This window comes from Daucus carota, chromosome 5, assembly GCF_001625215.2.
Source record: "Daucus carota subsp. sativus chromosome 5, DH1 v3.0, whole genome shotgun sequence".
Taxonomy (NCBI): Eukaryota; Viridiplantae; Streptophyta; class Magnoliopsida; order Apiales; family Apiaceae; genus Daucus; species Daucus carota.
Genome location: NC_030385.2, coordinates 13,856,742 through 13,916,365, shown reverse-complemented (window position 1 = coordinate 13,916,365; position 59,624 = coordinate 13,856,742). Strand labels below are relative to the sequence as shown.

The following is a 59,624-nucleotide window of genomic DNA, read 5'->3' as shown; positions in this document are numbered from 1 at the left end:
CATGTCCAAATGCCAGAGTTCACTGATTCGCCCAAAAGGCCTGTAGATTCTAACCGCCCTGAACTTAGTGGCTGCACCATGTTCAGCCAGATATTTGGCAAGCATGTTCTGATTCGGGACAATCACCCTCTTGCTCATAGTGAGGGCTCCCACACTTATTCTCTGGTTGAGCAGCTCAGCTAGCCTGGTGTGTCTTGGGTCCGTGAACCACTTCCAGTCATCCCACTCTCTAAGCGTGTCCGCTGCTTCAGTTTCCAACTCAATAGCATCTTTACCTATTTTGAAAGCAAGTTCAAGCTCTAGCTGGATTACCCATAGCTCGTTAGCCCTAGTGTTAATATGTCCTAGGGTTCCCGAGATGATAGCTAGAATGAAACCTTCATCGTCCCTGAATATCATTCTAGAAAAGAATTTCTCAATTAATTTAGGGAAAAAGCCGAAAATGGGTTTTGAATCTTTGGCACAACTCATAGATTCGAAATCGGGATAGGTTCCCCAATTAAATTGAATAATAGAAAGATAATAGATGTGTATCTAGGGGCAATTCGCTTTGTTTGAAGCGATTATTCCCTAGATACACAGGTCGTGATATTTTAATTCTATTTCAAAATTGACTGAATTTAAAAATTAAAAAAGACCTAAAGTTAGGGATTTATCAATAGGTAATGTTGCACCAATACCCAACCAAAGGGCCACTGCGGTACCAATCAAAAAGACGGTTGTCGCTACTGGACGACGAAATGGGTTTTGGATGTAGGTTACAGCGTGGACGTTGATCTTCACAAAACCTATGCTGGGACGAGACCACGTTGGAGCCATGTTGGGAGGAAAAGAGAACAAGGGTTTTCATTAAAAATGAGAAAATGGAGAAGTGTGATTTGATCAAAGGATTGCTGATAGATAAATAGCCTCTGTAATCATTGCATTTGTCTTTCTATTTTCCCCATGCAGGTTTTCTCACGCAAATCACCCTTATTGGTTCTAGAAAAACCCCATAATCTTGGAAATACGCGAGTCATCAGTGCTTGGGGGCTCAAAGACGCTGCTTTGTTTCAAAAAGAAAATAAATCAGATACTATATCTGACATATTGTGCAGTGGAATAAAAACTCATTTTGAATAAATGTGAACTGGCAATTTAAATTTCGGAGAGATTAATTGAAACAAAAATTAGCTGCCATCATGAAGAGAGGGAAAGCAATATTGCATGATATTAGAATTTGACACCATGCACGTAGCGATGCCACCCTCTTAGCTCCTTGTTTTGCTAGATCATGAGCTCCCAACAGATACTCCCTTGATATATACTTAAGCTTGATATTCATATTTTGTACCATTTGTAGCCAGTATTCGGAACCTTCCAGCTTCAACAAACCCGCGCTTTGTTTTTGGAATTCTTCCACTAAAGAGATGCAGTCTGTGTTAATTTGTAACCTCCCTTGGATTGTTCTTTGGGTAGAGAATGCTTTGTAAACATGGACAATAGCTTCTCTTTTAGCCTCTCTAGGAGAAGTAGCTGAAATTGGCCCTGAGAAGATGAAGAGAAGGCTGTTTCTCTTGTCTCTGATGCATCCCCCTATTCCAGCTAAACAAGAACTATTAGCTTGAAACTCCTATGATCCATCTATGAAAGCATAGAATTCACTATCCCACCATGTCATATCTTATATCTTAAATAAGAGTATTCTTCCTTCTTCCTTGTATTAGAGAGGCTCGATTGTTGAGAAATTATTATAATTATTTTTATTATCAAAGAATATTTATATTCTATCTATTAAGCAATTTGAAAACAAAACGGTTGTTTACGTAGCTCGTTTTTTTTTTCACAATCAGGTTGTATTTATCAGTTTTGAGGATTTGTCCGGTTGTGTTCCGGTATTTTATTGTCAATAAAATCCTATTGTTCATAAAAAAATATAATTCAATTCAAATTAATCCGAATTACAATTCAATCATAATATCAATTTAATTCAGAATTTAATTAAAAATAAAATAATAAATTTGGACATCACGTCTTCAAAAATGGGACAATGCCAAATTCAACAACAAAATAATCTCTATTTAAAATCAAAATGTCAGCCGGTCAAAATGTAAGATTATTAAATCGTTATAAGAGAAACGGCGGCTTGAAGCAAATAAACGAACCAGAACAAATACTTCTACGAAAACAATAATACACCGTACAAGCAAAAGACGAAAGTTGTCTTGTCTACAGAGTTCAGACTACAGACTATCTATTCAACTGCGATTCATTTCTTATTCCGGGCTTTCTCCTTCTCCTCCACGTGACTTCCCTGCGTCTTCTCGTACTCTTTTTCTTCTACACATCAAAAATTACAATTCATATAATTTCTCGAATAAGTTCGATTTTTCTGTTCCAACAAAATTCGGTTCAAAAGAGGATAATAAGAACTTGAGCTTGAGCTATTACCAGCAGAGACGCCATGCACTTTGTGCCCACCTTCTTCTTCATTCCCGCCGTATATACCACCAAAACCTTCATCATTTGACCTAGTAGAGTATGCATCTCCAAACGACTCCTTCATCACCGCATCTCTGTTCATTTTTTAAATTCCAAAACACATCAACACACAGCACAACTAATTAAACATGCAGTATAACACCCCCCGTGTTTAGTCGGGGCTAGTTTTGTCCGTTTATAGTCAGGACCGCCCCTGTTATACATAATACATACTAAAACTAACATGAACATGTGTATATAGACAGATACTAACCCATGCTCGGATTTTGTTTTGGGCTGATCAGCTTGATCCATCTTATCAGGCTTTGCTTGCGAGTGTTGGAACTTAATCCCTCCTGGAGCCGTCAGGCTTCGGCCAAAGTGTTGCGATGATGAAGAAGATGAAGATAAGAGAGAATTGGGTGCGGGTGTTCGGGATAATTTGATTGCGATATTCATTGTATCGTTCTTGTTCTCCTGCGTCTCTATATAGCTAGCACCAGGGGATGTATCATGTTATGTCAATACATTTGAGCCGATTGCTAAAAATATAGATGAGACAAAACAACAGGGGAAGTCGGCGAAGATCCTTGTCACGCTACAAGATCGAGGTTTTACCACAGCTTCACACGTATCACGGAGATTGACAAGTGTGCTAGGTCTGAGGACACGTGGTTCCTGGAGATAAGATCGCAGGCTTTTATTATAAGCTTAAGTTTAAATTTCTACAAAAAAAGTTAAAATTTAATTAATTCTGCAAATATACGTGTCTTTAAATGTATATATTTACATATGTTAATTGTTTAAAATATAATTTATGCAGTTGTTGGGCTTAGGCATTGACCATACGGTCCTTCGAGGTCTTAATATAGATCATTCTTTCTAATATTTTTTTAATACTTCTTGAGCAGAAAAATTTTATTTAGAAAAAGAATTATCAAAAAAATATTAATTTGACCTCATTAATACCGAAAACTAGGTGCTCTGTCTTGTATTGCATAATTTTTAGATAAGAATTTGTGCTCCCTTGGCCAGTTATATATATATTTTTAGATAAGAATTTGTCCTAGCATACTTGTTCATTTCTGTTTTTAAAGATATGTTTATAAAAAGTTTTAATATTTAATAATATTTGTATAATTTTTTTTTTACAAAATGCAGATGTTTTATACTATTATATTAAGAAGAATACAATTTTTAATATTGATCGGAACAGACCTCTGCAATGAGGATATATATGTGATATATGAGTAAGTTGGTATGCCAACATATTTGAAGACCACTTAGTAAAATACACCTGTTGTTGTTACCCTAACAAGTTATATCTCTGCGATCTTCATTCTACCTTGCCAAGTCTCGAGATTTAATACATTCCAATTTTCAAGGATAGGAAAGGAAAAAGAAATTCAACTAAAATTATTTTATATATATATAACTTGTTTAAAATAAATATGTAAAATGTCCGGTGCGACTATAATTTGTTTTCACTATCCTAGAACATTAGATGATCCATATATGAAGTTTATGCATATACAGCATTCTTAATCGTCAATTCGTCATTTACAGGTTGCAATGGCTCGTAAGCTCATTCTTACACGGTCTGTAGTTACAACGCCCCCAATTGGGGTTACAGTCTGTAGTGACCCCAATATATTATCTAGACCAGGTCCATATATTAGTATGCATGTTGGGCCATCCTTAATTGGGCTATCCAGTCGAAAGTGCCCTAACCAGTTTCGAAATCTTAAGGTCGGCTAATCGTTTAATAATTATAATATCTATATCCTTGTTGCTTTTTTGTTATATCGGAAAATTTATAACAAGCTTAATAGCAAACCTTTTGCTAGAAAAGGAAGAAATGGTACCATACTCTGGTTAGATATTTGAATAAATTTGAATATATTTGATTATTTGATTTTGATTATTTGAATATTTGATTTGCATGTATTTATTTGATATTTTTTGTAACTTATGATATAATTTTGTAACCAATGAAATTGATTTGTAACTCCTAATAATAACTATGGTTTTTTTTTTTTTTTGAATAAAAGCACTTGCATAAATTAAACATCATCACTTAAAAGATTACAGATAAAATCAGGAGCGATGTCTATCCACTCCATATGATCTGTCATAGAATAAGCGGTTTGTGCTAGCACATGAGCTACTTTATTCGCAGATCGACGCTCAAAAACAACTACCACTTCATGAAAGTGATGAAGAATATCCACACAATCTTCTATAATTGTATGAAAATAAGAATTTCCGCCATCTCCATAAATCGCGTCAACTACTGTCTTCGCATCCATCTCAAACACGCACTTACTTGTTCTCCATTCCCGAACCCATAATAAAGCTTCCTTTAGGCCTAGCGCTTCCGCCTCCCTAGGCTTCCATCGTCCCTGAATTCTGCGTCCAGAAGCCCGAAGGAACTGTCCATTCTCGTCTCTAGCCACAGACCCGATGCCTATATACCCTTGCTGAGCATGACACGCAGCATCAATGTTAACTTTAATCCATCCCTCTGGAGGTTTACACCACTGCCTGTTGGCACTACTAGCTCGATTTCGCCCTCCTCCCCCCAACTCCTCCTGACTCGACTGCCACTCCTGTAACAACCCCAATGCCATCGATTGAACTCCAAAGGCCGAAACAATTTTCCTATCCCATACCCAAGAGTTCCTCCTCCACCATAAGCTCCAACAAAATAATCCCAACATCACTTTTTTACTCCGGGAACTACTGTTAAACATCTGTTGAAACACCTGCAAAACCGTAGTGGTGTCCTCGACTCCCAGCACCTCCTGCATCCCTACACGGTCCCACAATTCTTGAGCAAAACTACACGTAAACAGAACATGTAATGGCGTTTCAGCATGCCGATGACACCATGAACATATTGGGTTGGCATTCATTATACGTTTAACTAGCTCCGTTGTAGTAGGCAGCACTCCTTTACATGCCCTCCATACAAGGTTAATCACCTTCCCAGGTAACTTTAAACCCCATAACTGCTTCCAAAATCCATTCTCCCCCCCCCCCCCCGGTACTCTCCCCTCGAATTAATCTATAGCAGCTTTTAACTGAAAACATCCCATGCTCTTCCACCATCCAGTACCATGAATCAGCTCTACTACGACCTGGTATTGGTACTTGGCGAATTAATTCTATATCTCGATCATTAAACAAGTCTTTCAGAACCTCTTCGTCCCATTTGTTCTGATCTTCCTGCATAAGATTATGCACTACCACATTTTCTAACTCCGCATAATAATCACTAGTAATGCAACCATTCTGACGAGAAGGTAATAATAATAACTATGGTTTTAGTGTTATATGGGGGTTACAAATTTAAATTTATTGCATTGTGGGGGTTACAAAATTAATTGAGTTGTAAGTTACAAAATTCTTACTCCTATATAAGGAGGCTTTTGCACATTGGTTGAGTACACAAATACATCATTTTCTTGCATTCCTTTTAGAGCTTTCTAGGATTCAGTTTCTGTGAGATAGAAGCAATAATTTTTCGGTTTGTAGGAGGCGGATTTCTAGTGCTTTAGATCACCTCTATTCGTTGTATCCTGGGAGACGGAAGCCATAACACCTTCAAGCACCACGTGGAAGGGGCTAATCTGTTTCAAGGACAGCGTGGTTTTCACGTGCCTCGAATATTTGTTCGGTATTTTTACTGTTGATTATTGATTTCAGGTAATTTCTTGTGATATACTTCCTACAAGCTTAAAACAGATTACTTTTATTCGATATGGTTTTTTTTTTGGTCGGGGAGTGTAATAATTTAGAGTAGCGTGTTTGTATGCTTAGTGCTCTACTTGTCGTGTTGGTCCCGTTTGCTAGATATACATGTTATGCATCTGAATAATACTTGGTTTATTTTGTTGTGTACACTTTTGCTCGCATTAGTTTTATAATTTCCGGTGAGTATGTATAGTACTGTGTTCTTAACCAGCATGCCTCTTTGTTGTCTTACATGGTTTTGTTTATTTTAAAAATTGTTTTTTTTTTTTACTAATAAAATTTGGTTGTTTAGTTGTCTTGTCTTGTAATTCTGTTTTCGTACTACTCGAAACCCCCTTTGAATTATGGAAACAGAAGAAGCCTTCCTATAAATTCTTGCGAGTGTGGGGGTGCCTTGCAAAGGTTCTCGTACCAGAACCAAAGAAGGTAAAAATCGGTCCAAAGACAGTGGATTGCATTTTTATAGGATATGTACACAACAGTACTGCTTATAGGTTTCTTGTGCATGAGTCAAAAATCTCTGATATACACAAGAATACAATAATGGAATCGAGAAATGCTTCATTTTTTGAACATGTATTTCCACGTAAGTCCAAAGAAAGTTCAAGTTCATCAAAACGGACACGTGAACTATATCTGAAAATGAATATAGTGATGACGAGGAACAAGAAAATTTGGATGAACTTGAAAAAGAGGACACACCTCGTCGAAGCAAAAGAGCTAGAGTTGAAAAATCATCTGGGCCTGAATTTTTAACTTATTTGCTCGAGAATGAGCCACAGACTTATTCACAAGTTGTACATTGTCCGGATGGTCCTTTTTGGAAAGAGGCCATAAAAAGTGAAGTTGATTCTATTATGCAGAATCATACATGGGAACTAGTGGATCTTCCTCCGGGATGTAAACCATTAAGTACTAGATGGATTTTCACTCGAAAACTGAAAATAGATGGATCCGTTGATAAGTACAAAGCCCGACTTGTTGTTAAAGGTTTTCGTCAAAAGAAAGGCATTGATTATTTTGACACGTATTCTCCCGTGATGAGAATGGCATCCATAAGGATGATACTTGCTATTGCAGCATTACGAAAACTTGACGTGCATCAGATGGATGTAAAAACGGCCTTTCTAAATGGAGGTTTACATGAAGAAATCTACATAAAACAACCTGAGGGTTTTGTGGTTCCTGGATTGAAACATAAAGTTTGTAAGTTAGTTAAGTCAATTTATGGCTTAAAACAAGCGCCTCGTGATTGGCATCAAAAATTTGAAAGTGTTATGTTGTCAAATGGATTCAAAATCAATGAATGTGACAAATGTGTATATGTCAAAGATACAGTAGATGGATATGTCATCTTGCGCCTTTATGTTGATGATATGCTTATCATTGGTAGTAATGACAAGATGGTTAAATCTACCAAAGACATATTACATTCAAGGTTCCACATGAAAGATATGGGCTTAGCTGATGTGATTTTAGGAATAAAGATCCTAAGAACTTCAAGTGGACTTATGTTAAATCAGTCACATTATGTTGATAAGATACTTGAGAAATTTGAAAAAGATGATTCTAGTGTGTCAAGAACTCCTTTTGATACGACTTTACATCTATCCAAAAATAAAGGGGAAGGTGTTTCCCAAGGATAATATGCAAAAGTAATAGGAAGTCTGATGTACTTAATGAATTGTACACGACCAGACATTGCCTTTACTGTAAGCAAGCTAAGCAGATACACGAGCAATCCAGGAAGGGATCACTGGAAAGCGATAACTAAAGTGCTTAGGTACTTAAGGTATACGCGTGATTATGGATTGCACTACACAACTTATCCAAGTATCTTAGAAGGTTATAGTGATTCTAATTGGATAAATGGTGTAAAAGGGTCGAAGTCCACTGGCGGATATGTATTTACGCTAGCAGGTGGAGCGATCTCGTGGAAATCTTCAAAACAAACGGTCGTAACTAATTCGACAATGGAAGCTGAGTTTGTAGCTTTGGATAAAGCTGCGCAACAAGCTGAATGGTTACGCCAATTTTTAGAAGATATTCCAAGATGGGAGATGCCGGTACCACCACTTTGTATACATTGTGATAGTACGGCAGCTATAGGTACAGCAGAGCGTGTACTATATAATGGAATGTCAAGGCATATACGTCGTCGACATAATTCCATTAGACAACTACTCTCAACTGGAGTTATCTCGATTGATTTTATCAGATCAAAAGATAACACCGCGGATCCGCTAACCAAGGGGTTAACAAGAGAGTTAGTTGAAAAATCATCGAAAGGAATGGGACTAAAGCCCATAATAAAAGTTGGTACAAAGGAAACCCAACCTTGTTGACTGGAGATCACAAGATCTTGGTTCAACGGGACAACCTAATTGTAAAGGCTTAGTGAGATCACTGTGGGGGTTTTACTCCTAGGTCCATTCCTATGATGAAAGACAGTGATAAGTGGGATAAAGGCTAAGCTATGCTTTTAATGATCAGTATGAGTCAAACAAATAATATTTTTGTATTGGTAGAGAGATCATCTATGTGAGTGAAGTGGGGTCGCTTCAAGAAGGAATTATAATGGCTAATTCTGGGAAAAACTCACAGAACCAGGCTAAAGCTCAGGACCAAAATGGGCTTAACAGTGAGAACTGAACAAATATAGGGAAAGATTCCAGTGGGGGATGTATCATCATTTCACAATATAGAAGGGCAGTTCAAGGTCAACGCGACTACTGAAATTCTAGAAATGTAAATATATTCTTACAAGGGAAGGTTCAAGGGGTAACACCTACCTATCCTATGTTGGTTTCTACCTATGCGCTTCTATCTCCGTGTCATAGTGTCTTCTCATAATCAATTTTATTCATGTGGGGGATTGTTAGATATTTGAATAAATTTGATTATTTGAATATTTGATTTTGATTATTTGAATATTTGATTTGCATGTATTTATTTGATAATTTTTGTAACTTATGATATAATTTTGTAACCAATGAAATTGATTTGTAACCCCTAATAATAACTATGATTTTAGTGTTATATGTGGGTTACAAATTTAAATTTATTGCATTGTGGGGGTTACAAAATTAATTGAGTTGTAAGTTACAAAATTCTTACTCCTATATAAGGAGGCCTTTGCACATTGGTTGAGTACACAAATACATCATTTTCTTGCATTCCTCTTAGAGCTTTCTAGGATTCGGTTTCTGTGAGATAGAAGCAATACTTGTTCGATTCGTAGGAGGCGGATCTCTAGTGCTTTAGATCACCTCTATTTGTTGTATCCTAGGAGACGGAAGCCATAACACCTTCAAGCACCACGTAAAAAGGGCTAATCTGTTTTAAGGACATCGTGGTTTTCACGTGCCTCGAATATTTCTTCAGTATTTTTACTGTTGATTATTGATTTCAGGTAATTTCTTGTGATATACTTCCTACAACTCTTAGGGTCTGTTTGGGATTGCTGTTGAAAATTGCTGTTGCTGTGAGTAAAAGTGCTGTTTAAAAAAGTGTTGTTTATAAAAGATGAGACTGTTTGGTAAATTTGATTTCAAATGTGCTGTTTGAGTAAAAGCTGAAAACAAACTGTTTGGTAAATTTTTTGTTAAATTGCTGTTTGGAGTTATATGTATAAATAAAATAATATTTTATTTATTATTTTATAGACAAATATTGAACAACAAATTATAGTTGTATAAAATAAGAAAATAAAAAATTAATTAAGATAAAAATTAAGTTTTCAAAAGGAAAAAAAAGATAAAAATTAAGTCAAACTAAAACACAATAGGATTATCCATAAAAAAACACAATAAGATTACGAGTCAAAATCCAACTAAAACACTATAGGAGTAATGGAGAAGGAGGATGCATGATGCTTGCTATTAGGATGCATGATGCTTGCTTTATCCTAATGAAAAGGTAATTTGTTGTTGTTTACTATACATTATTACAATAAAAATATTTTATACGTGTACTGCATGTTTTATTAACATCTGCAATTTATTAATACCGTTTTTTTTTAAAAAAAAATAACTAACTTTTTTTTAATAATGTATCAGGTTTTTAAAAGAATATATTTTATTAATATATATATATATATGGGTGTATATATATATATAATTTGTAATAATATATATTTCATAAGTTCATTTATAAGTTATTAAAGTCAATCTTTTCATTAAACTAAGAAAATATTAAGTAAGTAATGATATACAAATCATATTTAAAATATAAAATTATGTAGGAATAACTATTAAAATTTATGATTAAAAACTATATTCTATTTGAAAAACTATATAATTAAGGTGAAATATTTTCAACATTTACTTATCATTTATTTTTTATATTCAAATATAAAATAAAATAATTTTTAGTATTAAGTAATTTTAAATGCTTAACGGGCAATAATAATCCAAATTAGAATAAAAAAAAGTATTTCACAAGTGTGTACTGCTTGTTCTTGTTTTGTTTTAAGAACAAAAATAATTGCATGTGCTAGGGTTTGATGCCAGGACTTGTAATAGCGGGGGCAACGGTCGCTTTTGTGAAAAGCAGGGGTATACCTGCTTTCTGTAAAAGCAGCTTTTAGACAAAAAGCGCGGTTATAAAAAACTGTTTTGGACGTTACCAAACAACCTTGTACCAGCTTATTGACAAAAAACTGCTGTTGTGGACCACAACCCCAACACAGGCACTTAGACACACCAGGCGAGTCCGGGTACTTTTTAGCGTGTTAGAAAACAATAGCATGCAGCAGGAAGTTTAGAGGGCCAGGAGAACCAAATCTTACGTACGAAAGCTACCATTGTTGCAATAAGAAATGACTGTGCTGGTCACTATTTCTTTCACCAAAATGTCCTGCATGATGAATTTATATCCTGACACTGACAAATTTAGATGAACATGTTCATCATTAATTTGTCCCACCAATATTTACTGCATGCAGTCATTTTCTTCTTCTGTAGTTGGCAAGATCTGAACCAGCAGTCACTCTAGTCTATAAGAACTCACTAGAAATATCAGACCTGGATATAATGTCAGAGATTCAGATTTTAAAAAATAAGTGAAATGATAATTGAATGTCACTACGACTGCCTTGATAAGCTGTTTCTTCACTCATAATTATTAGTTGAGTTCATAAAGCCAAATGATGAATAAAAAATATTGATTCAAGTCATGAAAATTCCTTTCTAGAAATAAAAAGAATAAGACATAGAGTCGATTTTATATCTTAAGGGATCACACATAGCGATTTTGATAACACCAATAAATATAAGATAAGAAAAAAGTGCAGGCAATTAAGTAGCAAGCAATTTTGGGTCTTTTAATATGGGCCCGTAATATATGCACGCCCTTCATTCATTTATTTTTGAAACAACGGTGTTAATCTAATAATAAAAGGCCATACGGCATCTACACCGATGATCGAGTCGAACAAACAGTAAATTGCAATCGTCTGTTCTCACAAAAAGACAATTAAACGATATTTTGAAGAAAATATATATACAAATGCAAGTACCCACTTCATGCATTCTCGTTGACTTACTGGTACCCTCTTCATCATGCCCTGATACAAATACAAGTACCCGCTTCATGCATTCTCGTTGACTTATTAGTACCCTCTTCATCATGCCTGATAGAGCTATCGTTTGAGTTATCGACTAGAATTGTGATTCCATACAAACTTTCATCACCAAATCAAACCCCGCTTACAATCAAGAAGTGAAAAACAAAGCTCTCACCAGGAAGAGAAAACAACCTTAGATGGAACCACAGAAACAAGAGAAATCCGACTGAAAATCCACCCGCTTGAAATAGAGAAGAAAGACAGTGAAATCTCCGATGGTTTTAGATCTAAGAATTCCTACGAGAATAGATCTGAAGTAAAACCACAAAAACAAGAGAAATCGGATTGAAACCCACCCGCTTGGAAGAGAGACAGCGAAATCTCCGATGGCTTTGGATCTAAGTTTCCGGAGAAGAAAAACTAAGAATAAAACAAAGTAGTTAACTGATTCGAGGCTTTCCACTAGTGAAAACCGATGGAAGCCCCAGGCGGCTACGACTACGACAAGAGAGAGGCGCTAGAGGGAAATATAGTTTTATTTGAGAGAGGGGCTTGCTTAGGATCTTAGGTAGTTTTTCATTCATTTATTTGTTTTAATTTAATATTCTTGAATTGATAATGTTTCTATCGATAAAAATCTCGGTTCAATATAATGATTGATATGAATAAATAAATTCATTTTCTGTGATAATCTCGTTAAAAATACAGTAATTGTTTTGATTCCAAACACTTTAGAAGGATTCTACTGTAGAGTGATAAATTTTTCTAATTTTATTTTGAACAAATTATTTCATGTATATGTATATTTTATCACTACTACTATACTTGAGAGAAAAACGGGCACAAATCAATGTAAAATTAAGAGTGATTTGCATTTTGCATCCCTTATCTATGGCCAAAAAACAATTCTGTATAACTACTTTGCAAAATTGCATTTTGCATCCCGTATATTTCAAACCCGATACAAGCTGCACCCTCAATCCGTTTTAGCATCCAATTAAGACATTAACGTTAAAATTTTTAAGGGTATAATAGGCTTTAAACATTTCGAATTGTCTATATATCAGGTCTTTACATCCAAACCCTAATTATGCTTCTTCTTCATCTTATCTTCTATAAACCCTAAATATCTCTTCAACTTCATGGCTGAGATGTGCCTTTGTATGCCATCAAAGAGGGCGGTTGAGAGAATAGATTGGACTGACTCAAATGTTGGGCGTCGATTCATCAGTTGTGTTGATTACAAGTGTAAATTTTTCAAATGGGTGGAACCACCACTCTGTGATCATGCGCGAAGAATCATACCAGGTCTACTAAGACGATTAATGCTTTGGAAGCCATGAATTACGAGTTGTCACAGCAGCTGGAGGTTAGTCGAGAAAGATGCGGGTGGTTTGGATGTATTAGAGCTGCAAAATTAGTGATTGTCATCTTAGTCGTGATTGTGTTCTATATCATTTGCAAAAGAGATAACGAAGTAGCAGATCTTTGATGTAGTAGCTTTATGTATTGTAACATAGTGAATCTTTGGTGTACTGTAACTTTGATTTGCTGAAATCGCAATGAAATAATGATTTTCTGAGTAATATAGTGATACAATGAATTTGTATGTTTTATATACTATGAATGCAACTGAGTAACCCTGTGTAATTAAGGACAAATTCACAATTAATGCAACCAATTTGAAAAAAACTCAGTAGCTCAATAACATTGATAAACCATACCAAAATAACAAAATAGTAGCTTAAAACAAAAACCAGTGGACCAAGTTGATGTACCAAATAACCAAGAGTCTTAACCAAGATAATACCAAAAGGAGCTAAAAGTCTTGATGAATATTAGACCAAAAGGTTCTACAAATTAAAAACATAATTAGTTAGATTCTTTTTGACCCATCTGCTCTTGTTTCCTAAGTCTTGCAGCTTCCAATATTCTTAAAGATGTGAATTGTTGTCCATTGCTTCCAACAAATGACTCAGCTTCAATGTCTAGAGGTCCCCTCTGCTGTTGACCAAGTGCTATAAAAGATTTGAAGATTCCAGCATGAGTTGCATTTGGCTATTGAATTTTGATATACCAATATTCTTTCTGGATATGCTTTCAGGTGCTTTATCATTTGATTCAACCATTTTCTCTTTTCTTTTCCCTTTATCTTGTATTGGAACCTCTGTAGATTTCTATTTCCCCTTGGCCTCTCTGCTTCTTTCCTTATCATCCTTTTCAAAAGAAATTAAGATGAGAATTGTTTAGTTATATATTATGTTGAAGCAAATATAAAAATTGAATCTTTAAAATGAGATATTCAGTAGCTACCTTTTCTTTGCATGTCCTTGCAGTGTGCCCCTCTTGCTTACAATAATTGCAAGCTATGGTTGATTTTTTTTTATTTTATCAGCTTCAGTCATGGTTACATTATCATCCACATTATCACAAGTCAAATTTTGATGCTTACCCTAGTTTGGCATGAACTGGTGTTATGACCCCATTCACCACAGTAAGAACATTGCAGAGATGTCCCTGTTCTTTTTAGCATTGTTGGATCACTCTTCCTAGTTTCCACAATGTCTGCTTTTTTATCCCTATTCTTTTTTGGTCTTCCAGGTGCCTTTTTAATAATTGAAGGAAGTGGAGGCTCTGCTTCAGTCTCATCCCAAAAAGGTTCTCCATTAATTGGCTCTAATATATGACTATACACCTTAAGACATTGATCCCTCCTATGACATGGATGCATGTAGTCTAGTGGATTTTGTTTTTGAAAAAAAAATACAGGAACATGCATGAAACCATGGAATTCCCGTGATTTGCCCCTTTCTACATGCACAAGTATTTTCAGCTAGGTTTACAACAATCTCATGACCCCCCGCTGACATTGTGACGTGAAACTTGTCACCCCCATCCCACACTATTATTTCTTTTGCAGCTTTCTCCATTGCTCTATAAGTACAAACTCTCGATTCATTAAACAGAACATGCTAGGTGCAATTATATGAAGATAATCACTTGTTTAAAGATACTTACTTGTGCAATTTTTTTAGAGGCTTTGAGCAAAACTCAGTATTTCTTCTCCGCATTTTGGTTTTCCACCCTTAAATTCTTTCCATACATGCAAGATGAATACCCTTGAACATGTTTACAATTCCCATTTCTCTAAATTTTTTTATTGCATTATTAAAAACCTCACAATTATTATTGACAAACATGTCAGATTTGCATATTGTCCTAAAGCCTGATCTACTCCACTGAGACCTAACTCTTTGTGCCAACCATTCATATGCTCTGACATGTAACTGTGTTGAAGTATTTAAAGTCATGACATGTTTAATAATAGTGAAGAAAATAAGAATTTAAAGTCATGACATGTACCTTTTTCGAGTATCCCATATGCTTATCAAACCAATAGTCAGTGTTTGCCTTTGCAGCTAACCACAACTGTGATCTAATATCAGTCCCTTTGTAAAGATTTGCTAGGTTCTTGTATAAATGCATTACACGAAAACGATGTTCTGCAGAGGGAAATTGTGTTTCAAGAGCATTGACTAAACCCTAAAAAATTGAATACATGTGTGAGGGGGTATTCTCCTTTATCTTTTTGGTGGAGGAGCTTTGCTTTCAGTGGAATCAAAGTTGGAGGTGTCACCGTGGAATGGTACATTTTCTTTCTTCTTTTTTTTTTCCTTATCTTTCTCCATATCTTCAATCAAGTCACAATTTGTTCTCATGTCACTCCTTTCAATAATTTCTGAAATCCATCTCTCCCTTTCATCTATTTCATATTGGGTCCATGAGAAGTCATACTCCTGTATTTCTTCATCATCTACTACTACCGCATAGAGTGTAACTAAATTACCATATCCATCTTCAAACAGGCTTGTAAATGTTGATGCATCTTGATCAGTCTTAAATTCAACTAGTACATCCTCATCCTATTTTTGCTCCGGAATCAAAAATCATAATTTATAGCAGCCTAGTTTTAACCTCAAATTCAACAACATTGCATCCACTTCACTTTTGTTCAGATTGCTAGCTGAACAATAGTCAAAGTATGCAACTTTTTCATCTAAATAATCCTTAAATCCATCGCTAAATACGTACACCACCGTAATTTATCTTAATAGTTAACGATAAGGAGAGATGTCACCAACCCTATATTTAATTACTGAGATAACAAAGAGCAAATAATCAAGTACACATCCTAGATTCCTACACAATAAATAATTGTAAATCTTAGCGACACGATGGGACCATAACATACTTTAATCACATGCCCACGTCGAATAAAAAACACAAAGAGACCACAACATACTTTAATCACCGAGGACAATAGCATTGTATAAACACTGTGATGTATATAAACAATAGCATTGAACAACTATAAACTCACCTTCTTCGACTGGTACGTCTCTGCAGATAACAGCGTAATTCAAAACCTTGCCTTTTTCTAATTCAATCTCTCGTAGTCGACCTCTCATCTTCAATTGAACTTCTTATACTACTTGTGTTGTGGTAACTGATTTGGGTAGTTAGGGTTCAGATAGCTAGGTTAGAGTAGTTAGGGTCTTATTTGGGGATGGGGGTTAAGAACGAGAGGGTATACAGCTATTGGATTGTAGAATCAGAAATGAAAAGGCATTTTTATCCCTGTTGACTATCGGTAGCGGTCAATTTTAACGTTAGTTCATAAAAAAGGTGTAACTTGTATCGGGTTTGAAACATACGGAATGCAAAACGCAATTTCCTAAAATAGATATACGGGATTATTTTTTGACCATAGATAAGAGATGTAAAATGCAAATCATTCTAAAATTATATTTAAAGCATTCACAAATAAATTACTATCAACTATTTTATGTATATTTTTATCGGCTCCCTCTCATTTATAACCACTTTGTTCGACCACTTTTCAAAATAACCAGTTTTTTTTCGAGCTTTCAAAACTAACCAGTCTAAATCAACCGAGAAACAGCGACCTGAACGAAAAAATTTTTGCAGCACGGGTCGCGCTTTGAAACAGCGACCCAAACATAAAAAAACCCCATTGGGGTCGCGTTTTCAAAGAGCGACCCAAGCTGGGTAATATGACCCTGTCGTGTGCCCTAATTTCTTAAAAACAGCCCTAATTATAATATAATAATTTTCTTTAAAATTATATAATATTTTTATAATATTATATTATATAATGATATAATATAAAAAAAATCATATAATTCTTATACATTATTTGTGATATATTTTTTTTTAAAATAAAATCATTAATCGGATAATTCTTATACATTATTTGTGATATTATATTTTATATTATTATATTATGTAATGATATAATATAATATTATAGATTGTAATATTTAAATATTTAAGCTCATATTGAAGTATAATTTAAAAGGTAATTATATATATATATATATATATATATATATATTTATATATTTAATTCAAGTTTTAGTAAGTATCTAATTAATAATGTTGTAATTACATAGCTAGTAATAAAATTGTGAATTTTTGTAACCTATATGTTTCTATAAAATACCATTAGGTTTTTAGCCATTCTCACACATACACACATATTCTAGATCGACTCGTACAAACAAAGCTCTGAATGGAGAACCATAAAAGATCGAGAAAGGAAGACGAGGGGATGGAAGAATGGGCTTATGAACAAACGAAAGGCGAGCTTTCAATTGCTGCGGAAAGGGCATCGAGGAAGATGAAGTTTGTTGCGGAGATGCGGTTGTTGCAATATCGAGAAGAAAGAAAGGGCAGACATTGGGTGCCGACCAAGGATGAGACCGACACTGAGGTTATGTATGGAGTAGGCAGGGCGTTGCGAGAATATCACTTCAAAAAAGATAGAGATACAAATACTTTTTTTTTGAAAGGACAGATCACGGAGGAGCAAAGGGTAGCATTGTTGGAAGAGAGCTGGGCAGAATACGATGCAAAAGTGATAGATATTGTGAAATTGAATTTTGACGAGTATGTAAAGTATTCGTGATGAATTTTGTCATATGTTAGACGTGAGTGATTTTGAAGTAGTTGTAATGTTGTGTTTATGCTCTTACTAAGTGCAATTTCATTGAAATAAATATAATGCAAGTACACACAACTAGATTTATTGAAAATAAAAGCAAGAACAAAATATATTATTCGGAATCATCATCATCAGTTGCCTCTTCATCGGACATCGGCTCATCGGACAAGTAATTTGGATTTTGAAGAAGTTGACATTCTTCTTCAAAAGTCATTTCCCTGCCGCTAGCAGCTGCCGAATCTTTTACCAACTTAAGCATGTAGAAACGACAACGACGCAACAACATTCTGTTGTTCTCTTCCCTTATTAGTCTCACAGCTTCAATGACCAAACGGCGATAATCACCCCAACTACCGTTGAAGTTACGAGCCGGATACACGCCTAAAGAATCGCGGACGGGGAGCTTTGCACCGAGACCAGTCAGATCATTTCGCAACTGATTCGATTCTTCAAGACGGAATGCCCACTCGCGCCGCACTCTAGCGAAATACTCTTTGGGATCGGTGTATCTCAAACTATAGTAGTCGTCATCCATTTGTGGTAGCAACCAAATTCTAGAGGATGAGAACATATCGTGATGAGAAGATTTAAGTTTGAAGTTGTAAGTGTAGACACCTTCAATAAACATGAGTACATATAGACTAATAATCCACTGTAGGCATGTGAAGTAGTTGAGTTGGAAGGCTAGGGTTGCACAACTTTCATGGAGTGTAGCCATGTGAAGCTACTTGAGTATAGTGGTGAAGGTGTCTGAATCGGTCCATGTGAAACTGCATAGATTCATTTACTGTAACCATGATAAAAGTAAATGACATGGTCTTTTTGGCAGAGATTCGGAGACTGTACTCATGTGAACCCTATAATGCACCCATGTGAATTATTTTTTTGCAGAAATTCGGAGACTGTAGCCATGTGAAAGTGTACCCATGTGAACCCCTATAATGCACCCATGTGAAACCGCATAGATTCGTTTACTGTAACCATGATAAAAGTAAATGACATGGTCTTTTTGGCAGAGATTCAGAGACTGTACTCATGTGTAATGCACTCATGTGAATTATTTTTTGCAGAAATTCGGAGACTGTAGCCATGTGAAGCCTATAATGCACCCATGACAGAGATTCCATTATTTTCTTCCGCAATAATGGTAATATGGTGAGTAAACATTTGTATGAAGGGAGCGTACTTGGGAAATTGGCCTTATAAATAGTGGAAAACTTGTTCACACTTTTTAAACAAATCTTAATTACATGGATCCAATAGGTGAGGTTGTTCAAGGGGATACGTGCTACTGTGAAAGGCTTGCCGTTCATAGTACTTATCGAGGGACTGGGCCTAATGCTGGAAGAATGATGTCCCGGTGTGCACTATGGCCAGAGGGGTGCGGATACATGTTTTGGATCGATGACCCACTTGAGGCGCGTGCTACTGCAGTGCTTACTGAGATGACTAAGGAGATGAGCGACCTCATATGGGATCATCACTTTGCAAAGGAGAGGATTAGGGAGAGGCATGATGAAGAAGTTAAATCTGTGAAGGGAAAAAAGAAAGGGGAGGGTTCAAAAAATAAAAACGAACGTTGATTTAAGTTCATGTCCTAGTAACATGCATGTGTTGTTGTGTTTCTTATTATGTACTTACAATAATACATTGTCCTTCCCCACTTTACGAACCCAGTCTTATGTATTAAGTTGTTTATTTTTTAATATTTTAAACTGATGGACTTATCATTTTCACCTATAAATAAGTCCCTCCCTCATCATCTCACCTTCATCACTATCTCAAACACATTATAACATTTATGGATTCCGTTGCTGTCGATAAGTGCTACTGTGACAAAGTCCTTGTTAAGAGAGTTTGTCATGACAACGGTCCCGACGTTGGTAGACGGATGTTGCAATGTCCTAACGGCGCTAGTGGTTGTGGTTACTTAGTATGGCTAGATGAGCGGCTAGACACCCGGTCAACTGTGGTCATCAACAAACTTTCTGAGGAAATAAGTGACCTCAAATGGTCTCAGGCAGTGGAAATTGCAGAAATGGAGACGAAGCATGCTGAAAGAGTAAAAAAAATTGAAGAAGACCATGAAGGGTGATGGATCTCGATGGGATGCTGAGGATGTTTGATGTTTTTCATGTTATGTGTTTGTCTTTCAATGTTTTTTAACTTATGCACATCTCTATCTATCTTTATAAGTGTTCCAAATGTTGTTATCTCGTGTTTTTCATGTTAATGTGTTTTTCATTGTCATTGTTTGTTGGAATAAAACTGATGTTATGCAAGAATGTTTATGTTGACCCAGCAGATTAATTAGCAAATATGTATCGGAGAGATGACCTTGTTCTTTCACAAATTCTTTCGGAAACATCTTGCATCCACAAAATACGTGCACAAAGACAATAATCTTGAAAAAACCTCGCTTTTTTACCGGATGAACGGATCTTGAAGTGAGCTTCATTTTTGTTTTGGTTGGAATTGTGTAAACACTAGATTCTTCTTATCAGATTTCTCCATATGTTATGGCAAGGCGTAATTTCTTTTTGTCACAATATGGCATTAGCATTTAGTTATGAGTGTAATGAACATTTATGTAGAGTACAGAAACGGTTTTAACTTTTAAGGGAGCGTTAGGTTCTTCTTTTTGGTTATGTATCTCTCTGGAGTACTTAGCAATTAAATATTTGATTTTCATACGAAGAAATATATTTTGAGTGTTTCATGCCTTCTTCTCTTGCGTAATTTTACTTCCAGAAAATTAGGCGTAATTAAAATATGAGATATATAAGGTCATTTTAAATATGCTATGTTTGAGTGGCATTTTAAGTGTTACGTTGACGCTTATTATGTTTATGTGGCTTTGTCATTGTTTGTCGGAATAAAACTGATGTTATGCAATAATGTTTACATACATAATGACACCTAAACTGAAAAGCAGCAACAACTACCAAGTGTTCATACATAAGCAACAAGTACCAAATAAACATACATAAGCAAACAACGCAACTACAAACTGAAAATACATAAACTCAAAAGACATAAACTACTTCTTCTTATGCCCGAAGATATGGCTGCCCGTGTGACATCTCCTGCCCTTCCCCTTTGCATCTCTGGGTGGCTGCTGTCTCTGCTCAGGCTGGGACGGCCTCTCGGGTTCCGACTGATCTCGTACTGCCCACGGGCTACTCTCACCAGCGTACGCACCAAAACTATGCATATGTACAGGAGTAGGAGTGGACCTCACCCCTGCCGGTGTAACTGGAAACGCAGGTGCCCCGAACACGTAGGATGGCTACCAAATGACGGGACCGGGGCCTGTAGCGGAGGTGTGGTGTACTGATCGGTCAGGAATGACATGTCAGGACGATAAACATCTCGATCAGCAAACTGGTATGACTCCTGAAGTGGAGGAGAAACATGTGTGTGCCCACCACTAGGAGAGGTGTCCTCGTCATCCCCTAAATTCACCGCAAAACCACCTTCACCACCCACGTAGTCATCCCCTGTAGTCTCAGTTGCCACCTCGGTCCAACGGGGCCATTCCCCCGCCCCTGAAGGAGCCCGTGCATCCCTATCTGGCGCAGTAGAGGTGCCAACATGGTGCGACCAGCTACTACTGCCCACATGAGTGTAGTAAGTGCCAGGCTCCGGCTCAACTGGTGTGACAGGACGCCGACCTCTGCGTGTCGGAGGGCCTCCGTGACCCCTGACACGAGCAATCACCCCCTGTAGCAGACTCTGTGCCCGATTGAGATCGGGAGCAGCAGGGTCAATGGCAGAGTCCACCTCTAGAAGCTGCTCCTCCTGTTACCAAACATAAACATGCAAAGAGAAGTCAGGCCGAGAATACATTCTAGATGACATAACATATGCAGTAGAACAAAAGTAATTGTGGAAGACAGTAAAAGTAGTTGTTTACCAATGACTGTGTGGCGCCCTGTGTCCCCTGAAAAGCATCCGCTCTACGCCAGAACAATGGGTTAACCATGTATCTATGTGTAACCTGGAGGTACCAAGGCATGTATGCGGGAGAGCAACCATTGCCCAAAATGAATGGCGGAGATGTCATAGCTCGGGTAAGGGACGTATCCCAGTAATGAATGTATGTCTCCCTGGCGCCCTGCCAGTCAATGGACTCGTTGACGACGTCGTGCAAGTCCTGATGATTCCTACGTGGGGAGGATGTGGGTATGTCCTGAACGAACCCAAACTGCCTCGTGACCCTGTCAGTATAACACCACTCCACATATGCCATGTACATCAAAGGGGTGGGAGCTGTCCACCGCAAGTACAATGTCTGATCGGGCTGAAACTCATCAGCTAAATATGCATACGGCCACCACAAAAACTGTTCCACACCCATGTTATCCAACTCGTACCGGGTCATACGACTCTGAGCGTCCGGCACCTGAGTACGGGTCACTGAAGCCACCCACCTACAACAAAATGTTTAGATTAAGGACGAGAAGTAGTGCATGTGCAATAATTGAATGCGTTTATGAGAAGAGTAGCATATTACATACCTAAGCGCAAGTGGGTAAGTGAACTGGGGTTGAGACCTGAGATGTGGAGCTATCGTAGGGAACCGCTCGTATATCCACACCTGGTATCAAAGTACATATATTTGCACATCAAGTTGTATGGGAAGACAATTTGTTAAAACTAAATGACAGTAATGGGATTAAAGAGGGTACTTTCATGCGTACCTGAAGTAATGTGGCATACCCAGTGAAGTCTTTGACTCCTCTGCTTGCATCACACATCTTCCTGTATGTGTAGGAAAGAACAGCACTACCCCAACTATAACCACCCAGGCTCTCCAGGTCATCTAGTAACCGAAGAAGGCTTAGCGGCACAGAGTTCCCGCTGGCATGTGGAAACAACGATCCGATCACACAAAGTAGGTGTGCCCTAATGTGAAAGATAGACTGCGCACCAAAATCACCAGCCAACTCGTCCAACCGGTGACATCTACCAAAGTGTGTAATCAACCACCGGATCTTCAAATTGTCCTTCCTCAAATCAGCGGTGTCAGGAGCCAGTCCAAGTAAATCTCGTACCAAAGCCGCCCTCTGAGCTGGAGTGGAGGTGTACCCGTGCAGGATAAGTGGTCGGCCAGTGGTCCGTAAGCCGAGAATGTGATGAACATCCTCCAGTGTGATGGTGGCCTCGCCAAATGAAAAGTGGAAAGTGTGCGTCTCTGGACGCCACCTCTCAATGAAGGCTGTGATCACCCCCCTGTCATGCCTGACCTTCCCCAGCCTGAAAATCCATCCAAAACCCGCGGCCGTGATGGCAGTCACTATCGAGACATGCGGCCGGTGATTTTTAACTGTGTTCCAATAATCACCGAAGTTGCCCCTCACTACCAAATCCTCTCGTGGCTGGCACAATTAAAATACAAAATGTGTCAGTAGTTTATCATAAAGCAGACGTTTTATTCTAATAAATAGCAATAAGTCAGGTCATTATCTCTCTCATGTTCCACACCGCCTCAGACCTGTGATCCGTCTGCAATGTCAACAAACTGTCATCGATTGGGCCGGGATGGTAAACTACGGGATCCATCTGCGCCAACAAATAAATTTCAATTTTAATTCGAATTTAAAAATTCAATTTAAAAATTCCTAACAAGTACCCATATATTAAACTCAAATTTCTAAATTTCATATCAAATCCCATATATATATATTAATTCCGATTTTATAGTTTTTTATTAATTCAAATATTTTATTTATATATATATATTCGAATATGTTAAAAGTGAATTTTTTTCGATATATTTATATTTTTGGATAATTTAATTCAAATAATGTATTTATATAAGTTCAATTATATTTATATATTTATTCGAATGTGTTAAAAGTGATTTAGTTCGATATATTTTTTTTTTTTGAAATTTTAATTCAAATAGATAATTTATATATGTTAATATTTTCTTATGAATATTATATTAATATTTTAATTCCGAATATATTATATTCGTATATTATAGCATATTATTATTTATATTTTAATTCAGATATTAATATTTTAATTTAAAATCTAAATATTTATATTTTAAGTCAAAATAAGCATAATTTAAAATCTAAATTCAGATATTAATATTTTAGTTACAATATTAATATTTCGAATATTATGTTTTTCATTTGATATTTTAATTTTGAATTTTAATATTTTAATATTAATATTTTAATTTGAATATTATGTTTTTCGAATATTATAATATTAATATTTTAACATTATAATATTAATATTTTAATATTATGTTTTTCGAATTTTATGTTTTTCGAATTAAAATATGAATATTATGTTTTCGAATATTATAATATTAATATTTTAATTTGAATTTTAATATTAATTCGAATTATGTTAAATTACCCTAAACATTAGTTAAAATCTCATAATTACCCTAAAAATGCCTAAAATAAGCATAATTTAAAATCTAAATTCAGATATTAATATTTAATTACAATATTAATATTTCGAATATTATGTTTTTCATTTGATATTTTAATTTCGAATTTTAATATTTTAATGTTAATATTTTAATTTGAATATTATGTTTTTCGAATATTATAATATTAATATTTTAATATTATAATATTAATATTTTAATATTATGTTTTTCGAATTTTATGTTTTTCGAATTAAAATATGAATACTATGTTTTCGAATATTATAATATTAATATTTTGATTTGAATTTTAATATTAATTCGAATTATGTTAAATTATCCTAAAAATTAGTTAAAAACATATAATTACCCTAAAAATTCCTAAAAATTCCTAAAAATGCCTAAAAATTCCTAAAAATTTCTAAAAATACCCTAAAAATTCCTTAAAATCTCATAATTATTAAGTATATTTTAATTCGAATTAAAAATCTTAAAATCCTAAAATCATGAACTTAGACTAAAGAGGGTGAAAGTCAATAATAACATATTTTTAAAAGAATATGTCCAAAATGACTACGGCACAGAAGCGTATCCAAACTAACCAAACGAATGCGCACATGAGAAATGCGCATCACAGTACACGCATGTACAAGATGCGTGTTGCAGCAAAATACAGTGGTAAAACATTTTCATTTTTAAATAATTTATTTACATACACATTGTTTTAATGCGATACGCATTATATAAATGCGTGCTTCTTCGATACGCATCGTATAAATGCGTGGGTGACTTCTGGTCCTAATTGCCCTTTTATATATATTCTTATTCACGCGCGCAGTCTAATGTCATCAGATGCATGTTCAAAGTTTACGTGTAAACAAATACATGTAATCACGTATTCACAGTGGACCCATCTGTGTGCATATTAATCTGTGATATAGGTAAGGAAGTATGGGCTTCGATTGGCGTTTGAGAGAATAGTAGGAAGAGACATATGAAAGCTGAGTATGCAACTTTTTTTTTTTGAGTATGCAAATTGTTTCTGAAGAATGAGCGCTACTAAAAAAAATTTATATACGCATATGACATATGCGTGTTTAAGTGGATAAATAGGACGCTTTTACCGATAAGTGATATTTAGGGCAACCACATCCATAAAATTTAATATTTTGGGCATTTTCTCGACTAAAGATCCAATTTAGAAATTCTTAACAAGTACAAATCCTACAATCTTAAAATCCTAAAATCTCTAAATTGTTAAACGGTTTCATATCAAATCTCATATGAAATCTGAAGCATGCAAATTCTAGTATATCATACAACAAATTAATTAAAATCAAGGCATTATACATACATATATACACAAATCTTGAGAGAAGATTAGGATAATACCTTCAAATTAATGCTAATCGGGGTTGATTTGAAGCTTAAAATCAGACTTTGGGCGACCCTTTCCTCCCTTTTCAGCTCTCCGTCGACCCTCTCGGACTCCGCTCTCCGGCTGCCCTCTTTCTTTCTTCCGCCGCTCTTCCGTTTTTTTCTCAGTTTTTATGCTTGATTGTATGCTGTGGCCTGTGGGTAGGGTTTTGATGGTGGTTTTTAAACAGCTTGGGTCGCTGTTTGAAAACGCGACCCTTATGTGGCTTTTTCAAGCTTGGGTCGCGTTTTCAAAGCGCGCCCCTAACTTGCAAAACTCTCCCACTCGGGTCGTTCTTTCTCGATTCATTTAGACTGGTTAGTTTTGAAAGCATGAAAAAAAATTGGTTACTTTTGAAAAGTGGTCGAACAAATTGGTTACGGAGCCTATTTTTATCAGTACTCTACTTGATTGACTGACATGCACAGTCTATTTGTCGCCATATTTTCCAACATATAATTAGCAGTTTGAAAATAGTACCATGTTACGGTGGCTATTAAAAATTGCGATCTGTTACACATTTCGAACCATCGATTTTACGGTATAACAAATCATGAAAAAAGGAGCAAATTGATAAACGCACATCCTTAATTTTACTTTAAAAGTACCCTTTTTTCTATTGATATTCAACCAAATTATTCCTATATATCTCCAAATCATATCTATGCATAAAAGGGTGATCTCAATCTCACCTAAGAATTTGCATCAAGAATGTGTATGTATCAGCTCAAAGAAACAAAAGGCAAAGAAATATATTTGGGCAAAATCACCAGTGATGAAGGACCAAGACATTTTTGCCGGTCGCACAAATAAACCCAGGGTTTAACAAACCGTACAAGCAACAAACGAGACTCGGAATGCAATGGAGTGCACATTTGCATATACAAACTTCATTGCGTACAGATACAGACGGTCCAACATGAGATCAAATTTATGACAATCACACTTCAATTCATTCAACTATGTGTGTACCAAAGTGGAAGATCAATGTCTCCCATATATATCGGCAGCTAGTTTAAACCTGTTTGCTCCAAATAAATCAGTCGTATATGTTATACCTTAGCTCCTTCTCCTTGTAATGTTAAAATTAATACTGTAATTCAAAAATAGCTTGCAAGTCTTAAAGTTACATTACTAAGCAAGGCTTCATAATTTACCACCACCACCACCAAAGGGCAAAATCAAAGTATACATATAGTTCCATGTCTACCTAAACAAAACAACTAAACCATCCAAAACAAATGTCTAAGCATATCATAATCCAAATTAACTTAACACCATGAAGAAACAGTGAGCAAAGGTACATTATTCCAAGCAACCGAAATGAAACCAGGAGGTGAATCAACCAGCGAATAGCTCGAACTGTAATTGCAGTACCATAGCAGTATCTTCGCTTGGCTTACTGCGTAATGGCTCAATCCTACAGCCTCAAACCCCGCTTTTTTCATCAGCATTCCCCATTCCTCTTTCCCTTCCATCCGCTCTCGTCTCGTTCCAGCGTCCTCTGATTGTCCAATTACACCTGCAATTCTCCGCCCGAGCAGTAGTCTTTCCACTTCAAGCCTCTCCGGGGAGTCTCGTGTGAAGTTTGGGTCGAGTGATTCAAACAAAGAACTGTAGTATTTCAACGCATTTTTCACCCGAGGGAAGAACGCAACTCGGTTCAAGCTAGCTTCATACTCGCCTAAGGTCACGATCTTCGGGTTCAATGATTTCGCCAATTTTAACACAGATTCGACTACATCATTTGTTTCCCCTAAATAATTATACAGTTGCAGCATGAAATTAACAGCAATCACTTCATCCTGCTCAACTCGAAAGCTCGACTCGTTTAATTCCTGGACCGGTATAAAAACCGGTTCAAACTCAAAATCCAGGTCCAGCACTTTCGCAAATTCGCGCAATCGGTTACCGGTAGCATTCATAGCAGCTGCCGGAGAATCTCCCAAAGCCGGCGCCGGAATCGCAGATATTCGAATCTTCTCCGGCTTACCAGCAAGCCGGGTGGCTAAGGCCTGCAACAAAGCGGCCCACTGGACTCCCTGAACAATTCCGAAATCAACGATATGTATCTTCGTGGCCTCCTCCGTAGCTTCTAGAATTGCTTGATTTGCAGTTAAGTGAGCGAACTTAGAGTAAGGAACGGCGTCGTTTAAGGCTTTGTACGACAAGCAAAACTCCTCCGACGTCGTTTCGAAGATTGTTGGCGTTTTCGAGACGGAGAGCTTACTGTAAAGAGCTTCAGTGAAGTAAAACGCAACTCGCTCAGTTGGATCGCCGGTCTCCGAGACGGAGTCTCTGAGTCGAATCAGTGACTTGATTGCCGAGTCAGACTCGGACTCGGCGAGTTTAGCGCAGTCGATTACAGCGTTGAGCAGTGGCTTCGTCGATATCTGTTCAGGTGAGCTGGCAGATGCAACGGCTACTACGTCGTCGTTTTTGTTAACTGCTTCAACGGTCGTTTGTGGCGGAAGCGGGACCCACTGAGGTGGAGCAGGGGCAGTTTTGGAAACATCTGGGAAAATAACATGAACGCTGTCTAGATCGGGAGAGGGAGGGAACGGATCTGCGGCAGCGGCGGCGTAGAGATTAAACTCCGAAGAGTTCTGCCACGTGTCGCATCCCGATTGGAGATTGGAGCTGGCCGTGGAGTCTGCACCGCCTATCAAACTCTCCATCCAGTCATCCGAGTCAAACTCGCCGCCCGGGCCGTTACCAAAATCGGTGAAGCGGAAGGACTGATTGTGCGGGTCGAGACTAGGAAAGTGAAAAACCGGTTCGGTTCCTTCGGGTAAAAACGGGTCAGGAAAAGGAGGAGCGGAGAAGCCATAAGCAGGAGCATTGGACAAGATTTGAGAGCATGGAGAGAGAGCAAAGGGAGAGAGATGCTGCTGGTGTTGCTGCTGCTCTTGCTGTTGTTTTTGTTTGATGACTTGCTGGGCAATAGCCATGAGATTTCCACTGTCAGTACACATATATGCCATTCTCCGGCCAGTAGTCGCCGGTGTTGACTATCCACGCATCACTCACACTACCGGCTCCGGGTGGTTATAGCATATATATGTTTGGGGTTTTGGGTGAGAAGTTAAGTTATAGGTGGTGGAGGAGGAGAGTGAGAGAGGATACTGTATTGAGTTGGGAGGTTTAATGATGAAAAGGTGCTCAATCACCTTACAACTTACAAGGTGGATGTGAATGTGAGCTTCCGTTATAACCACACTCATCTCGTCTCAACTCTCACTCCTTTTTCTTTTTTCTTATTAACTACTCTATATTATTTTTCACAAACCTTTTTTGTATACATTTTATATGGGACCTTCAAATATTTGGATGCCACATCAAAAAAATTCTATGAGTTATTTACATACCCTGATTAATAAATTTAATATTAAAAAATATGTATAAAATAGTAGAAATGGAAAAAAAGTGGGAGAAGTGGTGAGACTTGTTAGTTTTTAATGTATAAAACGAAGATAATGAAGTAAAGTAATGTTTGGAAAAGGGAAGATTAGGGAATGGTGGCTATTTTTGATAAATTTTGAAATGTAAATAATTGGATAGAGGAAAACCTTAAAATAATGGTTGAGATGGGAGTAATTTTTAGATTGTTCTTTAAAGGTTTTTGGTACATTAATATCATTAATCATGATACTTGTACATATACGGGGAGTGTTTGGTCGTGGCCTAAAAGCCAGGCTTCTAATTTTACAAGTTAGAAATATTTATTCGTATCGTTTGTGTAAAATATCAAAAGATATTTATAAGAAGCTGAGAATACTGGTTTCTGTTTTATGAATTCTACTTATTTCTCAAATATTTTAATCACTTATAAGTCTTATGATGATATGTAAATCCTAATCACTTGCTTCAAAATTCTACTTCACTTATTTAGTTTAAGCAAGAAGCACTTATTTTAAAAACACCTGAACGACCCCCTAATCTATTATATGATGATATATATTAAATTATGAACAAATAGTTATATTTGATATAAATATTTTATAAATTTGATTTATTGATAAAATAATGAATTAATTTTATTTTATAACTTTTAATTTATTGATAAAATACTAATAAGTTTATTGATAATTTCTAATTTATCGATGTAAACATGTTAAATCAGTCTGAGGAGTCCAAGATGTTTTTTACTGCAAAGAAGATTTATAATTAAAGCTCCTCAAATATGTGAAAATATTGGCATGTTTGGCAATCTTTTTTAAAAAGAAAAAGTCCTTATTTTTTACTTAATTTTTAGAAAAATATTTCATTCATAAATTTTTTGGATATAAATATTAAATAAATGTTTCATATTCATTATTTGATAAGAAATAAAAATTTATTCAAGAAATTTATAATTTGATTTATTTTTTCTCAAAAATAAAATTTTACTTTAAAAAATAAGATTAGCTAAACAGCATTGAAACATTGAGACTTAGAGCCCGTTTGTGGCAGTTTTAAGCTGTGGCTTAAAGCTTTACCCAATTTTAAGTTGAAAAATATCTCTTTGTGTAATAAGTCAGAAGCCGTCTTAAAGTCAGAAATAAGTTAAAAGCTGATTTAAAGCCAGAAGTTAGTTTGAGATATTTTTTTTAGTTACTTAATTTTTTTAAACTTTTTTTTATAAAACTTATCAATAAATCATAAGTTACTCATAAAATATATTAATTTTAATTTTTATATTTTTAATAACCCATAAATTGTTGATAAGTCAAAATTAACCAAACAGATATTTTAAACTTTCAGTTTATCAAATAAGTCACGTTAAGTCATAAATCACGTTAAGTCATAAATCACGTTAAATAATACTCCCTCTGTCCCTCTCATTTCTTTACAGTTACTATTTTGGGATGTCCCTCTCATTTCTTTACATTACCATAAATAGTAAGTTTTTTCCATCATTACACCACTATCCTCCCCCACTATCTCATATTTAACAATAAAAACTACTATTACACCCACTACTTTCCTCCACTATCTCAAATCTATTATTAAATATTGATGGGTCCCACCACTTTACCCACTTTTCATCTAACTTTACTCATTTTTCATACATTGTCTTGGTCTCCGTGTCCCCCTCCAATGTAAACAATTGAGGGGGACGGAGGGAGTAATAAGTAATGAGTTCAGTCAAATGAGCTATTGAACACAAATTTAAGGTAATTCAACAGTAGGACAGTGTAACTGAGGTGTAGACCACCAAAATGACATGTCAAAATCAAGACATGAGCAAACACGTGTATGATCATCGCACTCCGCTCTGTACGGGGCAGATACATCGTTAGCTAAAGCTGGTGGGAGCCCGGAGTCTTGACCAACACATCCACATACGGCGCGTCTCTGTCGCCGTCGCAGTTGATGACGTTAGATACAGATCTAATCTTTTGGGAAATAACAATTGTTTATAGTAATATAATCTTTACAGTCGCTGGGCCACATTTGTTTAATTAATTGTTTTTACAACATACTGACGTTCTCCCACTGCACGAGACTCTTTGTTTAAAAATTACACGCCCTCCCGTGCACCTCACCATGAACATTTTTTGTATTGTTCTGGATAGGAGGGGAAATGCTACATCGAGAGCAAATTTTTAAAATAATAACAAAAAGAGTAATAGGAAAGATAATTTCGTCTTTTCATGCTTTTTCAATTTTGGATATAAAAGTTTGTTTTGGATATAACATTTCTCGGATAAGAAAAGTTACCCATAAAATCTGTACAAATTTATAATGACCGCTTTCCTATATTTTATTAATTAATCAAAATTATTAAATGATTAAGATAAATATATGTTATCATCAGTGTTTTAAAAATCTCCGATTTAACCAATTAATCCCCGATTAATCCTCTGCAAGGTCGGCCACTGATTTGATTTTTGAAATCCGATTAATCCTTACATATATTTCTGAACAAAGTATATATTATAAATTATTAAAATTAAAATACTATATTAGTTTAAATATGAATAATTATAGAGTTTAATATAGTAAATAAATTATCTACTGAATAGTTAATATAATAATAACTAAATATTAAATAATATTTTAATATTAAAATAAATCCGATTTTCACTCCAATTAATCCTTCCGATTAATCCCCGATTTCCGATTAATCCCTGAATCGGTAGCTCAGCCGATTAGGTCCGATTCCCGATTTCTGTAACATTGGTTATCATTATATATCTAGACCAAAAGTCGGTAATTTATAGTTTATCAATAATTGTTGATTTATTAATATTAATCAATCCGCAATTTAGTGGAAAAAACTCCATATTTGTATTCTTTTCTTTAGAAAATTTCTTCGATCTCTTTCTATAAGGAAATTTTAATTTATGAATTCTTTCACTTTCAACTATCTTTACACAAATGTTAAATATATTTTATCGCCCACCACCAAATTTTTAATAATGTCTTGTGCTTAGTATCAAATATACGCATGGATAATTAAATCTTCAACATATCTTTAGTATAAATAAACGTTTACATTAACTTTATTTAGTTGACTATATAGAAAAAATTTATGAGAGACTTTAATTTTATTTTTAAAATATTTCACAAATTAAATATTTAATTGATGAAAATTAACAATTTTGTCTACTTTTTTTTCTTTTTTTTTTTGCTAAGCCGGTAGTATTATAATAGAACGAGTGCCATATCCCAGAGTTGCAAACCTAGTACTGCTAGGAACATGGAAATAGAAGTAAAGTTGGCTTAAAACAACTGAGCCATAATATGAATACTAACCCTAGATTAAACTAAGCTAATACTAAAGGATGATGCTCTGGCAAAGAGGTTCTGAGAGCTTCCCATGGAAAAGGCTCAGAATCATTAGAGGCAGTTATATAACGAACTAATTTTAAGAAGACCGCGGAGAGACTATAGTCACAGGAGCTAATGGCTCGGAAGAGGGAGTCTGTAATGGGAAAAAGTGACCACAACGGCAACAACTAATTGCGGAATTAACCTTCGTTGGACAATACTTATCCCTACTTGTATGAACCTTCGATGAAACAAACAAGTAAAGCAACAATAAACAATAAATAAGACACCAAGAATTATACGTGGAAAACCCCCTCAATGAAAGGAGTAAAAACCACGGGACCGTAGTCCACCCAAACAATTCACTATGACAAATTATATGGGTAATACACCAAGTTCTTCTCTAGATAAAACTAGAGGAATACAATCACCTTCACACTCTTGGAATAACTCGTCAAGAAGTATGGAACCAAATAAACAACAAGAGAACAAAGACCCACGGCTAGGTTCAGCCTCTCCACGGCTCTTTAGCTACTGCCCAGCCCCTCAAATACACCTCCGAATCCGATCTCCACCGTTCAGAATTTAGATATCGGTGTTAGGAAGATGCTGTCCGAAATTCAAGACGATCCGACCGTTGGAACTCCGGGAAACGCAAAAACAAGGCAGCCAGCGCAACCAGAAAATTTCCTGCGAATTTTCACACAATATTTCTCTTTTGCCTATTTTCTCTCTTACTTATTTTGACAAATATCCTCCTATATTTATATATAGGGTTCCCTTTATTTTTATCTCCTTGTGGGCCAAAACAAGGGTAATCCTATTGGGCTTTTAATCTCATAGGTAGAAACTAAAACCCAACAAATCTCCCCCTTTCTAACTATGAGAAAGAGTTCGCCATTCCGGCGATCGAACAACATACCTTTAGCTTCCCTTTAGCTAAAGACTTTGTCAACATATCAGAACCATTATCATCGGTGTCTACCTTTTCCACTTCAAACAACCCTTCTTCAAGAGCGTCTCTAATCCAATGATACCTCATATCGATATGTTTCGTCCTTGCATGAAATGTTGGATGCTTAGCTATATCGATAGCTGCTTGATTATCACAAAGAACAACATAGCGTTGTTGCGGGAAGCCAAGCTCCTGCATCAACCGCTTTAACCACAACAACTCTTTACAAGCTTCAGTTGTTGCTACATACTCTGCCTCCCCCGTAGAAAGTGAAACACCCTTTTGCAACCTAGATTGCCATGAGACTGCTCCCCCTGCAAAAGTCATCAAATATCCAGAAGTGGATTTCAATGTATCCTTATCACCTGCCAAGTCAGAATCTGTATATCCAATAAGCACTGGTTTATCATTCCCAAATGTAAGACCCAATTTGGAAGTACCTCGAAGATATCGCATAATCCACTTAACTGCTTCCCAATGCTTCTTACCCGGATTTGTAAGATAACGACTGACAACCCCAACTGCAAAGGCTATATCAGGTCTCGTAGATACCATAGCATACATCAAACTTCCTACTGCTGAGGCATATGGAACTCCATCCATCTCTGCAATTTCTTCCTTCGTAGAAGGAGAATCCTTTTCAGTTAACTTAAAGTTGGTAGTAAGAGGAGAACTAACAACTTTAGATTTATCCATGTTGAACCTGCAAAGCACCTTCTCAATATATTGCTCTTGTGATATATGCAACTTCTTGGCCACTCTATCTCGATGAATACGAATGCCAAGAATCTGTTTCGCTGGCCCCAAGTCCTTCATGGCAAAGGACTTACTCAACTGTTGTTTCAGTTGGGAAATTCTTTCAGTATTTTTGCCAACAATAAGCATGTCATCCACATAAAGCAATAATATGATAAAATCATCATCTGAAAATCTCTGAACAAAAACACAATGGTCAGAAATAGTCTTACGGTAGCCTTGCTTCTTCATAAATGACTCGAACTTTTTATACCATCGCCTTGGTGCTTGCTTCAAACCATATAGACTTTTTAGAAGTCTACAAACATACCCCTCTTTACCTTTAACCTCAAAACCTTCAGGCTGCTCCATATAGATTTCTTTGTCCAAGTCACCATGTAGAAAAGCTGTCTTGACATCCATTTGTTCAACCTCCAAATCAAGACTTGCTGCTAAACCAAGCACCGTACGAATCGATGTCATCTTAACAACGGGAGAAAAAATCTCATCAAAATCAATACCCTTTTTCTGACTGAATCCCTTGACGACCAACCTAGCTTTGTACCGTGGTTGTGAAGTATGCTCATCTTGCTTCACTCTGTAAACCCACCTGTTCTTCAAAGCTCGTTTTCCCTTAGGTAGCTTCACCAACTCAAAAGTATTATTCTCATACAAGGATTTCATCTCATCTTGCATGGCATAAACCCACTCCTTCTTGTGCTCATCTTCCATAGCTTCTGCATAAGATTCAGGTTCACCACTATCAGTCAATAGAACATACTCATCAGCAGAATACCTGTTGGAAGGATGACGATCTCTGTTAGACCGCCTGAGTGGAACGAATGGTGGAACATTTTGTACCGGTGACTCCTCATGGGCATCATCATCCATGTCACTATTTTCGGGAATATCAGTATTAGTGTCATGTTGGTCATTATCATGAGCATCGTCTCCAACCTGCGAGTCCACATGTCTTGGAGGAACTGGATCCAAATCAACCAGATCATTGTTATGTTGAGGAACTGACTCTGCCTTCCCAACATCTTTCAAACTCTGATCTTCAACAAAGATAACATCTCGGCTTCTCACAATCTTCTTTGAAACTGGATCATAGAGCCTATAGCCGAACTCATCTTGGCTATAACCAAGGAATATGCACTCTTTAGTCTTCACATCTAGTTTAGACCTTTCATCTTTGGGAATATGCACAAAAGCCTTGCATCCAAAGACACGCAAATGATCATAAGAAACATCTTTACCACTCCAAACTCTATCTGGAATATCAAACTGTAAAGGAACACAAGGTGAGAGATTTAATACATTTACCGCAGTATTCAGTGCCTCACCCCAGAAAGACATCGGCAACTCAGCATGTGAAAGTAAACATCTGACCCGCTCCACTAGTGTTCTGTTCATCCTCTCTGCCAAACCATTAAGCTGAGGTGTCTTTGGTGGAGTCTTTTGATGCCGAATACCCTGCTGTCTACAATACACATCAAAGGGACCTGTATACTCCCCTCCATTATCTGTCCGGATACACTTCAGTTTCTTCCCAGTCTGTCTCTCAACTAAAGCCTGAAAATGCTTAAACACGTCTAATACTTGATCTTTAGTCTTCAAGGTATAAACCCACAACTTCCTTGAATGATCATCAATGAATGTAACAAAGTATAATGAACCACCATTGGTTCGGGTTTTCATGGGACCACAAACATCAGAATGCACCAAGTCAAGTATATGCTCTCTACGAGAGGGAGGACGACTCTTAAAAGAAACTCGGTTTTGCTTGCCAGCAACACAGTGAGAACACCTTTTCAAATGTATATCAGTCAGACCAGATAGTACCTTTTTCTTCGACAGCATATTCATTCCTTTTTCAGTCATATGAGCAAGTCTCTTATGCCATAAATCGATCATATCAACATTCTCCACAGCGTTAACAATGCCGGTAGAGACTTTAGGTTGTGTCATATATAATTTCGGACACCTCTTTCCTCTTGCAACAATTAAAGAACCTCGAGTGAGCTTCCATTGGCCATTACCAAAGCTGCTAACATACCCTTCATCATCAAGAAGGCCAGTCGAAATTAAATTCATTCGCATATTTGGAACGTGCTTCACATCATGAAGAAATAACTCCATGCCCGTGTCAAACTTCAGACATACCTCACCGACGCCAACAACTTTTGATATGCCACTGTTACCCATTTTAACATCTCCAAAATCACCAGAAGTATAAGATGTAAAGAAGTCCCTTCGTGACGTAACATGACACGAAGCACCACTATCAATAGCCCAACTCATATCATCTTGTGCAAGGTTAACAATATCTCCATCACAACAAATCAGGTGCTCATCAGTAGTAGCAATCACCACAGAATTATCATTACTACTGTCAGTTTTCGTCTGATCGTTGTCTGAGCTCTTTTTATTTTCTCGCTTCAACTTTCTGCAGAACTTTTTCGTATGTCCCTTCTTACCACAATGATAGCACTCAACATTAGAATACTTACCTCTAGAACTACTCCGTTGATTACCTCTATTGGCTGGACCTCTGCTTTGAGCTCTCCCCTTCCTTTCGGTGACTAGGACTTCTGACTGCGAAGAGGAACCCTGTGACTTTCTTCTCATCTCTTCATTCAGAATACTGCTCTTAGCTAGTTCCATACTGATAATACCATCCGGAGCTGAGTTCGACAAAGACATCCTGAATGTCTCCCAAGAATCTGGTAAAGTACCCAAAAGACACAATCCCTGTATCTCATCTTCAAACTTGATACCCATTCCAGCAAGCTGATTCATAATTCCTTGGAATGCATTCAAGTGATCAGAAATTGTAGTGCCATCTTGATATCGTAGAGACATCAACTGTTTAATCAGATACAACTTATTATTTCCTGTCTTTCGAGCATAGAGTTGCTCGAGCTTGTTCCACAAAGTACGCGCATGTGTCTCTCCACTAATATGGTTCAAAACATTATCATCCACCCATTGCCGTATATACCCACAAACCTGTCGATGCAAAATAGTCCATTCTTGCTCGGTTTTATTTGCAGGCTTCTCCGTAGTAAACACAGGAAGATAATATTCCTTCACATAAAGAAGATCCTCCATCTTCCCTTTCCAAACATGATAATTAGAACCATTCAAATTAACCATTCTACTCGTATTCGTTTCCATCGTTCAAACAAGTTCAAAAACAATAACCTGGCTCTGATGCCAATCTAATGGGAAAAAGTGACCACAACGGCAACAACTAATTGCGGAATTAACCTTCGTTGGACAATACTTATCCCTACTTGTATGAACCTTCGATGAAACAAACAAGTAAAGCAACAATAAACAATAAATAAGACACCAAGAATTATACGTGGAAAACCCCCTCAATGAAAGGAGTAAAAACCACGGGACCGTAGTCCACCCAAACAATTCACTATGACAAATTATATGGGTAATACACCAAGTTCTTCTCTAGATAAAACTAGAGGAATACAATCACCTTCACACTCTTGGAATAACTCGTCAAGAAGTATGGAACCAAATAAACAACAAGAGAACAAAGACCCACGGCTAGGTTCAGCCTCTCCACGGCTCTTTAGCTACTGCCCAGCCCCTCAAATACACCTCCGAATCCGATCTCCACCGTTCAGAATTTAGATATCGGTGTTAGGAAGATGCTGTCCGAAATTCAAGACGATCCGACCGTTGGAACTCCGGGAAACGCAAAAACAAGGCAGCCAGCGCAACCAGAAAATTTCCTGCGAATTTTCACACAATATTTCTCTTTTGCCTATTTTCTCTCTTACTTATTTTGACAAATATCCTCCTATATTTATATATAGGGTTCCCTTTATTTTTATCTCCTTGTGGGCCAAAACAAGGGTAATCCTATTGGGCTTTTAATCTCATAGGTAGAAACTAAAACCCAACAGTCTGGCTGAGGAAGATGCACCCGGATGGCTAGGATCCACCTCTTCACCTAAGCTAAAACTGGTACCCGAGCTCAGGTAGTTTTCTGGTAGTGAAAACCTCATCTCATGTCCTGGTCAAGAAAATACTGGAGGTATCCGAATATTTCCAAAGTTGCTCCAAAGTTCTTCATATTGCGCATCCCGTACCTTGCCATGTACTCCGCAGTTCTGTTCATCTCTGTTGATAGAGGAATTTGGTGAATCAACAAACGTGAGGTTCGTTGCCGGAATTAGGTGTTTTACGGTGATTATATGACGGGAATCCGCCGTGGGCGGTGGTTTTAGGTGTTTGAGGGTGGCTGAGATCAAGGGAATATATTTCCTCTCTCGTTCTCACAACTCTCGATATATCCTCTTAATGTGCCTATGTACCGCTTTATATAGGGGATCAAGCCATCACTACACCATATTTGGCCTATTGCAACGGTAAAAGTCAATAATGTTGCAAAAAATGTTGCTAGAAGTAAAAAACATAGCTACCCTTTTGTAATTTTTTTTAACAATGTTACATAATACTGAAAAGTGTTGCACGCTTGATAATTTTTGCAAAGGGTTGAAAATTTTGACGTCAATTGTAACACTTTTCTTAAACGTTACCGTAGTGTGCAATATTTTTGTCACTTGGAACAAAAAATTAGGCGGGCAACTTCTTTTTCAGTGGAAGGTACCAGCACAATTATTTCCAAAACAAACATCCCACTTCCAAAAACAAATATCTCACTTCCATTTGTTGTTTTAATATGAGTGCTTGATGTCGTGATATAGTCAAACGCGATCAAATTACTTAGCCTTTAATAGTATATTACCCGAAATATGAATTTTTTTAAAATCATTTTGTGATTAAAGAAACATATAGCCTTTTGGGTTTTTAAACCAGAAGTTGGAAGTCAACAATGATAGCTTCTTTTTTGGCTTTTTTTTAGTGATTTGCATTATTATGAAGTTTAAAAATTTTAATATGTAATAATTCTATTAATTAATAAAAAAGTAATTTATTAGCAATCCTGAGTTGTAACTCTCTCTCTCTCAATTTGATGGTTCGAGTTAGGTCAGTAAGCAGATACATCTTAAATGGGGTTTTGCTAATTAATTGGGGGTTTTGCTATGACTAATTAGGGTTTTGCTAATATTAATTGGGGGTTTTGTTTGACAGGAAATCAGAGCATCTTAACTAGGGCTCGAGCTTCAAAATTAGAGGTAATGATAGCTAGGGATTACTTCAAAATTAGTTCTTTGTAAAAATCACAAAGAGGTAATGTGGCTTTTTATATTAGTTATTTTTAACTAGTTTTAATGCATATTCAAGTGTATTTCTTTTATGAGCTTGTTTTATGCTCAAATATTGCCCAAAAGGTAGCTACTTTGGTTTGTATTTGAGCGTGTGTATATATTAATCATTTCCTTGACGTGCTTAGTTGGCTGGAAAGTATGTGAAAGATGAAGTCTGGCATGCACTTATCGTTGTAATCAGCAATGCTTCTTATCTTCATGGTTACGCCGTAAGATTACTATACAGAATAGTCCAAAAGTCAATTGAGAGGTATATAATATGTCGGAGTTTGTTCGACTGGAACTTGACATGCCAGAATTATTAATTTTTTATTTCTGTACGTACTAAAAGGGCAATTCTTTATGTCAATCGAGAAGTTATTGCGCAAGTGGATGTATGGTGTATTGGAGGATATGGTGATATGTTGGTGAACATTGTTGGAACACTAGCCATAGAGGAACCAATAACTGTGAGCTCTTGTTCCTCTACTTGAACCAATGCAATATACATTGTGACATTAGAAAGAAGACTTACAAGTTAATGGACATATAGTAAAAGGTTCCCTTGACTAATAAAATAGATAAATGTCGTGCAATATGTTCTTCTTTGTTTCAGGGAGCATATACAATTTTTTCCAATTGTACAGTTGCAATTGCTTGCTCTGGTATCGTGTCTTTCTTGTGATTTTAGTGATATTATTAATTAAAGTAAATAAAATATATAAAGTATGGTTGCATAATGTATATATACTTGAACTCCTAAGGCAGTTCCCTGGAGCTTCTGGATTGCTTATACGCCCTTAATAACCTTGGTCTTTTCTTAAGTTAATGTATCATTAAGGAATGTTGGTGCTATGAACATATCGTTTTATTTTTCTTCCATTAGATTGTTATAGTTGCCTCCAACTTACAAGATATATACATGATATTGGATCTGATCAACTAACCCATACGTTTTGTTTGATAATTTGCTATCTCATGAATAAAATATGTTCAATAAAACAATGATCAATTGAACCATTTTAGCAGCAGAATTGAGGAAAGCAGAAGAGTAATGCTAGAAATTGAGGAACTTGGTGTTTCTATCCGTCATGATTTGCACCAACAGCACCAGTCTCTCATGCATACCAACAACACGGAGGAGATGATCGAGAAAAAAGATTGTGATAGGGTGACAAAGGTAATTTGCAAATTGAGAGAGGTAAATCCTTATTTCAATGACATCAATGTTGAAGCATTGTTGCGTGCTACTGGGGATGAACTTGACAAAGAGTAGGATGAGAATGCAGCTGCTCAATAATGATGACTTTATGACTCAGTTTGTAATTTGTATTATATTTATGTCAATTTTCAAGTTAACAAAATTTCAGAGTGCTATTGCATTAATATAGTATCATTGTAAATCAGGCCTCAAAAGTATTGCAACATAATACATAATGTTGCCCAGAAATTTAAAAACATTACAATACACATAAAACTGTTGCACAAATGTGTCACCAAAAAACTAAAAAGTATTGCAATTGATTTAATATTGTTGCACAAAAGTGTTACAACAAAATTTCAAATTATTGGTATGCAACAGTTTTTAAGTATATAGTGTTACAAAGAAATGTTACACTAAATTTATTGTAACACTATAAAATTGTTACCAAAGGCCTCGAAAATGTTACAACAGATTACAATTGAAAGTCTATTGCAATACCTAAAAAATGTTGCAAGAAATCAAATATCGGTTGCAACAGGGGTCTATTGCAACGGCAGCAATTGCAACACCGAATTTTGGTAAAAATGTTACCAAAAGGTCTATTGTAACATTTTTAGGCCCTAAGACTACATTTTTCAGCCGTTGCAACAGGTGAAATATGGTGTAGTGCATACGTAGTTCTATTGAACCAAGACTCCTAGTTTGATCAGAACTAGGCCTCTTGGGGATAAGACCAACCTTAAGCCGGTGACTTATCACTTAGAATCCTACTCCAGTTAGAACTAAGCCATGAGGCAATTACCTCGGACTCCTAGTTCAAGTACATCACGGATACGGCATCACCCCCACTACGAGAGATGACACTAACCGCTACTTTTCGTAGCATGGAGGAGACGTCTGGTAGAGCCGTGACCAATTCCTTGAGGTGTAGGGACGCGTCCTTACCCCCTAGCGAAGGTTCTCACTAAGAGGTAAGACCACTAAGGAGCCAAGATACACGATCGTCTCAGTCCCCCAATGAGGGCTAACTCACCCGAATACAGGACCCAGACATATGATCGGCCTTCATGTCACTCCTGAGGGCCTTCTACAACCGTGATCACCCCAAGCCCCCGCACGAGAACAACCCGGCAGATAGCAGGATTGGGGATTATAGATCACGCCCGGTCGTAACCCGGGAACTACCAGATGAGCCTGATAACTTCCAGATGAGCCTGGCACTTGTCTTCATATCCCTCGGAAGGGTAGGTCTTCGTACCCCTCGGAAGGGTCGTCGTTGAGACTCACTCATCCTCACACATAATATTTACCTGTGGGCGCAACCATGGAAGGCGCGCCCTTTGTCTCCATTAGCCTTCTCCATTCCATACACGCGACACACTTGTCTTCGCAACATAGGGCCGCGCCTCCCGGACCTGCCCCGAGGAGGGCGCGCCCTACCTTATCTTTACCTGCACAAAACTAGCCATAACAAGTACTCCCCAGATTTTGTGGACATTGTAGATGTTTATGAAATCTTTCCAAGACAACCCTTTTCCTTGAGCAAGGGCGCGCCTCACATGAACGGCGCGACCTCCATTATCCAAAGAATTTGAAAAGCCCTAACCGTTAGAAAATACAACTGGCAGATAAATCAAACCCCCTATAAATATCCTTCTTCTTCCCTCATTTCACCATTTCCACATTCTCTCTCTCTCCTCGACATTCCAGCGGCGACTTCAGATCTCAAGCGGCAAAAGCTCTATTTTCCGGTCACTTTATGGCGATCCTCATCCGACGAATCGATTCCTCTCATTCCAAGGTACATTCCCATTCCTAAATCGTCAGTTTTTGCTACTTATTTAACGAGATATGCGATTGTGACCTTTCAGTTTCCCCATGTTCTTCATGTTCTTGAGTAAATTATATATATACATCTGCATATACGCACACCTTGCACACGTTTGATCCATAATTCCCATCCTCAATATTCCACGTTTTTGTTTTCCTTATAAGGGTTAAGATAGATCTAGGGCGCGGCTCCCATAAGGGGCGCGCCCTTCTTTCATAACGACTCTCTAAACGGTGCACAATAGACCAACAACTTCCGTAATCATATTACCTTTTCTATTTCGCTTAATACGAACGAGGGCGCGCACTCAAGGGATGAGGCGTGTCTTTTGATACTCCCCCGTTACGTACCTACGACAATTGTTCATGTTCCTCCTCCTCATTTGCTTTACCTTTCGTGTTCATTTCCAAGGGCGCGCCCTTACAGCTTTTTCTTTTTATTTTCAGCTGGCAGACGAGGGCGCGTCCCCCACTTTTCACCCATTTCGAGAATTCTTGAGCCGCATCGGGATTTCGGTCTCCCCTTTTGAAGTCTTTTCCCCTTCACCACCAAGGAGCCCACAAAAAGTTCCTCAAGAGTTCCTAGATAGGGTAAACAAGCAAATAGCAGAAGGCACTTTCTGTTCAGGCATGGACTCTTCTTCTCCCCAACCTCAGGGTACCTCTCAAGCCCAACCTTCCAGTCGTTGGGCGCGCCCTGACGACTATGACTCTGAGATTGAGTCATGGTTCGAAGACGATGTGGCCGCGCCCTCCAACATCGACAAGACGACCGAGGCCGCGCCCTCCAGGCCTGACAAAGGGAAGAGTATAGTAGTTGAAGATTCCCCTTATTCTTCCCCCAACTCTCCTCGTCAGGAAAGCTCATCCGGATCTGAGAACGCGCCCGAGGAGGGTCCTAATGATTTCATCATTACTTCTCCCGACAGTTCCCCGGATCCGTACGAGCACCCCAGAATTGAGTCGTGGGAAGAAGACATCGATTGGGACACCCTTTCTGATAATGAAACCCTGTCTCCCAGAGCTGTAGAGGCTATCAAAAGGAGGGCAGGAAAGATGTCTTGTGTAGACCAAGATTCTTACATTTCGTGGGATGAGCTCGAATGGCTGCAAAGCTATTACCATATGCAGGGAAAGTCCGTGGTTCCCAAGGAAGGGATGCGCCCGCACAGGTTCGATAGGGAAAATATCAGGATCCCCAGGATGGTTACAACAATGAGGCACGTCCCATTGGGTGTGACCGCGCCCTTGCCCCAATACTATGTCGACCTGTGCAACTGGTTCGAGGTCGCGCCCATTCAGCTCTCTCCCAACTCTTATATGCTGGCGGCAGGGTTGTATATCCTCTTTGACAAAGTAGGCTTGGGCTCGCCCTCAATGCGAGAGGTGAGCTACTTTTTTAGGTTGGCTCAAAGCCAACCGGGATATTTCTACCTTGTCGTGCAGCATGAGCACAACAAGAAAGGTTTGTCTGAAGGAAGGAACACCCATGTGAAGAAATGGAAAGACACTTTCTTCTATGTCTATAACACTTCACAGGTCACTACTCAGTTCAACCTAAATCCAGGTATACTACCCCTTACCTTCTTCATACAAAGGCGTGCGCCTTAAGGAGGGCGCACCCTCTTCTTCCCTTATCCTGAGGTCCTTATGCTTTATGTTTTCCCTTCAGTTTATCATGATAAACCAACTCTCACTAAAGGAGAGGCAGCACGTGTAGCCAAGGTGTTCAACCTCCCAGTCGCAGAGAGAAACATTCCTTCTGTAGTTACAGAGGAGAATCTGATCAAGGTTAAATTATTGCCCGAAGAGGTAGGGACGAAGGTCGGGTGGAAAAAATTTATCGACGGGCGCGCCGTCGATGAGAAGCTGAAGGGGACCAAGAGAAAAAGGTCCGAGTCCAGCGACTCAGAAAGCGACAGTGAGGGAGGTGAGTCATGGTCGCGCCCTTAGGGGTGCGCTCTTTTAGGTTCTTCATTACCCTCATTCGTCATCACTACCACCCCTTAAGTTCTGTTTTTACTCGCACCCTCCTCGCACTCCCCATTTATTTGCTCAATATGTTCACCTTATGATATGTTACATGGCGTCTTGTTGTTTTTCTTCAATTATAGGGCGCACCCTTATTTACAAAGGCGCGACTTTCTTTGTTTATACCAGTTCTAACCCGTATCTTGTTTTATTTGTGCAGACATGCCACGTCCTGGCTTTCTTAATAAAAAACATCCGACTGCTCAACAATCGGATAAGTCCTCGCCTTCTGGCTCTAAGCTTCCGCAGGAAAAGGCCGCGGCCTCGGCCCTAGCCAAGACCGCTCCTCCCCCCCTGAAGCTCCCCTTACTGATCAGCATCCTTCAAAAAGAAAGAGACAGCTGAGAAAGGACGCGCCCTCTATGAGCAAGTCGGCGCGCCATTTTGCTGACATAGGTGACACCGATGTGGATGATGGGGAGCTATCCCAGTGGAGGGCCAAGCCCCAGGAGGAGAAGGACTCCTTCCTTCTAAAGGGCGCGGCAGAGTTTTTAGTCCATTTGCATGACAGGGAGGAGCGTCGTCTCGAGGACGCGGCTTCACTAAAGAAGGCTGAAAAGAATCTTTCCAAGTTGAGGGAGGACTTCAAACTCCAAAGGGAAGATTTAAAGAAAGCACAGGATGGATGGAAGAGCTGCCAAAAACTGCTCAGGGAAGAGAAGGCGCGCCTTGAGCCGCTGCAGCAGGAGGTGGAAAGCCTAAAGAAGGCCAACGAGGATCTTATTGCCTCGAACAATCTCTTAAAGCAAACTCAAATCTCTCTCTCGGCCGCAGAGAAACAGAAGATCGAGGGCGCGGCCTTTGACGATGGTGTAAACCACTATGTCGCCACCTTTGTGGCGGGCGCGCCCTCGTTCGACTGGGCTCACCACTTTGGCTCAGAAATGGCTAAGTGGGTGGAGGAGTTTAAGGTTGAGCAGCCAGAACTTATTGCCACCAAAAAGGCTGAGCTTGAGGAGACTTTTGCTAAGGAAGCCTCTGCCCGTCAGGTGGCCGAAGAACAGGCGCGCCCTCATGATGAGGTTCCCAAGGTAGCGTCTGTCGACCAAGCCTCCTAAACTCTCTTTTTAATTGCCTTGAACTTTAATACAATTCGAGGAGCGGGCCCTCGTTTGATGCCTTGCAATTTGTACTTAACTAAATTTCATCTTTGACTGACTTATTCACCCGGGGGGGGCGCCCTCCGGCTTTAGTTGTTTATCGCTTTTCTTCCTTATATTGTCATTCCTTTAAGTATCTCCATTTAATGCTTACTCTAAGTTACATCTGCCATGTGATTACTCAACCTGTCCTCACTTAATTATGTGGTCTTTGCAACAGCGCACAGAGGGCGCGCCCGTATGTTGCACCGTTTTTTTATCAAAATTTGTTACTTTGAACTCGAAATTGTAATTGCAAGCTCCTGTAAGGGCGCTACCTTCTTCATGTTGAAGGCGCGACCACTTGAGTGTTTTCGTATGGCAATTTTATAACAATTTTATTGTCCTCCTGGTAAAGGTTTTCCTGTTAGTACTAGGGGCGCGCCTTTGTCTTAGCATATTTTTAGGGCTTATACCCCTGTGTTAACATATGAGGGCGCGGCCTGGAGGCTACTTTAACCATCTTACTTGAAAATAAACATTCAACACATCTCTTTGTGGAGAATAGAGTGGCTCTAGGCCTTTATTAAGATGATTGAAACATAACACGGCCTCTGGCCCATACTTAAATATTCTAGAAATAACGCGCTCGAGTACGAAACCGCACCCGTCCCAAGGAGCTGTAAACTCCAGGGGGACATAAAAAGCCTAGCAAAAGCCTTAGCTAGGAGAGAGCATATATGCACCACTACTCCCCTAGACTAGGGATGATATTGATATCATTGCTAGTCTATGCAGCCCTTGGCTACTGGTAGTATTTCTTTAGGTGTTCCGCATTCCAAGGGCGCGGAACGGGTTTTCCTTCTAGGTCTTCCAACCTGTAGGTTCCTTTCCATAGAATGACCTTCACCCAATAAGGGCCTTCCCAGTTAGCACCGAAGACTCCATGTTGAGGGTTTTTGTTGTTGAGTACAACCTTCCTGAGAACGAGATCTCCAACCTGGAACGGATGTGCCTTCACTTTGCTGTTGTAGTACCTTGCCGTCCTTTGCTGATAAGTGGCTAGCCGTATCTGCGACGTAGCTCTAATTTCCTCGATCATGTCCAAGTATAGTCTCTGGTTGGCGTCGTTGTCTACCTTTTCAAAGTAATCTCTTCTGAACGATCCAGCTCCGACTTCTATAAGGACCATGGCCTCACATCCATACGCTAACACAAACGGTGACTCCCCATTCGTAGTTCTAGGAGTTGTGTTGTAAGACCATAGCACCATTGGGAGTTCCTCTGGCCAGTTCCCCTTGCTATCCTCTAACTTTGTCTTCAAGGTGTGTTTGATGATTTTGTTCACCGCCTCTGTCTGCCCGTTGCTCTGAGGATGGTACACCGCTGAGAAGTCCTTCTTAATTCCAAGGTCATCGCAAAGGCCTCTCAGCTCCTTGCTGTCGAATTGCTTTCCGTTGTCTGAGATCAGCTTGTAAGGAATTCCAAACCTGCACACAATAGAGTTAGAAACAAAATCTTTAATCTTTTTGGCTGTGATGGTAGCTAAGGGCGCGGCTTCCGCCCACTTGGTAAAGTAATCCACAGCCACCACTGCATACTTCACACCTCCCATGGCTTTAGGAAGCTCCCCAATCAAGTCTATCCCCCACATGGCAAAAGGCCAAGGACTGGTCATGCTGGTTAAGGATGTGGCTGGGTTATGGGTAAAGTTGGCGAACCGTTGGCACTTGTCACATGCCCTGGCAAATTCGAAAGCGTCACTCCTTAAGGTAGGCCAATAGTACCCTTGTCTCAGAATCTTCATAGCTAACAAGTTGCCTCCCGAGTGATTCCCACATATGCCTTCGTGGACCTCCCTCATCACATAGGTGCACTCGTCACCGTCTATAAACTTCAGTGATGGTTGGTTGAAGCCCCTCTTATATAGCTTGCCATCATATTCCACATACCTGGTCGCTTTGTATCTTAGCCTCCGAGCTTCAGCCTTATCTTCGGGTAATATTCCTTCTTTGATGAACTCCCATATCGGGGTCATCCATGTTGGACCCTTAGCGTTACCTTCCACTTCCATGACATCTAACTCCGGGATGCTAGGTATCTCCTGGATTTCCAAGCGAATTACTCCTAATAGGGCTGCGTCTTTCTGAGATCCCAACTTTGCTAAGGCGTCGGCGTCTCCATTGAATTCCCGAGGTACACTATTCACTTGCACCTCTTCGAACTGATCTAGCAGCCTCTGGACGCATCTGAGATACATAGCCGTCTTGGGTCCCTTAGCTTGATATCCTCCTTTGATGTGCTCTACCACCAACATCGAGTCAAGCTTTACCACGAGGCGTCTCACCTTCATCTCGAGAGCTAGTTTCAGGCCTCCAACCAACGCTTCATATTCCGCGTCATTGTTAGATAGTTGGAAGGTGAAGTGAATCGCATTCAAGAGCCTATGTCCTTCGGGGCTTACCAACACTATACCTGCACCTGCTCCATCGTTGTTTACTGCCCCGTCGGTGTGCAACACCCACCATAGCTCAGGGATACCTTCTTCGGGGGTGCCTGGTTGTGACGGCAAGTCAGGGTCATATTTGATTAACAGGCCGGAGTTCTCACCATCTTTTGGGAATTCCAAGATAAAGTCTGCTAGGGCCTACCCTTTGATGGCCGTTCTTGGTTTATAGTCAAGGTCGAATTGTCCTAACTCGACCGCCCATTTAATCATTCTACCTGTGACTTCTGGCTTGTGCATGATCTGTCGAAGAGGGTACGCGGTTCTAACCTCTACCTTGTGCGCTTGAAAGTAAAGTCGTAGCTTTCGGGATGCATGTACTAGCGCATACACCAACTTTTCCATACTCGTGTAACGAGTCTCTACATCCAACAACCTTTTACTTACATAGTAGACCGGGGACTGACCTTCCGCGTCCTCCTTCACTAACACGGCACTAATGGAATAGTCTGAGACAGCCAGGTAGAGTATGAGCGTCTCACCTTCATTAGGTTTAGCTAAGAGGGGTTGCTCGCCCAAGTGTTTTTTGATTTTCACAAAAGCGTCTTCACATTCTACTGTCCATTCAAAGTCCTTGGATGCGCCCTTCACGGCCTTGAAGAACTCTTTGCATTTTTCTGAGGACTTCGACACAAACCTGTTTAGAGCAGCTATCCTCCCGGTTAAGCTTTGTACCTGTTTGACGTTGGTCGGGGACTTCATATCTAACAAGGCTTTGATCTTCGCGGGGTTGGCCTCGATACCTCGGTGGTTGACCATGAAGCCGAGGAACTTTCCTGATTCCACTCCGAAAACACACTTCTGGGGGTTGAGCTTCATCCTATATTTCCTTAGGATCTCGAACATATCTGACAAGTGAGACACATGGTCGTCGGCTTTCTTGGATTTGAAAAACATGTCGTCCACGTACACCTCCATGGTTTTTCCGATTTGATCCTTGAACATCATGTTTACTAACCTCTGGTAGGTTGCTCCTGCATTGATGAGTCCGAAGGGCATGCCAATGTAACAATATAGGCCTCTGTCTGTGATGAAGGAGGTGTGCTCCTGATCAGGCTCATACATGGGGATATGATTGTATCCCGAGTAGGCATCCATGAAACTAAGGAGGGCGTGGCCAGCTGTTGAGTCTACCAATTGATCGATTCTAGGAAGTGGGAAGCTGTTTTTAGGGCACGCCTTATTGAGGTCGGTGAAGTCTATGCAGGTGCGCCACTTCCCGTTGGGTTTTTTCACGAGTACAGGATTTGCCAACCATGTAAGTAGAATGACTCCTTTACTAGTCCCGCTTTCATGAGGCGATCTACTTCTTCTTGGAGGGCCTCGGCCCTTTCCCCACTTATCGGCCTGCGTTTCTGTCTAGCACCTTTTTTGGTGGGGTCGATGTTAAGATGGTGGCACATAACAGCCGGATCGATTCCAATCATGTCTTCATGGCTCCAAGCGAACACGTCAAGGTTGGTTTTTAGGAATTCTATCAGCTTGGCTTTCACCTCAGAACTTAACCTCGATCCTATTTTGTGGACCTTGTCACTACTCCCCGGTGTAACTTGTATTTCGACCGTATCCTCAGCTGGTCCTTTGTTCTGCACAAGCATGGGTAGTCTTGGATCTAGATCAAAATCGAATTGAGGCGGAGATACCTTGTGATCCGTGGGTGCATCCTCGGGTATCTTTTCGATTGGTGTGGGATCATCCAATTCCATCACTACCTCATCCTTGTCTAACTTCCTGATTTTCCTGGGGGGTGTGACCTCTACCTCCATGACTCGTTCTCCATATTCTTCTATCTTTGGCTCATCAGTGAGGGGTAGTTTAACCTCATGGTGGATGTGTTCTTCTGAGAGTGGGAGTGAGGGCGCGCCCTCCGTATCACTTTCCGGATACTGAATGAAGTAGATGGCGTGGACTAAATGGAGCTCTTCATGGGGTGATACTCTTCTTCTATCTTGAAAACTTTTGAGTGATCAGCCATAGCAATCGCGAGACTCATACTGAGATCCCTTCACACACCCAACCCCCCCGGGGGTGGGGAACTTCAAAGTGAGATGGTAGATGGAGGTGACTATCATCATGTCCTTCAAGAGGGGGCGTCCCATTAGTGCGTTATGTGCTGACGGGTGGTCGATGATTACAAATTCAGATATCTGAGTGGCTGCTCGCGGAACTTCTCCTAGAGTCACGAGTAAGCGGATGGTTCCTTTGGCTTTAATGGCCTCTCCTCCAAAGCCATAAATGTAAAGATTCTCTGCTGTCATGTCCTTGTCTGGTTATCCCATCTTTTTGTAGGTATCGTAGTAGAGGATGTTAACTGAACTTCCATTATCCACGAACACTCGATGAACGTTCATGGTGGCGATGCGCATGGCGACCACTAGGGCATCGTTATGGGGGTGGTGTACCCATCTAGCGTCGTCCTCTGTGAAAGTGATGTCCATAGTCTCCCCTTTGAAAATCATATGCACGTGTGATCCATAATTCCCATCCTCAACATTCCACGTTTTTGTTTTCCTTATAAGGGCTAAGATAGATCTAGGGCACGGCTCCCGTAAGGGGGCGCCCTTCTTTCATAACGACTCTCTAAACGGTGCACAATAGACCAGCAACTTCCGTAATCATATTACCTTTTCTATTTCGCTTAATATGAACGAGGGCGCGCCCTCAAGGGATGAGGCGTGTCTTTTGATACTCCCCCGTTACGTACCTGCGACAATTGTTCATGTTCCTCCTCCTCATTTGCTTTACCTTTCGTGTTCATTTCCAAGGGTGCCCTCTTACAGCTTTTTCTTTTTATTTTCAGCTGGCAGATGAGGGCGCGTCCCCCCCTTTTCACCCCTTTCGAGAATTCTTGAGCCGCATCGGGATTTTGGTCTCCCCTTCTGAAGTCTTTTCCCCTTCACCACCAAGGAGCTCACAAAAGGTTCCTCAAGAGTTCCTAGATAGGGTAAACAAGCAAATAGCAGAAGGCACTTTCTGTTCAGGCATGGACTCTTCTTCTCCCCAACCTCAGGGAACCTCTCAAGCCCAACCTTCCAAACGTTGGGCGCGCCCAGACGACTATGACTCTGAGATTGAGTCATTGTTCGAAGACGATGTGGCCGCGCCCTCCAACATCGACAAGACGACCGACGCCGCGCCCTCCAGGCCTGACAAAGGGAAGAGTATAGTAGTTGAAGATTCCCCTTATTCTTCCCAACCGTGATCACCCCAAGCCCCCGCACGAGGACAACCCGGCAGATAGCAGGATTGGGGATTATAGATAACGCCCGGTCGTAACCCGGGAACTACCAGATGAGCCTGATAACTTCCAGATGAGCCTGACACTTGTCTTCATATCCCTCGGAAGGGTAGGTCTTCGTATCCCTCGGAAGGGTCGTCGTTGAGACTCACTTATCCTCACACATAATATTTACCTGTGGGCGTGACCATGGAAGGCGCGCCCTTTGTCTCCATTAGCCTTCTCCATTCCATACACGCGACACACCTGTCTTCGCAAAATAGGGCCGCGCCTCCCGGACCTGCCCCGTGGATGGCGCGCCCTACCTTATCTTTACCTGCACAAAACTAGCCATAACAATCTCAATCGGGATGACTGCAATATGACACTCTGACTTCCCTTCTTCATAATGATTTGCATGCTAGGTATTGAACTGGGTAACCACTTGAGAGAGTTCTTCTGAAACAACTATGAACGTTTACTTTCATTGTACCTTTCTCCGGGGTGCACCATGCATATTCCATGATAGTGATGTGTTGAGAAAAACCTACGAAAGTGGAGCCTTAGAGTGATAACCAATGAGCTGAGATAAAACCTAGCAGAGCTATATATATATTAATCAAGGCAGATCAAGAATCGCTGGAGGGTGTAACCTTTATTCAATGGGATTTGACATCCATAGAGTAGGATTAGTTGCACCTTCCCCTTGCTTTAAAGCTGTAAAAATCAATTACCCTGGAATTAAATAGATTATAACATCGTACTACTGGTCCTGTCGTAACAGTCTTCAAAAACATGGAGTATGCCATGGACTGAAAACTAAGCCCAAAATCAGCAAACCAACCTCTAATCAGGCCCGAATTTGCTAGATGGTCTGCCATTTTGTTTAATTCTCGCTGCACGTAGTTAAGGAAGAAAATGTCATTTACCATATTCTATAACCCCTTAATCTAGTCCTTGACTAGGAGTTAAGATGGCAGATCCTCACGTACCGTTTCGAGAGCCTTACATGAGTCTGAGCAGATCACAATTCTTTGAGGGCTTAACCGCTTCAACAATATCAAACGAATGCAATATTGCTTCAACTTATGCTGCCAAACTATCCGGAAAAAAACGCCATATATTCATATTTGTTTTTAATGAAGCCTCCTATGGCTCCTGAGTAACCCTCACTCCCGGTTTTCCCCCAAACTCCATCGACTACACATACAAGGTTATAAGACTGCTATTGAAAACACCAGTAGTATAAAGAAAGCTTGCTGAAATAGACTCTGAGAGCGCCTTTCGGATTAGTTTGCCAAAGAGGATCGTTTCCAAAGCACATTACACTCGATGCTTTTTCCCACTTTGAAACTCGATGCATGATTAGAAAGTTTAGTACTGTGCTAGATTGATTTGTTTTACTGAAGGCTGTTTCATTACGCGCTAACCAAAGGTTCCATAGAGTTGCTCCCACAACTATTTTCCATACTGACTTGGTGATTGCACTTGCCATGAAATTTAGTAGTCTGTCTAGGGGGAGAACAGAAACATTGATGCGAAGACAATGTTCAGACCACAACTTACCAACTGAAGGTCCATGCTTCAACCGCTCGAGGGCATGTCAAGAAAAAATGATTAGTTGTCTCGTTCTTCAAGTTACATCTCAAACAAACAGCATGATGTGCAATATTCCAGATATTTAGGAAAACTCTGGTGGACAGACCATTCCATCTCAATTTTCAGAGAAAAGTTTTGACTTTAGGGGGGAGTTGTGATGCCCAGATTCCCATCCATGCTTGGTCAGGCGGACTATTCAAGGGTGAGTGCATAAGTTGAGAAGATTTTTTTGTGGTGAATTCACCCTACCCTGGGGGCCAAGATAGTTGGTCTTGCTAGAGATTCAGCTTCGCAAGGATTAAGTCAGCCAACAATTAATGAAGAACCATTAAGTCCTGGGAGTTCAACTTGCAGTTCTAGAGAGATTTGCTGCACCACAATTTGTTGTCAGATGTTCTAAAACGTTTGCCACCGCGTGGAATTTCAAGCTAGAGAGATTATATAATCCCTAATAATTGTATTTGAAGCATCTGACTCCCTAAGGGGTGAACCAAAAGTCCTCCCAAAAGTAACAGGTGCAACCATTGCCAACTCTCCAAACAAATTGATTCTCACGAATCCATGGTTCTAACTCTGTGCTTAAAACAAGGCTCACAAAACTATTTATGAAAGGAGAAGCACCTCGAGACATCAGAGAAAAGATCTTCTCATTTTCTCCACCATTTGGATCACTATTGAGGGAAAATTGACATAATTGAGCCAATAAAGAGGCATACTGTCTACGACAGCCTTTAAAGAACTAGACGGCCGACTAATGAGATCTTATCAGCCTTCAAGCCATCAATCTTCACTCGGATTTTCTTTATCGTTGAGTTCTAGTAAGCCAGCTTCTTTGGTGACGGGCCTATTTCCACCCCCAGATATTTTAAGTTACCCGTGGCTATGGAACAGCCCAGCATACTACCCCATGCTCTAATAGAATCCGGGTGATCCCCAAAGCCAAAAAGCTCGCTTTTTTGAAAATTAATACTTAAACACAAAATTAATTGAATGAATTTCAGAACTCGTCTTAGACCACATACAGAGTCCGAGTCATTCCTAGGGAATGGAATGATGTCGTTCGCGGACTACATATGAGTAGACCTGGCAGAATATGGTTTTGGACCAATTTTGGTTGATTAATATGGACTGGTTTATGAACCAAAACCATATATTAACTATATTATATCAAATATGGTTACAATTTGATTTGGTTTTATATGCTTATGGATTAAATATGGATATCTATATTTGTATCAAAATTTTAAAAAATTTTATATTTTAAATTTTAAAAATGAGGGTTCTTACGATTTTAAGATAAATAAACCTAATTATATATATATATATATATATATATAATATATAACAAAATTTTATTCAATAATTTTTGGATAGTTTTAAATTTATATATTTTATAAATAAATATTTGTACTAATAAATACGTGATCCAAATATTTTATAAATAAATATTTGTACCAAATTCAACACTAATTTTAACACTAAATAGCCCCTAAACTACCCATTCTTGACCAAAACAAGATCCAAATCAAGCCAAAACAACTCCAAATTATACCAAATTTTAAATCTAGCCTATATAAAATATAACTAACCAAAACCCATTAATCTCAAGTCAAAATCATAAACTAAAATTTACACCCAAAAACCCCAAAATCAAGAACAAGGAGAACACCAAGTCTTATCAAACTAACTCCAAATCACATAAAACTTCAAAACTAGCTTATCTACCAAGTTTCTAACAAAACCCCATCAAACTACAAGCTAAAATCAAAATCTAGAATACTAAACCATTGAACCCACTAATAATATTGAGAATTAAAAGGGGCTCAATCTAAATACTAAAAAATGCAAGCTTAAAACATATAATTAGGCTCCTTTCAATCCACAAGTAATTTTGAGTCTCATGTGGTTAGAGAAAGATTTCATAGCCTAGAAGTAAAAGTAAAGAGCAAGATTTAAGAACAAAAATGAATACTTGTATTGATATAATAAAAGTGTTTACAAATTTAGAGTGCTACTACTAGATCTACTACATAAAAGAGAGGCTACTAAAAATATGAAATCCTAGGTTAGTTGAAACATGATGGGGAGGTGTGTATTTATAGGGGGAAATTAGGGTAGAGGGGGGGTGTAGGTGTCCCATCTATATGCTTCCTTGAGAATATTCCCCTATGATCCTTTTCTTCCCATCTTTTTCTTTTTTTTTGCTTTATTCTTTTATTTCTTCAAGCTTTTGCAATTTTCCTAAAAAAAGACAAATAAACAAATAAATAAGTGAGAACAAGCAATAATTAGGCATTTAAAATATTAAAAATATGCACTTATCAATTAAATATGGATATCTATATTTGTATCAAAATTTTAAAAAATTTTATATTTTAAATTTTAAAAATGAGGGTTCTTACGATTTTAAGATAAATAAACCTAATTATATATATATATATATATATATATATATATATATATATATATATAATATATAACAAAATTTTATTCAATAATTTTTGGATAGTTTTAAATTTATATATTTTATAAATAAATATTTGTACTAATAAATACGTGATAAGCAAGCATTGAAACAAGAGATAAATTTTATAATTTAAGTTATTTCATCGCCCTCGACCCCTGATCTACTCCCCCCCTCCCCCCCAATGCCACTGATGGACACCGCCACAATCTCCGTCTGCAAACCCAACACCATCAGCGACGAGAACGCACCCACGCGACTCACCCTCGTTGTACTCCAATCACAACCGAAGGCTGAAGCCCTGCTTCTCAATCTCTGCTTCACCGTCATCTCCTTCCGGCGGTTAACGCCGCCGCGCTCAGCCCCATCGCCCGCCCATCAGGTACCGACTCCGTTTCAAACCTCTGAAAATCGGATTCTATTTGGGCGAGAACAGATCCACAAGAGAGAGATGAATTAAACACACAAAGAAAAAAAGTAAACGAAGATGAATTAAAGAACAAATACCTATACAGAAGAAGCTTTGGAAATAAAGCAAGAGCGATGAAAGTATGTGTGAATTGTAATTTGGGGGAAGGGGGTTAGAGCTTAGTATGCGCCGAAAGTGTGTAAATTTCAACAGTGGAGCGTGAATCTTCTGTCGGAGTCGGACTAGGTTGAAATATGGGTATCACATAATTGGTCCATATTTTGGATAAAAAATATGATTTTAGAACCAACCAAATCCAAATAAAATATGTGATTTTTGGTTGGGCCAATTTTTAAAAAGTGGTTTGGTTTGGACTGGATATATGGTTCTGGATCTATATTGCCAGGATATGAGTAATCTCTTTGGAGTTGCTTTTAAGAGTAATACCTGAAAAAATTACTACCTCGTTAGCTCTATCTAACAGCTTAGAAAGAACCTCCCCAACAATATTAAAAAGCAGGGGGAAGTAGATACCCCTGGCGAAGCCCTCTAGATGGTGCAAATTAACTCGATGGTGAGCCGTTTATTGATAACGAGATTCTAGAAGAGTGGAAAATGCTTTTGATCCAATCAATCTATTTAGCATCAAAGTTCATCAGTCGGAGGAATTCAAACAAAAAATCCCGATCTATCATGTCGAAAGCCTTCTCGAAGTCCACCTTAATTATCAAACCCTTTGTCTTTTTAGCCAAAGAGAATGATAAGTCTCGCTGGTTACTAGCACACAATCTGTGATCTGACGGTTCTTTATAAAAGCCCCTGAGATTCTGAAATGAGGTTGTTCATATGCCCTTTCAAACGGCTAGCCATGGCCTTCATTACTAATTTGAGTGACGTATTCATCAGGCTAATGGGCCTAAAGTGCCCCAGAATTTTTGGTTCGCTGATCTTGGGGACCAAAATGATGAAAGAGGAGTTGCAACCTGGGGGTAAATAGTCAGTAGAGTGAGAAGCTTCAAATAAATGTACTACATCGTCCTTTATCGAGTTTCATAAGCTTTTTAAAACTCCTACGTTGATGCCGACAGGGCCTGGTGCCCTAGTGTTATCCATGGAATGAAGGGCCTGAACGATTTCATCCAACTCAAAAATTTGCTACCAGTTCTATGCGAGGAGAGTGTCCGGGAGCCCTTCAGGGAGGGAAAATCTCTTTCTGGCTTTCGTTTTGGTTAATATTCTATTGAAAGGATGTACCAGAATTTGTTTAATTTTGTCTAGCTCCTGCTTCCAAACTGTTTCTCACTTGTAATCCCAAGATTCTACTTGAACTCCTTCTTTTTGTGATCATTCTATGAAAAAATCTGGTGTTTTTCTCACCTCGCAAGGCCCAGTTTGCTCTAGCAGAATGGCAGAGCATGCTAGATTTAATCATGTACATCTCCTCTAGTTCACTCCTAATGTCAAGCTTAACTTTAGAATCAAGGTAAAGATTCTTCGCTTTATCTTGCCTCGCTTCCAACTCTTTTATTTTTTGATAAATGTTCTCAAACACCTCTCTATTCCATCTTTTTGTAAAGTCCCTTAAACCCTTGATTTTGGCTTGAAAGTGTTGAGATCCCTCCTTCTTCCAGTCGCGCTCAATAAAACGAATCGTGAAGATTTGGCCTTCAAAGCAAACCTCCTCCAATGAATCAATTGGATTAATCTCCCCTGTTTCCACCAACATTATTGGTTGTTGGTAGAAATCATCCTCTAAGTTTGGTCTGAACTGTGAGATGCGACCCCATTTTGATATAAGCTTCACGAAAATATCTTCGGTCCAGGTGACTATGGGTAAACCTCTGCACTCAAGCCATGATTTTCTCGTCGGAAGGAGTTCCAGACCAACTGCCTTTGAAACTTTTTTGAATCCAATCTCCAAGAAGTCCAAATCAATATTATCTAAAGATTATTTGTCTGTGAAATGAGCTAGGAATGTTGTATATGAAAGACCTCGGGTTTGGACATTTCCACCATCATGCTAACTGATTCCAGTGATTCCATATTCATAGTTTCAAGAATCACATTAGATTGTAACTCATTTGAGAATTGTTTGTCCGTAGATAGTTTTAGGATCTTTTCCACAACCTTATCCCCCTCGTTTGTTCCCCTTTCCAGAGAAGAGATTGAGTTCCGCCACAATTCATGTGACTTCCTTGTATTGGTTTCCTCTCCTTAGCTGGCTTTTTCTTCTCCACTGCCGGAGAGAAGAAAAGTCTTTTTCCATTAAAATTTTTGCATTGCATTTTCTTAGTAGTGAGCTTGCCTCCTTTGCATTTTGCATAACAACAAATCCATAACGAGACTTAATTGCTCGAGTAACAAAGGCCACAAAACGAGACTAGCCAATCTACTTTTGCCCATTATCTAAAGATTTTATCTATAAAGAACAATGGGTATTGAAGTAGTTTTTCTTTTTCTTTTTTTTTTTTCCTTTTTTCCTTTTTTTTTCTTTTTTTCTATTTTTTTTTCCTCTTTTTTTTTCTTCGCAAAGGTTCGATTCGACATTGTTCCAACATGTGGGTTCTCTCTCAGGTATCGAATAATATCACTAGACAATCTCTCCATCAAAGGTCTCGTGCAAAGTGTGTGCCATCTTGGAATTTAAAGTACAAATCGGTCGGTACAAGCTTCAAAAAGACAACCTTACTCAACTACGTTCAAATTATCCAAAAGACACTACATATATATACTTTTCGAAAATATGCTAAACACCAACTACTCCTAAAGTTCGAGTGAGGGAAAGACAACTTAGCTAAAAAGTATCTCTATTTTTGGATTTTTCTACTTTTTCATTTTTTAGGGATTTTTTTCATTTTTTTAAGAATTACACTAAAGCCCTCCCCATACCTAAATCATGCATTGTCCTCAATGTATGCAAAAGATAGAATTGAAATGAGAGAGTAAAGAGAAAATACCTGAAATGGATATGAAGGGGATTTTTATTAACGAATGAAACACTTACACGACTCACACACACACACATTTCCTTCCCCATACCTGAACTTCATGCGGGAAGGTTGGAAGAAGAACCAAATCAACCAATTCCGGAAGGAAATATGGGAGGAAGCTTCGAGAAAGAGTCAAAATGTGTACGAAAATTTTTGGGCACAAAGACTTTCTCGAGCATGTGACAATCGTTCATCCCTATAGGACAAGTGTCACTAATGTTCTTCCTAAACCAACTTAATGCTTCTTTATTATCAAGCAAATTAGAGATTATGCAATTTTGGTCATAGGATAAATCACTAGGAACGATGTAAGAAACGACGTCATCCTTCCCTAAGGCGCTATGCGAATGATGGAACAACGAGTCAAATGTCGGTGATTCACCTACATGACTCTCTAAATCGGGCCTAGGGTCAACACGAACAATCTCGGGTGGAGTCTCCCATTTTGAACAAATGGCGTTCAATTCTCCTAACAACTCCTCCGAGGTCAACTCTCTCAAAGACTCATGATATTCCCTATTATTCTCATGGTTGACTTTGAAATCCTCACCGAGAAGAGACTCAATCTCACTATCCTCAAAACTAGACCATGTGACAAACTTGTTGACCACGTTAACCCCTATAGGTTGCTCATAAAGGTCATTGGGTTCTTTTCCTGCGTTGAAAATGTTTAAATCAATGGTCATGTTTCCAAAGGTGAGTTTCATCGAACCATTCCTACAATTAATTAAGGCATTGGATGTAGCAAGAAAAGGTCGTCCTAAAATGATAGGAATTTGGTTCTTAGGATTCGAGACGGGTAGAGTCTCGAGAACAACAAAGTCAACGGGAAAGATAAAGTCACCAATTTTTATCAACACGTCCTCAATAATCCCCTTAGGCATTTTAATAGAACGATCGGCAAGTTGAAGGGTCATATTGGTGGTCTTGAGATCCCCTAAACCTAGGGCTTGGTAGACCGAGAAAGGAAGAAGGTTCACACTCGCTCCTA

The 59,624-nt window shown here is 38.6% G+C and overlaps 5 protein-coding genes and 1 long non-coding RNA gene across 9 annotated transcripts; 1 reads left to right on the top strand and 5 right to left on the bottom strand.

The window, feature by feature from the left end:
• Window positions 1–2,059: 2,059 nt before the first annotated feature.
• LOC108222608 (uncharacterized) lies at window positions 2,060–2,981 on the bottom strand. 2 transcript variants are annotated; one of them, XM_017396504.2, is made up of 3 exons: window positions 2,735–2,981; window positions 2,431–2,555; window positions 2,060–2,319 (listed from the first exon to the last, which is right to left on the bottom strand). In XM_017396504.2, exons 1-3 carry the CDS (start codon window positions 2,917–2,919, stop codon window positions 2,249–2,251), a joined length of 381 nt encoding a protein of 126 aa, XP_017251993.1. In that variant the 5' UTR covers window positions 2,920–2,981; the 3' UTR covers window positions 2,060–2,248. The 2 variants fall into 2 exon arrangements, with proteins under 2 accessions (XP_017251993.1, XP_017251994.1); XM_017396505.2 differs by having other exon boundaries at window positions 2,060–2,316.
• Window positions 2,982–4,523: 1,542 nt separating this feature from the next.
• On the bottom strand, window positions 4,524–5,375 carry LOC108221372 (uncharacterized). The gene has a single exon (XM_017395255.2). It carries the CDS (start codon window positions 5,373–5,375, stop codon window positions 4,524–4,526), a length of 852 nt encoding a protein of 283 aa, XP_017250744.2.
• A 15,319-nt stretch (window positions 5,376–20,694) lies between these two features.
• On the bottom strand, window positions 20,695–25,747 carry LOC108219807 (serine/threonine-protein phosphatase 7 long form homolog). Its single transcript, XM_017393334.2, has 5 exons — window positions 25,594–25,747; window positions 22,511–23,188; window positions 22,328–22,407; window positions 21,724–22,240; window positions 20,695–21,608 (listed from the first exon to the last, which is right to left on the bottom strand). Exons 2-5 carry the CDS (start codon window positions 22,565–22,567, stop codon window positions 21,045–21,047), a joined length of 1,218 nt encoding a protein of 405 aa, XP_017248823.2. The 5' UTR covers window positions 22,568–23,188; window positions 25,594–25,747; the 3' UTR covers window positions 20,695–21,044.
• A 997-nt stretch (window positions 25,748–26,744) lies between these two features.
• On the bottom strand, window positions 26,745–28,858 carry LOC108223772 (SCARECROW-LIKE protein 7). The gene has a single exon (XM_017398187.2). It carries the CDS (start codon window positions 28,600–28,602, stop codon window positions 26,890–26,892), a length of 1,713 nt encoding a protein of 570 aa, XP_017253676.1. The 5' UTR covers window positions 28,603–28,858; the 3' UTR covers window positions 26,745–26,889.
• A 10,160-nt stretch (window positions 28,859–39,018) lies between these two features.
• Window positions 39,019–40,604, top strand: LOC108222701 (uncharacterized). Of its 3 annotated transcripts, none has more exons than XR_010292237.1 (3): window positions 39,019–39,083; window positions 39,189–39,774; window positions 40,337–40,604. It is a non-coding gene; the product is annotated as an uncharacterized LOC108222701 (long non-coding RNA). The 3 variants fall into 3 exon arrangements; XR_010292235.1 differs by having other exon boundaries at window positions 40,334–40,604; XR_010292236.1 differs by having other exon boundaries at window positions 40,331–40,604.
• Window positions 40,605–46,253: 5,649 nt separating this feature from the next.
• LOC108221371 (uncharacterized) lies at window positions 46,254–49,052 on the bottom strand. The gene is made up of 2 exons (XM_017395253.1): window positions 48,173–49,052; window positions 46,254–48,004 (listed from the first exon to the last, which is right to left on the bottom strand). The coding sequence occupies exons 1-2, from the start codon at window positions 49,050–49,052 to the stop codon at window positions 46,254–46,256; spliced, it is 2,631 nt and encodes an 876-aa protein (XP_017250742.1).
• Between the last annotated feature and the right edge of the window lie 10,572 nt (window positions 49,053–59,624).

Coding starts and splice junctions, on each gene's coding strand:
- LOC108222608 (XM_017396504.2), bottom strand. CDS start 2,919: ATGAATATCGCAATCAAATTATCCCGAACACCCGCACCCAATTCTCTC. Junction 2,556..2,734: donor AAAACAAAATCCGAGCATGG/GTTAGTATCTGT, acceptor AAAAATGAACAG/AGATGCGGTGATGAAGGAGT. Junction 2,320..2,430: donor AGTGCATGGCGTCTCTGCTG/GTAATAGCTCAA, acceptor TTTGATGTGTAG/AAGAAAAAGAGTACGAGAAG.
- LOC108221372 (XM_017395255.2), bottom strand. CDS start 5,375: ATGAATGCCAACCCAATATGTTCATGGTGTCATCGGCATGCTGAAACG.
- LOC108219807 (XM_017393334.2), bottom strand. CDS start 22,567: ATGTGTGATGCAAGCAGAGGAGTCAAAGACTTCACTGGGTATGCCACA. Junction 22,408..22,510: donor GGTATGCCACATTACTTCAG/GTACGCATGAAA, acceptor CTTTGATACCAG/GTGTGGATATACGAGCGGTT. Junction 21,609..21,723: donor AGGGCGCCACACAGTCATTG/GTAAACAACTAC, acceptor GTTTGGTAACAG/GAGGAGCAGCTTCTAGAGGT.
- LOC108223772 (XM_017398187.2), bottom strand. CDS start 28,602: ATGGCATATATGTGTACTGACAGTGGAAATCTCATGGCTATTGCCCAG.
- LOC108221371 (XM_017395253.1), bottom strand. CDS start 49,052: ATGGATGCCTACTCGGGATACAATCATATCCCCATGTATGAGCCTGAT. Junction 48,005..48,172: donor GCACAAGCCAGAAGTCACAG/GTAGAATGATTA, acceptor CGTCACAACCAG/GCACCCCCGAAGAAGGTATC.